Consider the following 72,089-nt stretch of genomic DNA (forward strand, 5'->3'; position numbering starts at 1 on the left):
AATAAGTAAACTTTAAGTAAGTAAACTTTATTTATATAGCACCTTTCACAGATAAAATCACAAAGTGCTTTACAGAGTGCAAATAAAAATAGATAAAAATAGATAAAACAACAACAATAAATGTTCAACAGATAAAATAAGACAAATACTCTAACTTCCAACCCTTAATTAAGTACTATGCAACTATGTACCCGTTTTTGTTATGGAAAAAGGCAATAGTTTTCTACATTAATTAAACTCTTTTTAAACTTGTTTTTCTGACCCACATTGTCACATTATCACAGGCCAAATTAGTATAAAACTACTGGATTTAACCAAAGAGACCAACAGTTCACACAGTCCACTTTAAAACTGTGGAGAGTGAGAGAGTGAGAGACCCGCAGGACCTGTGCAACAACACACAGGATTATAGAAAAAGAGAGAGGGAGAAAGGGAGGGGAAGAGGGAAGAGAGAAAGAGAGAGAGAAAGGGAGCAGAGAGACAGAAAGAGAAGAGAGAGAGGGGGGGAAGAGAAAGAGAGAGAGAAAGGGAGCAGAGAGACAGAAAGAGAAGAGAGAGAGGGGAAGGGAGCAGGAGAGGGGGGAGAGAGAAAGAGGAGAGAGAGGATGAGCAGAGAGAGAAAGAGAAGAGAGAGAGGAGGGGAGCAGAGAGAGAGAAAGGGAGAGAAAGATAGAAAAAGAGAGGGAGTGAGAGAGAAATAAGAGAAAAAGAGAGCAAGGGAGAGCAGAGGCAGAAAGATACAGAAAGATAGAGATAAAAAGAGAGAAGGAAAAAAGAGAGGGAGTGAGAGAGAGAGGAGAGAGAAAGAGAGAGACAGAGAGAGAAAAATGAGAGAGAGGTAGCACAGGGAGAGAGAGACAGAAAGAGAGAAAGAAAGCGAGAGAGAGAGAGAGAGAGGGAGAGGGGGAGCAGAGTGAGGGAGAGACAGAAATAGAGAAAAAGAGGAAGAGAGGGTCAGCAGAGTGAGAGAGAGATAAAGAGAAAGAGTGAGAGGGGGAGCAGAGTGAGAGAGAGAGATAGAAAGGGAGAAAAAGACAAAGAGGAAGAGAGGGAGCAGAGGGAGAGAGAGACAGAAAAAGAGAGAAAGAATGAGAAGCAGAGAGACAGAAAGAGGGGAGGGTGAGAGAGAGAGGGAGCGAGAGAGATAGAGAGAGCTAGAGTCTACAGATATAATCTCTGAGGATGAGAGACTGAGGATGTCATGATGCAGCAGAAAAGTGGCAGGGCCGAAAAATGTATAAAACTAAGGCTAACGAGACAGAAGCCAAATCTGGGTCAACTGTAATAACCAAAAGTACGAATCAACCAACAACTCACCAAATCATGGACCACGAATGTAAAATATATAATAACTATAATCTGGTCTCTGTACATTGTCCCTTCAAATAAAGACTGAATGAAACTAAACCAGGAAAAATGGTTCTGAGCGTAATGAAGTACTTTGACAGACATGGATTCGTGCAGTGAGTAGGGTCACTTCTCCATAGATCTGACCTGTAATTTGCCTGAGGGTGCAACAAGCTTGTTTCCATACTGTGAACCATTCCAGGCAAAGCATTAACGATCTCTACGGACAAGAAGTGAGCAGATCAGAAAAGTTGGACAGTGCACTTTTAAGGTTTATCTGCTCAGTGCTGACTCACCAAACTGTATCTTCCATTCAAATCCACGTCGGCCCACATCGCTCACATAAACTCGCCTCGCTCCATGCACTAGACTCGCGTTTCTAGTTTGCAGACCGGCCTCGTCTCCTTACAGGAAATAGATGTTTTTCCTCAGTTCTGGAACAACTTTGTGTCTTCCTTTAGGCCATTCCACGTTAGCTCTTATTGATTGACCTTCATGCTTGCATTTCCACATCACTGCAAGGGCCAGGTGGAATTCTTTCATGCAGACAAAAAGAAAACTCAAAGCTTTTCATGCCTCAGCTGTTGCCTGGATTTAAAACTATAATCAGTGTTGTTATTATGAGAGCTTATGTCCTCCCCATAAACCTTACTTATTTACCTAAAGCTCGTGTGTAATGCAGGTAAATACAAGATGATCATCATACAAATTCTCAATAGCTTTTTGATAACACTTATAGGAATATCAAAATTGATGATCTATTAAAATATCAAAGCCACAACAGATATGTAAGTAAGGAATGTTATTGTCCCCTACTAGCCCCATTAATGTATTTCTGCGTAATTTCTATCATTATTTTTGAATATAGTCACCTCGTATAAGGGATACTATGTGATATTATGATAAATAAGGTGGCTGCAATGCATTTCACGTGGGGATGACTGGAGGTAAACTTGCAGCATTTATACCGACATGGATGATATGGCAAACAAAACAAAGCAAAATACCTTTTTTTCTATGGTCGATCACAATGTTCAATTCAAATGTATTTCGTGACCAAGCGTCCTTGTCAAAGATTGAACTTGTCAGATCTCGGAAGCTAATCAAGGCCAGGTCTGGTTAGTACTTGGATGGGAGACTGCTGGGAATTCCAAGTGGCACAATGGGCAAGGAATTTCACCCATGTTGCCTAGTATGAAAGTGTGTGTGTGTGTGTGGTTGGAGGGGCCAATGGTGCAGATTGGCAGCTTTGTTTCTGTCAGTCTACCTGTCAATTATTATTTCGTGGCATTCAATTTTAATTTCAAAAACATAGATAAGAATTAGTGCTAATTAACAGAGCATAGACAAATTATTATTCCTCTGAAGTCCAAAGTCTGCTCCAAACCTCATTGAACTGACAGAGGATTGTTGTATCCCTGTTGATTGCACATGATTGGGTCTTGATTTGAGATTAAAGTTTAGTCTATTGCTTGGCCATACCACGGAGCATTTTACAAGATACAATACACGGCCTGGCCAAAAAAAAAGTCTCCACCCAAAAAAAAAGATCACACACTCTAATATTTCGTTGTTCCGCCTTTAGCTTTGATTAACTCACACATTCGCTGTGGCATTGTTTCGATTTCGCTTCTGCAACGTCACAAGATTTATTTCCATCCAGCGTTGCAATAATTTCTCACCAAGATGTTGCATTGATGATGGTCGAGTCTGACGCTGCACAAAGCTTCTCCAGCACATCCCAAAGATTCTCAATGGGGTTAAGGTCTGGACTCTGTGGTGGACAATCCATGTGTGAAAATGACGTCTCATGCTCCTGAATCACTCTTTCACAATTTGAGCCTGATGAATCCTGGCATTGTCATCTTGGAATATGCCCGTGTCATCAGGGAAGAAAAAATCCATTGATGGAATAACCTGGTCATTCAGTATATTCAGGTGTCAGCTGACCTCATTCTGCTACTGAACCTAGGCCGGACCAACTGCAGGAGGCTCAGACCTATTTGCTTGGTTAAATCCAGATGGCGACCTTTTTTTTTTGGCCAGGCAGTGTATAAATGTCTTGCTCTTTGAATCACTATCCTCCTACAGCTGTTAAACTGTATGTTCTGGTTTGCCTGATGCTGCAGTGTCCGCTGTGTAGGTAGGAGCCCTAATGGAATCGATTTGGGTTTTATAACATAGAGTAAACAGAGCTATCCCATCCTCTGGCCAATGCATTAAAGAAGTGAACCGCTGCATGATAAAAATCTAAAGGCTGCAGCTTCCTCTAACAAGCTTCCCTGGCTCTGAAAGCAAATCAATACAGACCTACTGCGTTCTCTTTCTTATTTATTCTTTCCTCTATAGGTCGGTCTGCGCATTTGCAGTTTTACAGTTGCCGGACAGCTCTGTTAACATTGCATTGCTTCAGTTTGCAATCAAAGACAGCAGTTTTCCAGATTTCTTATGGCCGGGAGCACTGAATTAGCTGCCAGTGCTGCCACCTTCATGTCAACTTGAATCAGAGCGCTGCGAGGCCTGAGGTAATAGGACTTTTCCATTACAGTATGACCTTAACATTATAGAACATGGGGATATGGTTCCCTGCACAACATGAGCTGATGTAGTTTGAAGACATAGTAAAAAAAAAAGTTCAGTAGGTAATAAAGGTAATGCCACAATTGGAAATACATAATATACTGTACGAATGCACCTTTGTGGGATGGACTCAACCCATTTTTATATGATATTTTTAGTCCATGGGTCCTGTAGGCCTACATAGTGCTCACAATGCACAACAACAAGCTGTTTTAGTCTTAGTCCCACTCCCCGTCTGCCTATTATACGACATTCAAAGATTTCTTGTATAGCCAAAAATCACAACAGCTGTCCCCTCACAGGACTTCACCAGATTTATTTAACCAACATAAAATCAAACTATGAAACAGTCATCTGCCAATAAAAGACAAGCAGATTAATCAACATTTGCAATTTGCAGAAAACAAGCAAATGGATAACTGCCCAAGAGCATCTCCTGTTTTCAGATCATCCTCGGCAAGAAAAACGAAAATCAAAAAAGAGGAGAACTACAGTGAAAGAGAGCTCCACTCCCATGTACTGGTATATACGGGCTGTAGATGTGAACAGGATGTTTGTAGATGCATCCTCACTCCTCAAACCCACTCCAGCCAGTGCACGCCGCTGTGTCCTTGGCCGAGACACTTCACCTTGCCTTTGTGTGAATGTGCTGTGTGAGTGAGTGTGTGATTGGTAGCGGATGAAGAGGCAGATGGCGCAGAATGGCAGCCTTGCTTCTGTGAGTCGACCTCAGGGCAGCTGTGGTTATACAAAAGTAGCCAGATGTGGAGTAAATTAATAATTATGACAATTTAGTGTTCTGAGAGGCTTGTAAAGTTTGTAAAGCACAAAACAAGTGTTAGCATTATTGAATTGAGTTTGAAGTTGAAGTTTCTGCAGACCAAACAAATAACTTGATAGATTAGCATTATTGGTTGAGGAGTCAGATCTACTGATTCCAGCTGCTAAAGATGAATCCTATCATTGTGTCATTGGGCAAGACACTTAACCAAACCTCACCCCTAGTGTCTGTGTACACTGGTGTATGAATATGTGAGTGAATGGGTGAGTGATTCCTTGATGTAAAGAGCTTTAAGTGCCTTGAAAGTGGAAAAGTGCTATATAAAAATGTGATCATTTATCATTTACTTACGAAAATGTGAGTTGAATTGAAAAAATATTTCAAAAGAATCAAAAATTGCTTTCAGAATTATTTAATATTGCATGAACTTCATCTGAATAGGACTCTACAATACCTGTACCATTTGTCATCCCACAGCAGGTCCGTTGGGGGTCATGACATTTCACTCAAAGGTAAAGAGCGAACAGCATGTGAAAAAGAGCCCAGTGATTGGTTTATTAGAGCCGTGTGTCCCGGGCCAGCTCTGTTTGATGAATGGGACCTGACGTGTCCTTTTACCCACTGTCACATTAATGATGGAGTCTCCTCTGAGCGGCTGACAGAACGCCTCCTGCTACAGAAACATGCAACTTGGGGAAAGAGAGGGAGAAAGGGAGACAGAGAGAAGGACAGAGAGAGAGAGAACAGGAACGAGAGAGAGAAGGAAGACGGTCGGTAGGGGAGAGAAGAAAAGAGATAGATAGAGAGGAGAAGGAAAGAGAGAGGAAGGAGACAGGAAGAGTGATGGGGCACAAAGGAGGGAGAATAGGATGGGGGGAAAGGTAGAGAGAGAGATACAGAGAGAGGAGAAAGAAAGAGGGAGGGGGGATAGTAAGGGAGGAGAGTGTGAATGGGGAGAGACAGAAAGAAGAAGAGGAAAGGGGTAGAAAGGGGATGAGAGAGGGCACAAAAAAGATGAACACAACACATATTAGACAAGGTAAATACATCTGGATTTGAATTGATGTGGTAAAATTTTATGTATTTATTGTATTTTTATGTATTTATTTATTTTATTTATTTATTTATTTATTTATTTTTTGGGGGGTTGAGGGGGGTATTTTTGTTTAATTATTACGTAGCTAAATGTTGATATCTGTGGAAATATTCACTGATTCACCCTGACACCCATGTGCAAGCCAAGCCCCGGCCTCATTCTCGTCCGTGAGATTCTGTATTCACGCGATACTTTCTGCTCTGTCTGCGTGGGAAAACACGCACCACTGCGCATGCTCAGTCCAGCTGCTACGGAAAACGGCAAAGATGTCTCTGGCTAAGTAAGTTAAACAACGAGGCCTTTATTTATCTTATAAGTCATCATTTGTTCAAGGTTTATCTTAAATTGTAATTCTAGTGTGGGACTGTCTGCATTGTATTATACTAAACCTTCAGATTGCTCAGATACTGTGCTATTTGCGTCTGAATAAGCTAAAGGATTAGCATTAGCACGTTAGCCTAGCAACACAACGTCGTGCTCGGTGCTAACCTTTACGGCACATTGTCGTTTGAAATGTTAAATGTTCCAGTTTAACAGTTCGACATGTATAACCAATGTTGGGTTTTCATTACTACATTAGAATATCATAGTCAAAATGAAAACGTATTTGGGAATGGTGCTCTGTGTTACATGCTAAAAATGCTAAAAAAAGTGATGCTAATAACTAATCGCTGCCGTTGCGTTTGTTTAGCTTTTTACCGGCTCCCACGCAGCTGTCCCAGGACCAGCTCGAGACCGAGGAGAGGCAGCGGGCTCATAAGTCTTACTCCACTGCCCTGGTCGCATCCCGGAGAGAGCCACCCCCTTACAGGCACAGGAAAGGCTGGGTCCCCCGTGCACTTGAGGTAATTATAGTATTGCAGAGTGTGTGAAACTGTCCTAAGTAACTCTGAAAGTGATCAGACTGTAGAGCACCGTGATCTTCCCTCTCACATCAGCAGTAGCTTTTATTATATATTGATAAAAATGTCTTTCCCCCCCCGCATCTAATATCCCAAAGGAAAATACTAAATATAATATCGGATACAATTATTGATGTCACTGGATATATTTATCAATCCAGATGGTCCCTTGATTAGCTATTCTAATCAATTTGTCATATTTATTTTTTCCATGTATCTTTATTTTCACAGGGAGAACCCAATGAGAGTACAACCAAAAACATACAAAACAAGTAACTACATCGGTCCATTTAAAACATTCAAAACATTTGCAGTTGTGATTATTAATATATTAGCACCACATAATTAAGGTGTGTTAGTGGCACCAATATATCCAATTTTGCATGTCCTTGAAATGTATTCCATTTTTGGGAGCCAGTTTTTAGACTTTATGCAAGATCTCATGATTGTTTACAAGTTCCTGTATCAAAGTTCAACAAGCAAGTGAGATATTCAAGCATTCTATCAAGTATACCCTTAGAAGAATATTTTATACAGTGTTGTTCTCTTCTGACAGATGGCGGTGGCCAACCTACTTTTTCATAGAATGTGCAGTGATGGGTTTTAAATTTATCCCCTGTTATGAAGCGAAGGGCTGAGTGAAAGAGTAAATCCAAAGGTTTCACTGTAGAGGCTGAAGCAATATGCAATCAAATTACTTTTTTCTTTACTGGCTAGTAAAGATAACTTAAAAGAATGACTAGGTGTGGACCCATTAACGCACACATTAAGACAGATAGAATAAGGATTTGATGTGAGCTGAAACCCTTAAATACCTATAAAAGAGCACATTACTAATGGGTATATTATCTTGTGTGTTTAGGATTTTGGAGATGGAGGTGCTTTCCCCGAGATCCATGTGGCCCAGTTTCCCCTGGAAATGGGTCGCAAGAAAAAGACGTCGAATGCCCTCGCAGTTCAGGTGGACGCAGAGGGGAAGATCAAGTATGATGCTATTGCGAGACAAGGACAGGGCAAAGACAAAGTGGTGTTCAGTAAATACACAGACCTCCTTCCCAAAGAAGTGCTGAACGAGGAGGCTTCAGAACTACAGAAACCAGATGAGGAGGCCATACAAGAGGTAAGACCTGTGTGAATGAGTCAGGGTTTGGTTTTGATTATTGCTTCATCTAATATTATACTTAAATACTCTATTTTCTATATATTTGTTTTGCAGTTGACAGAAAAGACCCGTGACGCCCTGAGCAAAGCTGTGTCCCAAAAGATTGCTGCAGCCATGCCAGTGAGAGCAGCAGACAAGCTAGCCCCCGCACAGTACATCAGGTATCTTATCAATTTGCCTGTTTTTAAGCAAACAAAGCATAATAGGGAAAAATAAAGTTAGGATTATGATGATAAAGAACTCAATCAGAATGACAGGTATAAACATAATGAGTTATCTTGGTCATTGTACTGACATTGAGTAGGTTAGACTCTTAGACTCAGTTTCTGTATACAGGAGTACAACATTAAACTGATTGTCCACTGATAATGTTTTGCTTTTGTTTTTTTCTAACTATAGATACACGCCATCTCAACAAGGTGTGGCCTTTAATTCAGGGGCCAAACAAAGAGTGATTCGAATGGTGGAGATGCAGAAAGACCCAATGGAACCTCCAAGATTCAAGTATGCAACTTGTTTTGTTATCCTTTTATGATGTGTTATTTTTATTATAGTTTGTACATGACATTGTTCATCATTCTCACCATTTAATTTAACTAATCTCCTTGTATATTCTTTTGCGGTTTAGGATTAACAAAAAGATTCCTAGAGGACCACCTTCACCTCCTGCCCCAGTCATGCACTCTCCAAGCAGAAAGGTATTATAGATTTTTGCTAGTGCCACCATTTTGCCAATTTATTATTATATTACATATGATACTAATTTTTAATAATTGTCTTCCAGATGACTGTAAAGGAACAGCAAGAGTGGAAGATTCCTCCATGTATTTCAAACTGGAAGAACGCAAAGGTATGAAATTGAAAACATGTTTTAGCATAAATTCATTGATCTATTGTGTATTTAAAAAAAAAAAAACGACAACATCTTTTTAATTACCTTTCTCATTCATAGGGTTACACAATTCCACTGGACAAACGTCTGGCAGCTGATGGCAGAGGTCTTCAAACTGTACATATTAATGAAAACTTTGCTAAACTGGCTGAGGCTCTTTACATTGCTGATAGGAAGGTACCACGACATACTTTATCTACTGCAAACACATAGCTAAATTTAAGTTCCTTTTTATTAACAGTTTGTGTTGTGTGCTTACAGGCCAGAGAAGCTGTGGAGATGAGAGCACAGGTGGAGAAGAAGATTGCACAGAAAGAGAAGGAGAAGAAGGAGGACAAACTCAGGGAGCTGGCTCAGATGGCCCGAGATCGCAGAGCCGGCATCAAGAGCCATGGAGACAAAGGAGGTACGGCTTACCCAGTTTTAACCAGACACATTTTACACATTTGAAATACCTCAACTTAAATTTACTCTGGCTATTATACTGGCATATTCAACATCTACTCATGTCTATTTTATATTTCCTAAAAGACAAACATACATTTATGAAGAAAAAGAATACATGAAAAGCAAAAGAGAAAATCTTGGAGTAATATTCAAGCAGTTATTTACTACATATTAAAACTGTATATCCCTTGGGCATTTTTCACACCACAATTCTTACCCCTTTAGCAACCTTCATTTGGTGTGTTTCAAGAAATTAGACTAATTTATTGCTTAAACTAATCATTTTGGACACAATTAGACAGAAATAATACATTTGTGATAAAACAGATTTGTTAATTGTAAAATGTGAAAACTGTATAATCTTAAAACAAGTCATCTTTCATTGGAAATCTTAGAAGAGACAGGAGCACAAGTGACTGGAGTTGAAAGAAAAGGTGAGAGCTGTATGTATTAAAAGGTGTGTGAGGTGTTACTGGCAGAGCTCAGAACGCTGTGTTCTCAAAATATTCTCAAACAGCTGGCATGGGATTAACACTTGTCATTTCTCTTCAATGTCAAACATACTGTTCTCTTCAGATGAAACTTTGTTAAGAAGACAGTATCTTTTTTCTAGTACTAAACTATAACATATGTAGATCATTTATTTAAAATGTCAATTTGTAAATTGCAAAACTGATCTAAAATGGCTAAGTAATAGAAATGTGACCATTGACACCGCATTTTCATAGCTACATGCAAGCTTTAAAAAATAAAATATGCTGCATGCGAGGAAGACATGTATCAGTCAACGTCTCTTTAATAAACGATTCCCTAAACCCACCCACTTAAGTGGGTGGGTTTAGGGAATCGAGAAACTCAAGCCTCAAATGCAGGGCAATAGAGGATTACTCAAACATGCATGAATCAATCAACATTTGACCATTACAATGGTTAAGGGCTCATAAAAGTAGACTTTACATAATATGTCCCCTTTAAATCCAGTCTTACCTCTCCTCCAACTTATGTAAACACATTTTTTTCATGGCAGGTGGTGATGATGATGACGGAGAGGCCAGGGAGCGTGACGAGATCCGCTACGACAGACGGAAGGGGAGGCAGCACGACAGGAACATCTCCAGAGCAGCGCCCGATAAAAGGTGTCTGCACACGCACTGTTCTTACCCTGCTGAATACTCCCCTCTGAATAATTCACACTAATGCCCAACAAACCAGCAGGAGTATGCACTGAGCCAGGTGCTGTTGGCACAGATCCTTGTTGTGAGAACTTTTAGGTCCCTGGAGAGGAGAGGGGGGATGTTCAAAAAAAAAAAAAAGAATGCTTATACAAAAACAAAATAGCTTTAAGAGACTCTGCTATACTAATGATATGACTGGCTTAATTGGCTCTGTGCACAACAGTAGCCGGCTAGTTCCAATCAGAGGGACAATCAACATGACCTTTTCCAACTTAATGTAGTGTTTGAGGTTTTTGCAGAGTGGCACCAACATCACTAAATCCGCGCAGGTCAGACAGTGGACAGGGAGCTGTGGGTGGATATCACTTACGACATTTAAAACACTTTACAAACGCAAGGAAAGCTTCACCAGAGGACACAACAGGATTAAATTTGTTGTAAGAACAACCCAATTATTTTGTGGTGTTATGAAATATTAATTAGGCTCCAAGCATCAGCATTGACACACAAAGACGTACCTAGTAGAAGTGTCCTTTGGTGAAGTTTGCTAAAGTGTTTGTAACATGTTGTCAGTGACATCCACTCGCAGCTCCTTGTCCACTGTCTGATCTGTCATTTATTGATTTTAGCACGACTTGGCAAAACCCTTATAGACATTACATTACACTGGAAATGGTCAGGCAAGCGTCCGATTGGAACTAGCCGACTACCATTGTGCACAGAGCCAATTGATTCCAGCTCAAAGAGAATCAAAGGAATCTCTAGTAACAAAGCACTTACAACTTTCTTTTGCTGTGGATACATTTTTCATTTAAGTGTGGCTCAAATACTACTTTTTTATAGAGCACTTCTGCTGGGTTTGAACTGCTAGCCCTAAGTGTGACAATTGACTGAGCTATTGCTGCCCTAAATCTGCACTTCTTCTGAAATCACTTGGCTGCAATCTTTTATTTTTTTGTACTGTCTTTAATTTCGAAATGGGGCCACAATGTACTACTAGGAGATTGAATTGGGTCCTCTTCTCAGCAGTGTGCTCTGCTTCCACAAGGCAGTCCTAACCAATGCGGCAGTGACCAGTGTCCTGACCTGGGAAGGAAAGAAGTGCAGTTGCAAGATAAATGGTTATTGCAACACAAAAAAAACAACAACAATAAAACAATATTGACCTTTTTCTTTTTTTTCTTTTAACAAGTTGCATCTGAAATCTTAAACTGGTTTGTTTTCATTTTTCTTGTATAACATCTTTTGGTCAATGCTAATTCAAATTGTTTATTTTGTTTGTCAGGTCAAAGCTGCAGAGAGACCAGGACAGAGACATCAGTGAGCTCATCGCTCTGGGAGTCCCAAATCCACGGACCTCCAGCGAAGTCCAGTACGACCAGCGCCTCTTCAACCAGAGCAAGGTCAGAACATTCATTGAATTTTTTTTATTTTATTTTATTTTTTATTTCTGCATCTTAAAAATCCTTATTGAGCATCAGCATAACAAAAACACTAGAAACAATATTCAAAATAAATTGTCAAAAGCAAAAACCTTTTACCACAATAATTTCAGTACTAAGTAATCTGACTACCTGGCTCTCCTGACCTATTTTTCTGTCACATTTTCTTCATATATCCTTCTAGGGTATGGACAGTGGTTTTGCCGGTGGAGAGGATGAGACGTACAATGTTTACGACCAGCCATTCCGCGGCAACAAAAACATGGCGTCCAACATCTACAGGCCGAGCAAGAACATCGACAAGGACACCTACGCCGATGACCTGGACTCACTCATGCGCAGCAACAGGTAACATCCATTCTGGTGACCACATGGGGTTAAAGCCTGTCACACTTAACACATTTTATTTATAAGCGGCTTTCAAAACACCCAAGGACACTGTACAGAACAAGTTAAAATGGGTGAAAAAACACAATGCAGTACAAATCACAACTAAACTTACCTGCTCAATCGCACACCACAAAACCAATCACACTGTCATCCAGTTTTGAAGAGAGGAATAACACATTTTAAAGTGCGACATATTGCTAAACTAAATCTAGATGATAAAAGATGATATTGAAACCAAACCATAAAGCAGAATTATCCCCCAATAAGTATTCTAAATGTACAATATTGTTTAAAAAAAACATGATTTGCAAAATATAATTGGTAGAATGAAACACTTTAAGCAATTAGTTTGTATCTAATAATGAGTCATGGAAGTTCATTTCAATTTTCTACAGCTCAAATCTTATCGTATTGCAAAAAAAAACCAAAAAACGTTCTCTCAAATGATTGTTCCATCTGTTATGTATTGTATGAACAAAAGGTTGATATAGTAATTATGACAGGCCGAGTAGTAACTAGTGCTTTCAGTTCAGATACATTTAGAAATATTATGCTCTACATCAAATAGACTCAAGTTTGAGAACATTACTCCCAAATTATTGAGAGCAAAATCTAGATCTTGTCCCCAAAATATCAAAGCCTTGCTAGAATTTTTTTTCATAAATCATTCCGGTTGAAATTAACCAATATTTTAATGAATATAATTTACGTGTTTGAAGATTGTTAAATTGTTGAACTACTTAATGAAATAGCCTGAAAAGATTTGAGGCCGTTCCAGCTTTTTGGGACACAGGAGGTCCCAGCAGGAGCTCTTGTCCTGGAGCAACAGAGCAGTCCTGGCCCATATGTTTAAGCCACACTTGTCATTTTGTGCTGCGGGTTAGCACCTGTTGTACAGGCAGTACAGATGGCAGGGAGCTTGTACCAAACTCTAAAAACAGGGATTTAGTGTCAGAAAAGAGTAGATCTCTGAACTAGTAAATGGGGAATTTCTTACCCCAATGTGTCAACTCTCCATGTTTAAGGTTGCCCACGGCTTTGCAGGATTTGTAACAGTAGTAGTGGTTTGCAGTTAGATAAAAGTAGAAATTGAGATTCACTTCAATGTGTAGTTTGCTGGAAAATATATTACTTATTTTATATTTGCATGTACCTTTTCATATATGTCACATCATCACACTGGGCTAAAAGCCAGATTAAAATTCACTGGACTGATTGTATAATTCTAAAATATAAACTGAATGATTTGGGAAAAAATATGTAATTGCTATTTCTCTGTGGTGAGATCTGCAATTTATTCTTAATAATAGGATTCTGTTCAATGTTGTGCAGATCAAAATTACACAGGTAGCATTTTTTTGCAGAATAAGGTGGCAAGTATATTTTGTTCTTTGTGGAGAAAATGATGGTACTTCAGAAATTGACGCCTTTGCGATTTGCTAATTGTGTTCATTCAAATTGTGATTTTGAATGAATTGCCTTAATCTCGCAGCTCTATCAAACTCTGCTGCATCTCTGTTTTGCTCCTCAACATGAAAACCTGAAAGTAACATGTTTAACACTAGCACTTTTCAAGTTCCACCTCAAACCCGCCTTTTTAGATTGGCTTATAATAATGATAATAATAATTTTGTTTCTATTGTGTTTATGCCCTGAAATGTGACCTTGGGTGTTTGAAAAGTGCTTATAAATAAAATGTATTAGTATCATTATAAACCCAGATTTCTGAGCTATATTAACACAGTCCCATCGTCTCCTCAGGTTTGTGCCGGACAGGGGCTTCACTGGAGCGGACCACCAGAGCCGACCGGAGGGGCCTGTCCAGTTCGAGGAGGATCCCTTTGGTCTGGACAAGTTCTTGGAGGAGGCCAAGCAGCACGGGGGCTCCAAAAGACCCTCCACCAGCGGCCGCTCCAAAGACGACTACCACGACAAGAAACGCAGGAAGGAGTGATCAAGTACGAGGTCCTTTTCGGGCTGTGGGTAGGATATGAGCAGACAGGAGGCCTTCTCTCACTGTTGGAGAGGAGTTTTAATATACTATAAAAACTAGTCGCCCCTTTCTCTATTTGTGATCCCTCCTTTAGCCTATTTTTCAGTTGGTATTTTTTCGTGTCATTCCTGGTACATGTGATAAAGATGCAGACCATGAATATAAGATGTTGATATGAAACTACTGGTGTTGTCATTTGCATTGGTTTGTTCATTTTATTATACATTTGGAACAAAAAAAACAGATTTTTGCCCTGTATTTGAAGAAGTTAATCGTTTTGCAATTATAAAAGAGATAAACTATCAAATGCACTTTTAACTACCTCTTATTATAAAACCTAGACACTGCTCTCAACACCAGTTTTCTAACAAACATTTAAGTGTCTCACAATGAGGTTTTCTTCACCAAATTTAGTTCTATTGATTTGAAATTTAATGAACAAATTACGCTTCTTCAGTTCCTCATAGATTTTAGGTTTTCTGTAATTATTCTGCGAGTACTATTCCACCATTTCCCGACTATTTGTCACTTGTTTTTTTTTTTTATTTAAAACTGTTACGTCTGCACTTCAAATGTGTACAGCATTATACCCTGTGATAGATAAAAGACAACACACTTTATAATTCTTGTACATTAACACGAGTGGAATAAACTCTTCATATCATGTCTGACTGCCTCAGCGGATTTTACTATTTATTGTGATACACGTGATCTGTTTTATATATAGGCGTCATTATTAAAAGTGTCCATGCATATTTTCTTGCTCCAGAGTATGGCATTAAAATTAGACCTTCATGGAGATAAGAATGCAAGCTGTTTTGGCAATTTAACCTGTATTTGAAAGAAAATACAAAACATAAATTTGACTATCATGCAGTGAACCTTTAAACGGCCCATATTATACGATTATCTAACATAGGTTATAATGTTTCCTTATCAAAACAGACCTGGAGTTGTGTTTTATTTCATTCACACGTTTAACCCACAAGCCCTGCATATTTAGGCTGAGTTCTTCTCAAACAGAAAACACTGTTCCACCTTGTGATGTCACGTGGTCATACAGGAAGTGCTCTACTGTGTTTTTAAATACACCTTCACTAGAATCACTTGGATAATTTCAACTCTGGAATAGCCAATCTCAACTAAACAATGGATAAAACGTAGCTGCTAACTTAAAAATTGCTAATTCATGACTCACAAGGTGAAACGGAGCATTTTGAGCTTTGGAGGTGTAGACTAAAAAAAATATGACTCAAACGTGTGAATGAAACGAGGCACAACTCCAGGTATGTTTTTCAGGAGGTAACCACAGTGCAGTCCTTAAAATCACCTAAATTTTGAGCGAGGTTTGGTCAGATTGGCAAACTGGAGGTTTAGCATCGTGTATGTTTTGATGGCAAAATCTGCCTGCACATGGGAGGTTTTGTAGTTGTTTTCTTGCATCTCAAAAACAAACCAAAACATGCAGAGCTAATAGGACTTAATGTAAACTTTGTTAGCAATGGATCACACCTGGATGACATGGAGTTTGAGAAGGTAACAACATTTTAACATGGCTAAAACCTCACAAGAGTCAATTTTGTGTAATAAGGATCCATATTTTCTGAAGTATTACACATATTCAAGTATCTGTGGTGATGACGGTTACCACAGTACAAGTAGTGGCAGTGATTGATCGCAGTAGACCTCATTAGAATTATCTGCTTATCCATTCTTTTTGAACAGCTGATTTCGAAAGCTCTTTTCTTCCTTATCACTTCATTAGCAGTGTAATTCTTGCATTACATTCTCCTCATTCAAAATCACTCTCCGCATCTCATTTCCATAGATGATGAAATGCCTAGAACGCAGTCACACGAGCCATCAATTTCACAATGTGAGCGGTGACATTTCCCCCAAACAGGCTCTGCGATTAATGCAGCCAAAGTGGTCCCATTAATTACAATTATTAGTGATTTATGTAGGCTGACAGTTTTATTTTCCTCTGTTGAGAAATAATCAACAAAATAATAAACCGCCTGGCACTCACACATAGTCGGTGAGAGCCATCTTTGATTTGAGTTTGATTAGGAGAGCGGCATCTGGTAAAAGAGCTTGATTCATGAATTCTATTTGATTGTGTAGAGTGGTGATAGTGAGCACTTAGCAGTTACTTTGATCTTAAGTTTTACGCAATACTAAATACTTAAAAGATGTACTATGTGACTTTTCTGGTAGCGGGTATGCCACCTGCTTGACTCCATCCCGATGTTATTTTTATATTGATATTTATATTCAAAGAAGATGACGTGAGTTGAATCGCTTCTCCGTAGAGCTGATTACTTGGTCTCGTGTCATCACCTACTTGTTTCCATGGAGACAGATGAGTTTAAAGGAGCCGGTTGAGATTTTAAATTTCATAAAAGTGATCTATCGTTGTCCCTAGATACGAGTTTCAAATCAAATGAACTGATAATGATGAATAAGATTATCTAATGTGAAAGTAAATGAGCCTCACATTAGTCTTTCATGTGGGTTGCCAGGTTCAATGCTGAAATCGAGCTGGTTTAAACCTAAAAAGACTCTAATCTGAATCCTCACTAAACCCCAGCACCTGCAGCTTGTCATGACTCGGGGGTAGTGCAGCCTCTTAATACGTGTAAACCATAATGAGTAAATTCAAATGAGTTGCCATAATATCCTTGAAGTCAATTTTATAACCAAATTTTGCACGTAAATTCTAACCTTACAAAAGAGCTGAGTGGAGATGACCTTTCTGATATTGATCCTGAGTCGATGCCCAGCCCGCTGTGAGAGAATGGGAACACTGTCAAGTCTTGGGCTGTTTACCGCACACAGGAGTCATGGAGTTAATGACGTTAAGGCCATGCTCAGGCAGATAACCCGCTCTAATCTGATTCTAAAACAATGTAAACACACAGGTCAGACAGCTGCTTTCCTTATAATGGAAACTAGGTACAGCTCAGACAATACGTAAAATGATTTTAATTACATTTCTAAATACTCATTTGAATAACTTTGTGTACGAATTGTGCTATGCAAATAAACCTGCCCTTTGGAGAGCTGGGTGGTTTGATAAATGGTTAAAAAGGTCAATGTAATTTAAAGTTTATACAAATAAAGTTGGCATCTTGTTTTAAAATTTGTACCATGACATTTGTCTATTCTTCATTGCCTTTGCACAGCTTGGCAAGAGCAGTGTGTGACCAGTGTAGCCTTTAAAATCAAGACCAGATTTTGAGCAGCGTTTGGTCAGGACCATCTACCTGGAGGATTATTGTGTGTTTTGAAGACAAAACCAACCTGGACATGGGAGCGAGGTTTTGTAGTAGTTATCTTGCATCTCAGAAACAAACCAAAACATGCTGACATAATATGACCTAAGGTAAACTTTCTTGACAATGGATCACACCTGGAGGACAGAGATTACGGTATACAAACAAGTTCCACATGACCCGGAGAATCAAAACCCAGGCACTTCTTGGTATGAGGTCTGTGTGTTTATCCAAAGTTTTCAGCTTGTAGGTGCAAGTCAGTACAAACAGTCTGGACTTACCTCTGCAGGGACATTCAACAAATAACTGGAGCTGAGAGTCAAACCCAAAAGCTCTATTGTGGAGCATACATTTGTGCATTGTCCAGGGTCTGTCCATAGGAGTTCATATTGATACAAAGTAAAAGGTTATTTAGGAACACCAAGCAGGTCACCACCAGGTACACAAAAACCTCCAAAAAAGCAGTTCAATCAATGCAAACTTTTCACTGTGCTCCTCTCCAGTGAGACAACATAAAGGATGTCTTGTGTTTGGGGCCAGTCTATTGTCAAAGTGTAAAAGACAGTTTGATAATGGCCCTCCAGTCAAGCCCTGTCTCCCTTTAGGAATGTGCACAAGACACACAAGATTCTTATTCATGAAGGTAAAAAAGGAAATTGGTTCCTTGCATCGCTTTTGTGTTCCCGTTCAATGTAAATGCTGACCGCATTGTGCCGTAGTGTAATGGGATCTGCAGGTCACAAAACAAACGACTCCTTATCAGAACGCCGCGAAGAAAAACACACTAGAAATAATAAACACTGAGTTTCAGAGTTGATTTTCCAAGCGTCTTAACTTTTGGGGGCCAGAAATGCCTGGGTTTGTTTTGTGATGTCTTTCGTGATATTTGCTTCCTTCCTTTTTTCAGCCGTGCAGGAAAAGCAATAAGTTTGGTGATAAATTTCCCCGCTGCCACTGTTGACCTGTCCAAGATGGCGGCCGCTGAGATGTTATCAGACTACAACAGATTTGTTTTGTTAGTGTTGGTGATGGAGAGTGGGTTGCTTACAGAATAAATGTTAGGTTTGTTTAGGGTAAATGTTGAGGTTGTGAAAGTGCATGGAATCCAATTTTGTCCAAAACTGAAGACAACTTTAATCTCAGAAACACCTCCATGCAATTTAGTAGGAGTTTTCAGAACGCTCACGTAACAGTTTTGTTACTTTGAACCTAGAAAATTTGTGTAGATATCTGGGAATTGAACTGCTTGCCTTGTGAACTGGCAATTTACTTAGTACTACTACTGCTACTCAGAGGAGTTGATGAGGGGGAAGGGGGTGAAAGGGTCTGTTGTCCTGGGCCCCAAAGTCCTATTAATTTATAATAGAGGGGGCCCATGTGAACTTTTTGACCTGGGCCCCCAAATTTTTGTCGCTGGGCCTGCTACTCCTACTACTTTCTTTCTTTATCTTTATTTAAGCAGGAAAACTCAATGAGAGCACAGTTTAAAATACAAAAAATAAACAAAGCAAAACAAACAAGTATAAAAGTGCATATAAAACATTAAAAACAGGTGCAGTTGTGTGTATAAAAGTTATTATTAAATTGCGATTGTGTCACCAACATACCCGGTTTTGCTTTTCCTTGGAGTGTATTCCATTTTTGTGAAGAAAAACAGCCAAAAACCTCTTTCACGTCTCAATTTTGGAACGGCTCGTCCTTTATACAGTCACTTGATCTGGTTAAACGCTCCAGTATTTATGATTAACACCAGGTGACGGAGTATTGTGACAGTTTTTGAAGTACAGTAGTGTCTTATAGATACTTCTATTACTAGTTATAACTTAAAAGTATCTACCAAACCCATTCATTCCTGCTTTTACTGACTTGAGACTTACATTTTTACAGTATAATTCTATTGTCCAGGGCCGTTAACATTAGAAACCCAAGCATGTTTATAGAGGTCAAAGCTACAGTGCTGGTAGGTTTCATACAGAGGAAATACCAATACAGTTTGCCAATTGCAGCCCTATTTAACGACATAAAACTCCTCACTACTTTTAGACAGCCTTATCATAAATCACACATCAGCGTATTATGAACCTATAAGATGCCAATTTGTTTTACAGCTCAATTAAAGGGCTAAACATAAAAACGAACGCACTCAACATTTTCTAAGAGAGCAAATTATGAACCAACCCATGAGACGTTGTAAATCAGGTTTTGACTTCGTACTCGCAGCACGTTAAATGTCTACACTTGTCAATATCAGACGATGAAATTTACGGCGCAAATGCATCCTTAAATACAAGTTAGCGCCGCAGTAAATCCACTCTTCCTTTGTCACAGAGAGAGGACTATCACTCATTCGTTTCCTTATCATTAGTTCCTTCTCTGTGCATATTTAGGCCAGGATTCACTCATCAATTATACCAGATATGGACAGCTACTATATAAAATGTCTTCCCTGTCAAACTGTCTTACCTCTCCCGCAACACCTGAATCCCAAAGCGTAGATCTGGTCCCCGGCGTTCACCAGATGATGCATTATGACGAGTGGGAATGTAGACAGGCATAACAATCTCTAATGGGGGTGTCAGTCAGGAGGCAGCTAGCAGGGATAGTGGCTACACGGAGCGGCGCCGACTTGACCGTCTGTGGAGAGAGTGAGAGGGAGCGGTGGATTTGTTGTGACAGAAATGGACTTGACGAGCAAACTGACAGCTTCATCTAAAGAAGCGCAGGGGGGAAAAAGAGGAGCGTGGATGGAGCTCGACAGTCCTGCCCACTTCAGCGGCCTCTCGGCTTCTAGAAGTACACAAATCAAATATTAATAGTTTAAAGGCACGGTGTGGGAATAATGTGGGAGTAATTGTGCATCAGTGGTGGAAAGTAATGAAGTAAAAGTAGTAAAGTACTGTAATTAAGTATACAGTTTAGGTATCGGTACTTTACTTGCATAGATTTTAAAATAGATACGTTTTACTTATACTTCACTACATTTGAGGGCAAGTATCTGTACTTTTTACTACATTTTTGACTGAAAAGTTTTTTGTTTTTTTTATGATAGTTTTAGACCTGCTGAAAAGACTTGAGTTTTTTTTCTTTTTTCAACAAGTTCATAATTTGAGCAAACAAGAATATAAAAATAAAAACAGCTAGGAAAACAACTGATTCAATTGTTTCTCTTGAACAAAATACAGCACGAATCTTTATCAAAATCAACACATTTGAAGCCTCAAGACCTCAAAATATGCGCAAAATACTTTTACTTTTTACTCTTTTAAGTACATTTTTAAACATGTACTTGAGTATTTTTGTTCCAGCATCTGTACTTTTACTCAAATAACAAAATGGAGTACTTCTTCCATCGCGGTTTTGCATAACACACTGATTTTTGCTCTTGGAAACTATGGCAAAGCTGCTAATTCTTCATGACTCTGAAAACACTACCAAGCCTCTTACTGATGTGAATGATCTAATGTTGTTCTGGTGTTTGTATATGGACTTATTTAATTCAAGCTCATACCAATATGTTTACTGTCCATCCTGTACTTCTGTCATTTATCTTCCATATTTAGACACAGCGGTACAAGGAAATATAGCAGCTTACACTCATTTCCTCCCTGCGTCTCAACAGGTCGTCACATGAGGTTAGCCTGGGATTTCATTAGATCACATTATTCTGAGGAAATTGGACCAGAGAGCTCGGATGTGCTGTGGTGGTGGATGGGTCTGCTACACTGTATGAACGATGACGAAGACAGTAATAATCAGTACGTCTGTTTAAACACACATGTAGGTTGGCCATCGCTATCTGTCAGAAGAGAACAACACTGTATATAATGTTTTTATAAGGGACTACGACAATAGACTACATGAATATATATAAGATCTCACTTGTTTGTTACAGTTTGTTACAACTTTGATACAGGAACTTTTAATACAAGATCTCATGATTGTCTATGTCTAAAAACTGACTCCACTAGAAATGAAATGAAATGAAATGGAAAATAAACCTTTTGATTATTTAATACATTTCAAGGACATGCAAAACTGAATACACTGGCGCCACTAATGCACTTTAATAATCTGGTTATACTCACACCTGTAGCTGTTTTTAATGTTTTAAAAAGACCTTCTCAGTTATTTGTTTTACTTGTTTTTGCTGGTATTTTTCTATATTTTAACTGTGTGCCCGTGAAAAGGAGAGTCTGTGTGCTCTCATTGGGAAAATTACATAAAGATAAATTAGATAAAAATGAAAAAAACATGTATCAATTCTTATTAGAAACTAGATTTGAGTTGTATTTGATTTATCGTGCAAGGGAAATGCTGCACCATATAGATTTGTAAAAGAATAGGCCAAATATTACTTACTAATATCAGCTACCATGCGCTGTAAAATAGATACTGGTACACCTGGGTCTTGAATACTCTTCTGCTGGGCCAATCTTCTAGGAGTAGTGGGTGACCGCAGTGCAGCACAGATGACCTAAAAGCCAGTGGATCCAGGGCACACCATGCTGAAAACATATCAGCACCACCAGGGGGCGGCAGAGTAATGTTTATAAGACACTGGTTTACTCTGTACATAAACTATGACACTTTCTTGTTTTTTTGTTTTTTTTTGGGGGGGTGTCTTTAAATTTATAGCAACAACAACTGAATATAACATCATTTATGCTCTGTATATTATTTGTTTTTTAAGGAAAACTGTTATTTGCATATAACCCATAATGACAAAGGGGCAAACTGTCTACAGCAATGGTCACCTTCAACAGAACTTGGGTCAGGATTATGGTCAATATCTTTGTGAGTAGCAAGCCAGAATTGTAATTGTACATTTCCAACGGAGCAGATCCTCTTTCCCTGTGACCCAGCCTGGATCCTTATCACTCAATCAGGAAAAGACACGAGCTTTGTGGCATCGCTGCACATGGGCTGGAACATGTTAGACAGGTTTTATTATTTCGGGCTCTGAAGAAAAGTGGGACTGGGAATTCAACCGAAACATCCAGAATTGTCATAAATTTTTTAAGTATTTGTAAGTAAATAAATAAATCTGTAATATATATATAAAGACTATTATTTGAGTAGCAAGTGATAAAAATGAATTAACCAAAAATACATCCTTTTCATGTGTTTTCTGCTTCCATTTTGAGGACTTTTTTCCCCATGGAAAATATTTAATACTGTTTTAAATTGTTAATGGTCATGGAAATGATTTTTCAGCATGTCGAAATGGATACTGGAACCAAACGACCTGTTCAAAACTATTTGCATACACATACAAATACTTAAAGTTCTTAAAACACAAGTCAGTCAAATTTGTTCTTTATGGTTTGTGTTTGTTTAAAAAATATATTTATATAAAAAAATCTAAATAAATCATAAAAATAATCAAATTAATAAAATGTATAATAATAATAATAATAACAATAACAATAACAATAACAATAACAATAACAATAATAATAATAATAAGAATAAGAATAAGAATAAGAATAAGAATAATTTGACAAGCATTTATTTACCCACCTGTTTGCTCTATAAAAAGCTGAAAAAAACCCAAAACTTTCATAAGCTCAACAGTGCCATCTAGGAGGTTGAACTTGAACTTAACCTCTGCAACAAACCATTAACATTTCAGATTCAAATGGAAACTTTCCAATGTTCCCTTTAATATTTACTCCACTTCTGTTTGACAAACGATGTAGTAGTCCCATGTGTGAGGAAGCACGTCCCACTACAGTGTACACTTACTGAACAGGAAGACCACTGACTTCTGTTATGTACCAGCAGTCGCTCCAGGAAACTCACCCATTGTTTTTCAAGCTTCCGTTTTTCCTCATACGCTGTTGTAGAATTCGCAATAGTAGCGGATTGATGGTTCTTCTGTAAAAAAGGAGGAAATACATTACGCAACGCAAGATAAAGTACAGTACATTCTTCTCCAGGCCAATGTTCTAAATGACAAAGAAAATAAATATGTTGTTAGGCATTGGAAGGCTTTTTGAACGGGCTGCACTGCTTGAATAATGATAATAATAATAATACATTTTATTCATAAGCGTCTTTGAAAACACCTAAGGACACTGTACAGAATAAGTTAAAAATATAAAAATACAATAAAAAGCTGGATGACCTCAACGGGTAAGATTTAAGTCATGATTTGAAGAGAGGAAGGAGTCAATGAATTACGTATTGTTGTGATTCACCTGAACGACCTTTTTGCTTATAATAACAAAAACAAAACAGTTGCGGGACAGTGGTATTCAAAAAGGATGCTACACAAATTTTAGCAAAGTGATTTAAATCTTGTATTAAAATATAGTCTGCTGCTGCTGCACTATGCTACCCAAACCTACAAGCTTCAAGTTTCAAGAATAAGAGAAGATTAAATATTTACTTAGTGCCGTTATATAAATTAGGGGGTTTTGGTAGTTAATAAAAAATACCATAAACCTTTTTGACATCTGTAAACAGCATATATCTAGACCACATGTGTCAAACTCAAGGCCCACGGGCCAAATGTAGCCCACCATGTCATTTTATGTGGCCCACAACAAGGTAAATTAAAAGGTATGACTGTCTTAAAATGTCAATTTATCAGAAAATAGCAAGTTATACAGCCATTTTTTTTTTATATCTATGCAGAATATTTGGAAATTGGATAAGTAATAAATACAGAAAGTTTATGAACAAGTAAAAAAAGCAGTTACATTTATTTTACATCACACCTGCTTAAGTTAAACATTCGTATTTACTTTATTTTGACACTATAACTTCCCCTTTAATTGTCCATGCATTTGTGCTGATTAATACCAAGAGGAAGCAAACTGAGCTATAACTCTGAATGTGTTGTTCTTGTAAAGACTGCAATATTTTGAATGCATTATTGATTATATGCTCTTATCTCTTCCTTAATCAGTCTTTATCAATATCCTCCTTGAAAGCTATAACCCTGTAATCCTATATATAGCATGCTATTAGCAGACAACAATTTTCCATGTCAATAAAAGAGGGATGAGCACATGAGCTATCAGATAACACTATGATGTCACTATCAGTGGTTTCTCCCCCAAGGTGAGTCAGTAAAACAAGCCCTTTTTTTAATTAACAGTGGAATATAACAGCATGGTGCTAAAATACAATGTCAGAGTCACGTGGTGCTGCTGGAATGACCACTTTAAAAGCTTAATGAATGGAAATACCTAATTACACAGTGAATGTTTGCAGTGTAAGCAAACCTTGACCCCTGGTTCGCCTCGCTCAGGTGAGAAATGGCGTCACTGGATACGGGTAGTCAACGAAACGCCTATGCAAGGGTTATTACAGGTTATTTCCATAGTATGGTTTTAGGACGTCCCACGCGGAGAAGGGAGTGACGTCTAGCAGAGAAGGTGAGTGAAGAGTTGAGATGTGACACTACACATATCGATCCAGAACAGGAAAAATCAACATTAACAACGCGGAAAAGTATCCTACGACACATATTCAACCCTCTTTTTGATGTATTACAAATTATTAAACGATTTGCGTAAGAAAATCGAATAATTACAAAGGCGCGAGGAGATATCTAAAGTGTTCAGAGTCATTCGTTGTGTTAACAGAAACGATCTTTGTTGCCGTAGAAAGGTATTGACCAATCACATTCGAGCTGGGCGTGCGTTTCCGGTACGAACGTGCGGTCACTTCTCTGAGGCTGCAGCTAATTTCTGTTATCTTGACTCCTTAGCGCTTTAGCACCTCGATTCCTATGCGCTAAATCCCGCCTATAGTTACACTGGCCAATTGGAAATATATTGCCATTTACACTATTGGTTGTTCGTGTTTTTAGGCGGGGTTTAGACGTGAGGAATCGAGGAGAAACGGTTACAAGGAGGCTGTTAATCAGAAACCGGATGTGGGCACGGTGGGCGTCGCAAGCTGTCTTCTCCTCATACATGACTTCACGATTAGCCTCACTCAAGTTGGCTCATTTCAATTCATCTTAACGTCATCCACACACACACAACCGGCTTTCGGACATGACGGAAAGCTCGCCGAACAAATTGATAAACGGGGACGCCTGTCATCGGACCTCAAACGGGAAACAAATGAGTAAAAATGGCTTCGTGAAGACCCACTGCCTCTTCCAACAACCCCCGAAGAAGTACCGTCGCCCCGGGGAGAAGGTACAGGCCCGTCCGTTAAACTGCAAACCCTAACAAAACCTGAACTTATTGCTAATACCTTACAAAAACGTATCCTTACTTACTATACTAATCTTCCTCTGTGTCATTTCCATATCCGTGCGATAAATTTGACTTTATGATCGCTGCTTTGACTAATTACACTGAAATTAGTTGAACTGTCTTGATATTAAGTTTTCTAATAATTGGATGAACCGAATATTCCCTTATGTTTGCTATCTGTGATCTAAATACCTGATGAATCACGTGGTTATGCTCCGTTTACTTACAATAAAAAAGTAAAATAAACAAACTCTAGTCTTCATCCAGCGATTAACCGGAATTAATCGTTGGTGATCACGACTAATCGACTAAATTCTGCATCTAGAAGCCTTTAATCGTGATATATTGACTTTTATTTGGTTGAAAATGTGTTGAAAATCTGAATTTCCAATCACAATAAGTGTCTGTAGTTGATTAATAAAAAGTAACAGCTGATTAGTCGACTAACATGACTAAAATAATTGTTTTCTGCAGCTGCTATCAAATGTGTATGTTGGTGATAATGGTTTTTATAGCTGGTTGTATTTATTTTCCATGTATTTTTTGGCTTGTAACAACTAACAGATGACTAGTCCACTAACATTACTAAAATAATCTTTTTCTGCAGCTGCTATCAAATGTGTATGTTGATAATGGTTGTTTTTATAGCTGGTTGTATTTTTTTTTTCCATGTATTTTTTGGCTTGTAACTTTACACCCTGTTGTCCCATACATACGCCCATCGTTTGCTCGTGTTGGTGTGTATGTGTGAATGAGTTGTCAGACCGGTCTCTGTTTTCATATTGTCGTAGTATGAGTGAGGAGGAGCACCCATGGGAGCACCAGCCAGCCAGAGTCGTCTGTGTGTTTTTAATGGGAGGGCTCGGTCTCCTGGGAAAAAGGTGGTTGTGGAGGAGGAGGAGGAGGAGGAGAGGCTTGCTCCTATATGACACTTCAACTGGAAAGGAATGTCTCCAGGCAGTTTCGGGTGTGGTCTCCCACGGTGGGGTAGAAGAATTTGTAAACTGTGCCCATTTTGTCGTAGTAGTAGTGACAGGAACATAGTAGTAATAGTTGTTGTTGATGTAGTATAGATATGCTACAGCCTGTCAAGGTTGCAATACAGCACATTTAGTAGTAGTTCTATAGTAGTAGTAGTAGTACCATAATAGTAATCGTTGCACTACCATATTAGGTTACAGATAATGAGAGGTAGAAATACATCAATGGAAGGGGGAAAAAAACATACTTTTGATAAGCAGAGTGCAAACACCAACTATAGTTCTAAGCCTATAGCGTCTATCAGTGTTTAACCTGATTAAATTTGACTGTACAGAGTTTTCCATTAGAGGCTGAATCATATTTCAAATCCAATGTCTATCTTTGGCTTTTCTTTTCCAAATAAAAATGCAAAGGGGAAAAAACCTGAACTAATTGATTGAATAAATTTAGTTAATCGTTTGTTGACTCTTTGTTGCTTGTGTACGTTGAAGACAGTTGTCTGCAGCCCACACCCAGGTATTTTCAGAGCACAGGTGACAGTTAACATTTAAACCATAACTACAAAATCAATTTCAACACAGAGGAGTGGTTCTTGAACACAGCAAGTAATTTTCTCCCTCGTTGCCAGAGCCCTACTGAGAAATTTCCTGTGATGCATTGTAAGCTAACCCCAAATAAATAAATACATTAATAAAATACATAAATTCACCAGATCTTGTTCCAATGTTTGCACTCTGCTCCTGCCAGTAAAAGTATGTGGTTTGGAGCGAAGTCTGCAGACCTCCTGTGTATTATTGATGATTTTAAATGGATCCTCATTGGAGTTGTTGCATGATTTGTGTTAAATGTATATTTTCTGCTAAGTCTCTAACTCTTCGTATTGAGACTGTGTTGGCACTTGCCTATTTAAGGTCCTATATGAGGGACAATTTACTCTTTTGAGCTTTAAGTCATGTTATAATGTTATTTCCTCAAAAACGTAACTTTTTTTAACTGTTTAAGTAACACTGCATTATTGGGGTATCTTTTTATCTTTTGTTCAGTAGAGATCGGCAATTCCACGGCTGAAATTATCCAAATGAGTCTAGTGAAGGTGTCTGGAGTCTAAAAAAGCAGTGGAGCACTTCCTGTATTACCACATGACATCACAAGGTGCAACAGAGTGTTTTCTGTTTGAGAGAAGAACACAGACTGAATATGTAGAGTTTGTGTGTTAAACATGTGTGAATGAAACAAAATACAACTCCAGGTCTGTCTGTGATGAGGAAACAACATTATATCATAGATCAGAAAGTATCTAACGTAATATGGGCTCTTTAAGTTACCTGTTTGCAATTCTTTCAACACCACAGACGTCTCAGCAGTGACTGGACTTCCTTTTAGGCTCAATTCAACACCACTTACAAACTGCACTATTGTCTGCATACACAAAAGAATAAGAATGCCATAGGATCGTTTGAAAAGTCGAGGAGCAGACTTCTAGCTATCGCATGACCAAAACTAAAACGCATAGCAACTACCCATCCCGTGTCCCCGACTGGTTTGTGTGCAGGTAGGAAAGGATGCAAATGACGTCAGGAGAGTTGTTTTTAGCTGCTGTGGTAGTTTGAGCGTGAATGCATCTTTCAAAAGTATTCAAAGAGCCTCCTTCTTCAATTGAAAGTGCATGTGTACAAAGCCAGATATAAAACGTGAGTTGTTGGCTCTGTTGCATAAACCCAACCTGTCCCTAAACCTTTCCAAGCCAGGGCGGTGCCATATTAGGCTTTTGTTGTCATTGCCAAGTCAGCAGTTTCAGCATTTAAAATATTACACCAAAATAACTCTTGTGAGCTGTAAATCATGTTATAATGTTGTTACCTTGTCAAAAACATACCTGGAGTTGTGTTTTGTTTCATTGACATATGTTTCAGTAACCCAGGCTTATTAGTCTGTACTTCTCCAAAGCTCAAAATGGTCTGTTCCACCTTGTGATGTCATGAAGTGGTAGTTTTCAAGTTTACAGCTGTCCTTTTACCTTTAGTTTAGTAGAGATTGGCAATTCCAGGACTTAAATCATCCAAATGATCCTAGTGAAGATGCATGGAGTTTAAAAATGCAGTGGAGCACTTCCTGTATTAGCACATGACATCACAAGGTGGAACAGAGTGTTGACAGAACTCAGCCTAAATATGCAGGATTTGCGTGTTAAAAATGTGAATGAAACAAAACTAAATTCCAGGTATGTTTTTGAAGAGGAAACAACATTATAACATATCAGAAAATAATGTAATATGTGCCCTTTAAAGGTGCACTGTGTAACTTTCTGGTGGAGGGTCCATCACCTGCTTCTCTCCCTGAAGATCTCAGTTTTGCCTGGATTGTTCTGCAGTGTGGCATTAAGCTTACCCGTCTTACATGTATTTAAACGTGGATGTCTTAATTGCTCAAACATATTCAAAAAGATGAATTCCTACTGTTAGTGACGTCGCTTTTCCACAGATCTGACCTAGCCGTACCTTGGTAAACATTCCAGGCAAAGTTTCATAGTGGATCTATTCATATTTCGCTTTTTCCAACAGATAAGTAGCCATCAGAACATTCTTTACATCGGCTTAACAAAAAAAAGCCCGGAGAAGCACTCGGAAAGGTTAAGGTCGTGTTACTTACGTCAGAGTAATTTAGTTAGGACAGTGGATACTATTTACTGTAATGGCGAAGGTTTGATCCCTGCCCTAGTTCAGCGTGGAAGTGATTCTTGTTTCACAGTTCACACCTCCGTTTCCTGTTTACATTTCTGCTACCCACAAAAGCACGGCTAACATATTAACACATACTTAACTATACAGTGCTTTATTACTCCGCCCAATTAATGTCATTACATGCAATTAACTTATACTTTCCAAGAACTTTCCAAGTAACACAATAACTTCATATAGGCGAGCAAGTGAGGGACCATCCACAAGAAAAGTTGCGTAGTGCACCTTTTAAAACGTACTCGAACACACCCTGATAAATGTACCAAACTCCTATTAAAAATGCATGTATGATTGAAAAAGTGCGTAGTACATTTGCTTTTTCTTGTTAAATCGCGAGCCAAGACCTTGATTTTCTGAAAAAGTTTTTTAAATCCGCTGAAAGTTCATTATCTCCGATTGCGTTCCTGCTCTTTGACTCCGAGGTATTTCTTAGAGAGGCATGACCGCTCACATGCCTCTAAGCTCCAGGCCTTTCTAATAACTGACCTGCCTTTTTCTCCGTATCCATTTAGACAGATCTGTAGTTCAGTCAAGGACAGGGCGTTATATTTGGCCGGGTTTTTATTGTCAATATACAAAGACATTAGTTTGTTATAGATTTTCCTTGAAGCAGGGCCACATTTATGACATCCCATAATCCCCAGTCAGTATTTGTATTCATAAACATCACTGGAGGAGAACTGTTGGCTGTTTTACTGCCCATTGATCCCTTGGCGTTAGCAATGGGTTTAATAACAACAGGAGGAGTAGTATGGGGAAAGTATTGGTGAGTGTGAGGATATCCTACTTATTTATCTATTTATTTGTTTATTTCCATTTAGCTAAGTTGTATTTTTGCATTTGATAAAAGCGCTACTGAAATATTAATGCGATTTCCCTAGGTAGTGTTTTAGTCCAGATAGATGTGCTAAAAATAGTTAAATTGATCCAGTGTTGCTTGGAAGAACAATTCTTGTAAGCAACACTATCTTTTTTTTTTTTTGTTTTAAAATAATTAGGCTGCCACCGGCCTTTGGGCTGATGGGGGATGTGGTTTGGAGATTCAATTTCAGATAAATCGCATCGGTGGTCTCAATAGAATTAGGTATGTGTAAGGGCCTCAAACCTACTTTACTTTCCCAATTACTTATTCAGTTACCAGTGAAAACGATTTGCCGCAATTGTGTTTTGGTTACTTAAACGTCCCCTTTGTCCGGCAGTAGAAAAAATAAAAGTCCTGTCTTTTTTAACCATGTAGCATTGACAAAATTCTTCTACAGATGTTTTCTTGTTTCGCAGAACCAGAATGTCCCCTATAACGCCAGCTTGTACAAGAGACCGTTCGTGGAGTCATTTGAGGAGACCCCCCTGCTGGTGGCGGTGCTCACCTACATGGGCTACGGCATCCTCACCGTGTTCGGCTACCTCCGCGACTTCCTGCGCCACTGGAACATCGAGAAGTGTCACGTGGCCCGGGAGAGGGAGGAGCAGAAGGTACAGCTGTAGGGCAACGTTGGAAATATATAATTAACTTGTGTGTGTTTTATGTTAAAGTCTAAGTTCATAAAGTACATTTTAAACAGCATTAATTTGAGAGAACAGTGAAATGAACACAGTTATGTCAGACAATGTTCATAGAGGTGTAAACTACTGGGATAACACGTTTTGTACATAATGATTACGAGCCTAGGGAGGTGTTCTGGGCATGTCCCATCGGGAGGAGCCCCTGGACACGCTAGAGGGACTATATCTCTCGGCTGTCCTGGGAACGCCTTGGGGTCCAACCGGAGGACGTGTCTGGGGTGTGGGAAGTCTGGGAGTCCCTGCTTAGACTGTAGCTCCTGCAAACCCGGCCCAGATAAGCGGAAGAAAATAGATAGATAGATGGAATACGAGCCATGTATCAGATTTATATAGTGCCTTTCAAGACACCCCAAAGCATTATCCATTCACTTCTTACTCGGTGGTGGTAAGCTAGTAAAATAGCCACAGCTTCCCTGGGGTAGACTCACGGAAGTGTGGCTCTCAATCTGTCCCATCAGCCGCTCTGACCATCACTAAGCGCTTGCAACGTATTCATACTAGGTAAGGTGGGTGAAATGTCTTGCCTAAGGACGCAACGACAATATGCTCTAGAAACACTGCTGCGCTAGTACGGCATCTGGTATTCTTGGCAGTCTCCCATCCAAGTACTATCTAGATCCAGTCCCGCTTAGCTTCCGACATCAGGCATTCTTAAGGTGGTATCGCAATCCTCCATACAGACTGGATATTTTGTTGCTTGCAGAAATAGGTATAGCTTTTGTGGTTTGCTAATTATGAACCACTTAAAGAGCAATTTTCACAATTTACACTGTTGTTCCAGACATTGCGTAGTTGTTTAGGTTTACCTGGGTAATAAAGTAGCCAGTAAATACTAAGAAACCAAACGGATTCTCGCAATGTAATGTTTATGCAACCATATCAAACATGTTTAAATTCACATTGAGTACAGCGTTCATCTGGGTGGAGATTGTATTTCTAAACATCTGTCTTAAGTTACTGTTAAGAATGTGCCTTTCAAACACTTAAACTATAAATCCTCTTCTTATCTCGCAGGATTTCGTTCCTCTGTACCAAGACTTTGAAAACTTCTACACTCGAAACTTGTACATGAGGATCCGGGACAACTGGAACCGCCCCATCTGCAGCGTCCCGGGAGCCAAGATGGACCTGGTGCATAGAGTGTCCCCGGACTACAACTGGACCTTTGAGTGAGTGTGTTAACTTTGAGGTTCAGGTATTCATTGGGAAATATCTCCGCTGCATTTGACCCATCCTTCAAAGCAGCTGGGGCAACCTGACAGGAGTTAGCTGGACAATTTACCTATCGTGCAGAGTGATACTTAACTACAAAAGATGAACCGATTCCAGCTTTTTCGGGTCTGATACTGATTCCAAGTATCTGCCAATACAGAGACCGCAAACAGCATTGAACTAAGGCCGGATAATCCCAGTTAATTCTTTTCTAAATGAACCAAATTGCAAACAAAACATGAGCCGCAATAAATAAATAGCTCAATGGGTAATTAGTATGACTCATAGTAAAGTTAATTAGACTCCAGACGATAAAAGACGAGCTTTAGGGTTGTCCAAAAGTTAGTAGACAGATACGAATACATATTAAAACTAGGACTGAAACTAAATACTCGTCTGAACACGTATCAAAACTGAACAAATAACTGAAACAGAGCCTTGGATATTTTCAGTTATGTAATGAGCTGCATGATGAATCTCAAGGCCAAAATGCTATTGTTAATTGCTCACTACAATAAGTCAATAGTAATTCAGGCCCGTTTGTGAGTGTGCACAGGGCGGGCGTGGTCTTAGAGGTGCAGTGCTCTAACAGTTGTAAAGCCATTGACCTTGTGTTTGTGATAAAGAGGAAAGGCATGATGATTCTGGTTAAGGAAGCAGTTTCAGTCACATGGACTCGTACAGTAAAAACCGTGTTGTAATATAAGGTGATGTTGACATAGCGGTTGGTTGCGTTGCTGTTTTGAAGACTGTGATGTTTATCTTCGGTTTTAAACATTGTCATGACCAGCCAAGAGAGGTTTTGCAATGTGTTTTTCACACTTTGCAATTTCAGTAATGTAACCCTGTGGCCTTTTTTCCTGTTTATTTTGTTTTTTTTTAGGTTCAACAAAAGTACATGGGGCAGGTGGGGTGTATTTTCTTGCCAGCAGCACAGTTTTTGAAGGCTTAAAATAGTCTGATTTAATTGTTGTTGTTTTTTACTTTGCAAACAATTCTTTCATAGGTTTCACCTTTCTGTTTGTGGCTTCCATTTTGAGGACTTCTCTATGGAAGCCCGTTTTCGCCATGAAAAAAAAATAAAAGCCCCACAGAAAGTCGAAATTACGAGTTTAAAACTCGTAATTATGAGTTTAAAACTCGTAATTATGAGTTTAAAACTCGTAATTATGAGTTTAAAACTCGTAATTACGAGTTTAAAACTCGTAATTAGGACTTTTAAAACTACTAATTATGAGTTTAAAACTCGTAATTATGAGTTTTAAAACTACTAATTATGAGTTTAAAACTCGTAATTAGAACTTTTAAAGTCTTAATTGAGCTTGTAGCACACTGCAACTGAGTGTACAGAGCAGAGGAGACAGGAGGAGGACTGTTATGTTTATCACCTACATACTTTTAAAAAATGAATAAATTAAGCTCCAGTAAAGTTTCTGGCGTCTTGAACAAATCAGTGGGCCCTGAGTGCTGTTCTGACCACTCATGAGCTGTGCTCTGTGTCTGTGAGCGCTCGTTTTCCTGGTCTGAGCAGAGTGCCAGCTGGTCACAACCCCGCTGGTTTATTGAGGAAATTATTAAAATACCAAATTCATTTAATCAAAATTGATAAGGTTCACTTTTTGTAAATGTTACATTCCCAAAATTACGAGTTATAAACTCATAATTCATACTTTTAAAAGTCCTAATTACGAGTTTTAAACTCATAATTAGTAGTTTTAAAAGTCCTAATTACGAGTTTTAAACTCGTAATTACGAGTTTTAAACTCGTAATTACGAGTTTTAAACTCATAATTACGAGTTTTAAACTCATAATTACGAGTTTTAAACTCATAATTACGAGTTTTAAACTCATAATTACGAGTTTAAAACTCGTAATTTCGACTTTCTGTGGGGCTTTTATTTTTTTTTTCATGGCGGAAACGGGCTTCCATACTTCTCACCATTTAAAAGACATAATATTTCCTTTTTTAATTGCTATTTGCTACGGCATATGTGCTATAGTTCATCACTCTGAAACCCCAGTCTGTACTATTTGTTTAATGGACATTGGTAGAAGAACAACGTTGATTTATGGACTAATTGCTCCATTAGTAATGCAAATTGTATAGTGATATTTTGCGAATGGGAGCTCTTGTACAAGGAATCCATTTACTTGCAGCTAATACAGATGGAAATGTTTATTCAAAGTCAACATTTCATTTGCCAAGCCAGTGACCAGTGTCTATATTTTGCTTGTTTCTTTTTCCAGGCACACAGGTAAAGTGGTGAAGGACGTCATTAACATGGGTTCGTACAACTACCTGGGTTTCGCAGAGAGAACCGGAGCCTGCGCTGAAGCCGCCCTAAAGTCGACTCACAAGTACGGGGTCGGAGTGAGCAGCACCAGATGTGAGATGGGTAAGGCCAAATACAAAAGAGGATACTTCAACGGGCTGTAGCAATTCAAGAGAAATCCAATTCACTGTAGGAGAGCTTTCCGTGGCCCTGGTAAAATTCAACATGTTCAAGTGGTTGAGAAGCACTTGAAGCACCACAAAAAGAGTACTTTAAAATGTGGTAGTAGGTGTCAACATAGCCACAATATACTGACTGATGATCGTACTCTGGTCTAAACTGTCCGTTTGAACATACAGCTGCAATAACACTTATACCTACGATATATACTACTACCGAGAATTATCATGATAAACAATAATAATGAAACTACTTTATGCCACTGACACAAAGCAGGATGATCCCAGTAAACCAAATGGACAGTATCATTAAAAGGAATGTGCTGCAACAAATAAATAGCAGAATGAAGCAATAATTAGCCATAAAAGTGACTTATTCAACTCTCTACAGCTCAAATCTTATCATATTCCATCAAAAATAACAAAAATCTCCCCGTTATTGCGAAGAAAAAGTCTCCATGATAAATGTTGAGCCCAAAAATATACTGTTACAGCTTTTATGAATTGAACAATAAGTCGATATAGTAATTATCGCCAAAAAGTACTGAATTTCAGTTTTACTCTCTCCAAACACACGCTCACACAAATGTATTATCCCCACTTGTTGGTCAGCCTCCATTTTGCTTTATGGGTGAGTGAGTGGCAGGTGGATTTAGTGTGAACACTCAGATAAAGTAGTTAAGTTGGCTTGTTGTTCTTGAAGGTAATATAAAGATGCTTAGTGACAACAGCAAAATCTAAAACAAGACCTATCCCATGTTTGTGATATACTGTACTTTTTGAACTTTTATGGCCTAGCTTCCTCAAAGATATTTTCTTCATGACGATTGGCAGTTGGCACACGTGAATGACCTTGAAAGAAAGACACACAATATGCTGTTCTAGGAAACCTGGACATCCACGAGGAGATGGAGCAGCTGGTTGCCCGGTTTCTTGGCGTGGAGTCGGCTATGGCGTTTGGCATGGGCTTCGCTACAAATTCCATGAACATTCCTGCACTGACTGGAAAGGTGAGAGAGTTCTGCTTCTGTCAAATAAACTCTCAGTACACTTTCTTTGTTTATTAACAGAAATTTAGATCCATATCAAACTTAAACACTGTCTAGCTTTTCAAGTATGAGTTTAGAGTTGAGTTGATCGTCCAGTAAAGTATTAAGCAGGTCACAATTTCAGACTTGTGTAAAGTTTCAATAAATTTAGAATACACACTACATTTGTATAGAGTCAGCAAGACCGCTCTGTGCTTTGGGCTTTGTTTGCAAAATAAAGGATATCTCCTTCACACAACTTTGATTTTGAACTTTTAACCTTTTTGTTTTTGTAATACAGTCATAAACACCGACGTCATAGTTTCCATGGTTACCATCAATTAGAGTACACCATTTGAACTGCCAAAGTACAAAACTAATTTGGATACATTAACAATGAGGTGCTTCATTTGATATTTTTTGTCTGCACCGAATAATACCAAGGTTTTAATGTAGTTTTTTCCAATATTACGGGGATTAAATAAATGATGACCCTCTATAATCTTACAGTTTAAATGTCCATCCATCCATTTTCTTTCACTTATCCGGGGCCGGGTCGCGGGGGCAGCAGTCTAAGCAGGGACTCCCAGACTTCCCTCACCCCGGACATGTCCACCAGCTCCTCCGGTGGGACCCCAAGGCGTTCCCAGGCCAGCCGAGAGACATAGTCCCTCCAGCGTGTCCTGGGTCTTCCCCGGGGCCTCCTCCCGGTGGGACATGCCCAGAACACCTCCCTAGGGAGTCGTCCAGGAGGCATCCTGAGCAGATGCCTGAGCCACCTCAGCTGGTTCCTCTCGACGTGTCGGAGCAGCGGCTCTACTCTGAGCTCCTCCCGTGTGACCGAGCTCCTCACCCTATCCCTAAGGGTGCGCCCGGCCACTCTGCGGAGGAAGCCCATTTCAGCCGCTTGTATCCGCGACCTTGTCCTTTCGGTCATTACCCAGAGCTCATGACCATAGGTGAGGGTAGGAACGTAGATTGACCGGTAAATCGAGAGCTTCGCCTTTGGGCTCAGCTCCTTCTTTACCACAACGGACCGATACAGCGACCGCATCACTGCAGACGCTGCACCGATCCGCCTGTCAATCTCACGCTCCATCCTTCCCTCACTCGTGAACAAGACCCCGAGATACTTGAACTCCTCCACTTGAGGCAGAGACGCGGCCCGCCACATCATTTTATGTGGCCTGTGAGAAGATAAATTAAAAGGCATGACTGTCATTTTAAAATAAGTCTGTGCTGCTTTAATGTGTGTACTGATAACAAACTGAGATTTTCCCAGCAAGTGGAACTGAGAAATATTTGCAAATAATCATCACAAAATGTCCATGAAGAGGAAAATTGTTGGCATGGAAGGAAGTTGGGAGGAAGAAAGGTGAAGATGAATACAAGTTTGTTCTTTGAGGAGAAAACCTGTATGTTTTTTGTGTTATGAGGCGGGGTCAGTACAGTCTACGTCGACAGTTTGACACCAAACACAGAGCTAAGTATGAAAAAGTTAGTCTTCAAGAAAAACAACAAATTACAACAAATTATCCAATAATTAAAAGGCTGTAAAAGGCCGTATTTGAAGCAGAGCTGAAGGTCTGTGAGGAGGTGTGTCCCGACCAGATACACACTTTTAAAAATGTCAGTTTATCACAGAAACGGTTATTTAACAAGTTAAAAAGTAACTATATTTATTTTACATGCCATTCGGTTACATTTAGTGATATTTACACTGCCGTACAGTTACATCTGGCCCTTGATGGCGGCCATTTTGCTGATGTGGCCCTCGGTGAAAATGAGTTTGACGCCCCTGATGTAAAGGATCCCCTAACTGCTTGTGTCCATGGAGATGCTTTTGCTTTGATGAAATGTTCCACAGTTATGCATTACTGTACTGGCATTATCCATTATATTTATCCATCTCCAAGCAGATAGCAAGATTTTTTTTCCTTAGCAATAAAAACACTTAAAATCGAATAAAAGAAAGCTAAATAAGTGTCCCCAGATGGAAACGCTGATTGCATTTTTGGGAACAAGGGAACTGGAATTGTCCCGTTGAAATGCTTGGAAATGATTTGTGTCATAGAGCAAAATTAGGCAAACAGCAAAAACCATAAAGTCAATATGTGTGTTTTTATAATGTGATTTTTTTTTTTCCACTCAAATTGAAGAAAATGTCGTTGCTTTTTCGTCCAACATAATCTGTAATTGTGGTGGTTTTATGAGCCTTAAAATGTCCCCCATACAACATGGACAAAGCAAAGATCAGAATCTCCGGCCCACAGGTGCTCATTAATTGTTAACTGCACCTGTTGCTTTGTGGTGAGCTACTACTATGTCACGGAACAATGGAGTGTAGTGTTGCATAACTTACATTGAAGAAGAAAAAGAAAAGGAAAAAAAAAAACGTGAGAGACTGTTTGAGTATGTTGACTTTAGGCATTTCAAAAAAGTTAATCATTTCAGTATGCGTTGCTCTTTGTGTCCGCCATTTTGGATCCTGCACATATGGAAACGTACTTGAGAAAGGCTACTACATAAAACTACAGGAAGTGTTTGAGATTTAAGCCACACATTTATTTGTATCAGGTGATTGGTTGCTTTTTCAAACATTAATCAGTTTTTTTTTTAATTGTTATTTCTTTGCAATCAATCAAATTTTAAAGGAGAGGTTTATAGCCAGTGCTCTGTCAGTACATGTGGGTTGGAGCAGAGTTTAGTTATTATATATGTTTTTCCACCTTCAACGCATTCAAAGCTTTATATCAAGGAACCACTCACACCCCAGTCTACGTAGACATTGAGGATGAGTGTCTTGCCCAAGGACACAACAGCAGCATTCAACTATGGGAGCTGGAATCGCACCACCAACCTTCAGATCAGTGGACAAACACTACCAACTTGGCTACTGTCGCTTTTGAGGAAGGATTTTTACTTTTTTTGTGTTAAATGTTTTTGTTAGTTTGTTAGTTTTTTCAGAAGATTTTTATTAAAACGTTTTTTTAATATGACAAAATGCAGTTGAATTAAATTGTGGGTAATACATTTTTTTGGAGAAAATGATTATTTCATTCTCAAAGCTCTACAGATGTTTTTTTGTTTTTTTTCATTTTGAGTTGGTTCTGTTTCCATCCTCTCCAGTACAACATGATTCATGATTCCTGCCTTTTTTTAACAGCCAACTCAGCTCTTAAATGTGATAAATGGCTGAATCAGTTGAACATGAACGCTAGAATGAAACAGCTCATTTTCCATGTGAAAAGTCCACAATGAAGTCATCCAAATCTGGGGCAAAGGGTCATTGCTCAACACATGACGGCACTTACTGTAAAATACCATTGTACAGATCACATGCTTCCCCTAAGAACTCATGGAATGATGAATTAGATTTTTTTAAACTAATCTTAAAATCCACATGTGGCCAGACTTCACAATTTGTTCTACTTTTCTTGTCTTGTTCGTTGCAGGGTTGTCTCATTTTGAGTGATGAGTTGAACCATGCGTCTTTGGTTCTGGGGGCTCGTCTGTCTGGGTCTACAATCCGAGTCTTCAAACACAACAGTGAGTGACTCTGAAATTACACACTAAAATTACATGATTGTCTTGGTTAGAAAAATGTGTTCTAAATGTAGATTAAAAACACTATAACGGGCCATAGTGTTGTTGTTTTTTTCCCAGTTTTATTTATTGATATGGGAACATTTAAGTCAAGATCACATGACCATATAAATCTGAGGCCAGATCTGAGATGGGGGAAAATAGAATATATTTAAAGAACAAGCACACCTGGATACATGGGTGCCACAAATGCAATATAATAATCCGATAACAAACATTTACACCCACACCTTCACCTGCTTTTAATGTTTTAAATTGAGTTATATACTTAGCTGTTTTGTTTGTATTTCTCTGTATTTGAACAAGGCGTATATGAAAAAGAAAGTTTTAAGTGCTCTCATTGCACTCTCCCTGTATAAATAAAGATAAATAAATAAAAATACATTTATAGTGTTACGAAATTGTTTAGTAAAATACAACTTGATGTTAGTGAGCGTTTCAATTATTTCGTGTGCACTACAATTAAAATGAAAGGTCACATTTAAACGCCTCCTGCCACGTTCATGTGGCCACACATTTGCATCATGAAACAGACAAGAGACAACCAGGAATAAATGTCTCAAGCAACAGTTTAACTTGTGGTAGCCATAATTGGAATACCGGCTTTCAAGTGCAGAGGTTGAATTCTCTACTAATTAAAATCAACCCATTATAATTACAGCATTAAAAGAAAAGGACTCTAGGAAACCACAAAGCGAAGAATATATATTACACAATAAGCCGCACAATGACCCTGCAATTGCTTTAATCTTATTTACCTTCTCCTGCTTAAGTTTTCAGTACAATGTGAGGATGCTGTGGCGACTCAAAACCAATTGTTTCCATTTGTTTTCTTGGGCCACACAGTCGAGGGAGCGGTTTATTGGTTTAACAACAGACACTCCTGTTTCAATATTGTCAGACAGATGCTGACACAAGAAACCAGGAACAAAATGATGTGTTGTGAAACTAAGGCTGCACAAACATATCGATATCGCAAGAAAATAAGTATATCGCAACAACACAAAGTTCTCAGTTTCACATAAATATATTGTTTTTTTGAAGGTAAAATGCACAAAAACATTTCCTTATTTGGGTTGGTTTTGGTTTAGTTTAAGATTTTATTTGACAGGCATACACATGTTTTTGTTTTAATTTAACTGACATTGTGCCAAAAAGTAGAATTTATTAAATTATCTCAATACGAAACACAGTTAGCGAATATCACATCTTTTTCTCATATCATGCATAAGTCTGTCATGATAACTACTATATCTACTTATCATTCAATACATAACAGACGAAACAATCATTTTTAGGGGTTAACATTTATTGTGTGTACTTTTCCTTTGTATTGGTGGGGATATTTGGTTATTTTTCTGTTCTGTGATGAGATTTGAACTGTAGAAGCTTGAATTATGAACTTCTATGACTTATTATAGACACAAACTTACTTCTGAAGTGTTGTAGAATACTTTTTGTGGATAATTCTGCTTTAGAGCTTGGTTTCAGTATTATCAATATCATCATATTATCATCAATATTTACTCCAACAATATATCGCACTTCAAAATTCGTTATCGTGACCGGCCTGATCGTGCAGCCTTGAAATATTAATGCTTAAAACTCCCATTGTACTTGGGAGATCCTCAGATGACCTTTTCGAGAAGATAAATACGCCTTTGTAACATGATCCTTTGTTTGATCTCACGTTTGGCAGATATGCAGAGCCTGGAGAAGCTGCTGAGGGATGCGATTGTTCACGGGCAGCCGAGAACACACCGACCCTGGAAGAAAATCCTCATTGTGGTGGAGGGTATTTACAGGTACGCGCCATAACCTGCGTCATACATTCAAACACTCCCTGGTATTAAACCGATTCTTCCGCCTCCACAGTTGAGGCTAACGTCGTAATAAAGCTGTTAGCGCATTTAGCATCTGGCGCGAGGGTATCGATTTCCCTCGCCCACGCTTTGATACTGAAGGCTCGCTACACATGAACACTTTTATTTAATCCAGGGTCGCAGTCATTAGTAGTAAAACCCTTAGGTACTTTTATAGCTTTACAGAAGCCGTATTTCAACAATGATAGAAAGTCAATGCTTAGCTAATTTTCTATGCTGATCTAATGGTTTGCCAGCCTGTTGACTTGAAACCTGAACCTGTGCTTAACGATGCAGTTTAAAAGATTTTAAAAGTGCAATGTAACTTTTTTTAGTGCTTGTCTTCATGGAGATGTTGTTGCTTTGCCTGGAACGTTTGGCTGTATAGCACTAAAATGTCTATCTCCATGGCGACGGGCAGGGGACGCCACCGGGCCAAGTGACAAGTCAGATCTGTGCACATTGGATAGGAATTGACTTACTGAAATAACACATTTTTGAGCAATAAAAAAAACACCTGTAGTAAAACTCAATTCAAGATGGATGAGTTTAATGTCATGACAAAGCTTTAACATCTCCATGGAGACCAGCAAGTGGCACACCCTCCACCAGAAAAGTTACATAGTGAACCTTTTCAACATTAAGATCTCTACATTACCGTTTTGAGCATGTTCGTCAACTCTAAAAGTGTTTATATTTGGTAAATTGCTGCTAGCACTACTAATGCTTTATTATTAGTGTTCATGAGACACTTGGCAATAGATTTTTCCAAGAAGCGACACACAAAATAGCTTTTCAAGACAAGACAAGAGCTGACTCGACATGAATTACAGTATAAAAGAATGTCCTTTTCCCAATACTTCTTAATGTATTCCTTAGGTTCTCTATTGTAGCCACCTGCAGCCAATCAATAAGTCTCCCAGCGAAGGTGTCAGACATAATCAATGCCGCGCTCTAATGCGTTCTTAATAGAGCTTCTTTTCCTCTGGGATTTGTGAAGGCGTTGATTTATCTGCCAGAATAGGCCGTGCTTACACTCACAGAAAATCACCTTCACTTAAAGGTTAAGTAGAGAGTCAATATGGCCCTGCATGTTTCCCCAAAGCACTGTGCAAATAGGGGCGTGCAATAAGTAAAATGGTAAAATTTTGTAGAAATGTATGTAGCAAACAATGGAAAGTTAACTGTAAACTGTCCATTTAATTCTTGTTGTTGTCAGGAAAATATGCTGAAACAATGCTGTAGCGACCTTAGCAAAAAACAAAGCGGTCAACCAAAAACACATCTCCCCGGCGTCTCCCCTCTCCACCTCCCAGACAGCAGGATACCCGGTGCCTTTAAACATCCCGGCATGTCACCCTTGCCCACATAAACCCCGCCCCTCACGCATTGCCATGGCAACCAAACACCCATATGGCTCCTACAAATGCTTTAGTCCAGTTTAATAAACAAAGAGTCTAGTTTTTTGTAGAATTACTTTATTTTTACCTTATATTGAAATAAATATTATATCACAGAACTCAGAAAAGAGTGTATATGATGTATAGGCCTGTGTTTGTGTAATAATCTATTATGATCTAGAATATGGAGGTTTTCTGAAATAAAACTTTAAACTTTTCACTTTTAGATATATAATTTTGTCAGTATCGTCCACTCTTGGTCTTCTAATCAGTATCGGTTGTGTTTGTCTTGCAGTATGGAGGGGTCCATCGTGCGCCTGCCTGAGATCATCGCTCTGAAGAAGCGTTACAAAGCTTATCTGTACCTGGACGAGGCTCACAGCATCGGAGCCCTGGGACCGCGCGGCCGGGGGGTGGTGGACTACTTCGGCTTAGACCCCAAAGACGTGGACATCATGATGGGCACGTTCACCAAGAGCTTTGGGGCAGCTGGAGGTTACATCGGAGGCAAAAAGGTTTGTCACATTGATCTTTATAGAATCGTACAATTGATTTGGTATTTCTATGTAATACAAAAGTGAACTGTGATTATTACGCCATATTGTATCAAGAGAAGAATTTGTATTTAAGTTTTGTGTTAATAAAATGTGTTCTCCTTGTTATAAATCAATATCAAAGATTAAATTGTAACAGTAGTTCAGGGAAAAAATATGAATCATAGAGGAAGAAAATAATTAGTTGTGCTTATAAGAGACCAAAAACTGTGATGTATCTAATTTTAATGTATATATGTTTCTCTCAGGAGCTTATCGACTACTTGAGGATACAGTCCCACAGTGCGCTGTACGCCACCTCTATGTCGCCCCCTGTGGCTCAACAGATCATCACCTCTATGAAGATCATCATGGGAGAGGATGGGACACAGCTAGGTAAGGAAAGCAAGAGTCTAACTTTTTTCCATGATTTTAGATTGCAGAACACATGTATTGTCTGTACAGTATTGACAAAAAATTACTATATCCAATTCATTTTTATATTTTTTTTTATCTTTATTTAAACAGGGAAACCCACTGTGAGCATTTAGACTCTTTTTCATGGGCACCCTGTTCAAAAATACAGAAAAAATACAAACAAAACAAATAATTACATAAGTCAATTTAAATAATAATTAAAAACAGGTGCAAGTGTGAGTATAAAAGTTTAAAATAAATACTTCCTCAGATTCTTCCAATAATGATAATCTTATTTTTTGCAATTCTTCTCCAAGTCTTGGGTTTGCTTTTGAACAATATCTGAACCTCAACAGTGCAGAAATATCCCCTTAAACCCTTTCTTTAAAGATTACAATGCACATTTTTGCTTTATTTGTGAATAATTTATCAACGTTTTTTTTGCAGCTTTTTACAGTTTTCATATTTGACATTATACACACAACATCCCTAATTTACTTGCCGTCAAAACCATTTCTATCTTATGTGTTGGACATCTCTAAACACAGAGGATTATTCAGTGCAGAGTGTTTGCAGTTCCTGACTTTGCCACTAGATGGTGCTCTGATTCCACCTGTCTGCAGTTGATGTGTCACCTTGCCTGTCTCTTTGAACCGTGTCTCAACTTTCTCTTGTACTTTGCCTTTCGTTATGTTTGTTTTCTTTGGCCATTACTACTGTAGTGATAAAAGCTGTATCAAGGCCCTACTGGGAATGATTAACCAGCGCATAAAGATTGTGCTACCCACTTTAAATTCTTGGACCGATATCCAAGCTAATGACCTTTCCTCCTGGAGTACAAATGCATTACTATGATTTATCTGCTGACAATAATTGTACCACATAAATCAGAGAAGATCAAAGTTTCCTTGTCTTTGTAAAAGTGGCCAGATATTTGCTTTTAAAAGATGTTTTAAAAGAATGGCACCTTCAGATGTCTTTACGGGGCTTGATGAATACATTTAAAACACAGATGTGAGATCAAATTAACTTCCCATCATACACTGCAAATGTCATAAATCAAATGGCTTGAATTCAGAATTTAATATTTATTAACTGTCTCTTGACAAAAGTGACTCATGGGAGAATTTTTTTGAGGAAAAGTGTTATAGTTGGAGCGTGGGACCTTTTAGTTTTTTGGGGTTTTTTTGTCTTGTTTTAAGTTGACATTTCCTGCGTTACCAATTTAAATTACTACTACTGTAATATTTTTCTTCCGCCAAAATATCAAGTACCCATTTTTGTTCTAATTTTATGAACTATCTGTGGAGTTAGAACATTTAAATAAGTCAATCAAATACCTTAATCTAAGCTTAAGCGCAAATAAAAGTACTTATGGGCAGATAGTTTACACTGATTTGATTAAAAACACCATAAAATACATTGAATCTAAAATCTAGACCAACAAACTACTAAAACTGTATTAAACTCAAAAGTGGTATTCCAATTTACCTCATGTTTTTACTGTTAGATATGCACTATGTCAGTTGAAATAATAAGTGTAATGCATAAACTGTCTATGTAAATGGACATAACTAACTTGCTAGCTGTCACATCCCAAATAGGAAGTGATCTTGGGCGCTTCTGTCTCCATTCACACTTTACAAAATTGTCACCCCTCTCTCTGTAACTGCTGCAGTGAGTCTTGTCATTTTGGTCTTAAAATGTTCATATTAACCCGCTCTACATGATCCTGGTGTTTTTATTTCACTATTGTTTCCGTAAATCAAGACATGAACATTAATAACAGACGAATCAGGTGCGTTCTTTCCGTGAGGACACTCCCGCTAGCGTTAGCAACAGGTTTTATTGACAGCGTGATAGACCCCTGACCAGAAATGTTACACGGTGCACCTTTTAAAAAGTTTGGTTCAAAAGTGAGTGAGTTTGTCCAACGTCACCAGTGTCAGTCAGGGCCGCACACAGACTGGCCCCTCCGAAAATATTCCAGCTTGACAAGAATTCCTGGTGGAAACAATGGCGTTTTGATTGGTTGCAGAGCTGTCATGGTTTGAAGTCTTTGAAGATGCAGAATGCTGACGCTCGGGCAAAGTGACGGTTGAATTGAGTTTCTGGAATTGGTCTCTGTCAAAATGGACACTGGCTCTTTGAGGTTACATCACTCAGCCTTTTCAGATGTGTTTGTCTGTTTTATTTTAGCGATTGAAAGGCTTTTTTGTTGTTGTTTTGGTGTTAATATTTGTGACCGGGGTAACCTTTTGACAAAACTGCACTTGTCAGATTAGTTTTATAGCCTTATACTTCCACTCTTACTTATGAATGTACTCTGTTTTCTTTAAGTAACTTTTTTGGTGATTTTTGATGACATTGACATATGGAATCATTTGTGTTTCTTGCCTTTCTCTATCATATATCATTCATTTTTATCATTTTTGAGGGCTGTCTTTTGAAAAAGTTTTGCCCTTCCAATATACAGTTACTTTTAATAGTAGTTTAGAAGTAGTTTTCCCACATACTTTCTTCTCTTAACTGAATAATTTCTTGGCTCACTACTTTGTAATTGAGTAATACTTCTATAGTAAACTTTCTGGCTACTTTGAGTGTCTTGAAGGTGGAAAAGCTTTCTAAAAATGTGACCACTACTTATCATTGATCATTATCAATTGTTAAACTCCAAATTGCTTCTAAACAAAAAAAAAAAGATGTTGACCTATGTAATCTGATCTTGTTGGAGCAATGTTAGCTGCTAGCTTAAAAATTAAAAGTAAATACCAAAAGCAATGAACAAACCAGCTGAAAAAGTGTGGTAATAATTGAGCCGACTGTGCATTGTCTTGATTCTGTTGCGGTTTTTCGTTGTTCTCCAGCCCTGCAGATGCTGTTGTTGGTGCTGCCCTCAGGGACATATGGCTGTTTGTTGTGTTTAGACGCTGTGATCTCTGAGTGGATTCAAGTGCACCCAGTATCTCTCTGACACGTGAGGATTGATGCTTGTTTAATTTGACCCTTTGACCTTAAAAACAAACCTAAAGAATCGACATCAAAGGCAGGAGCTATCAGTTGGGTTATAATGCTGTCTGGTTGTCTTTCCACAGACAAGTTTTATATTTTATTTTTCATACTATTTCTGGCCAGATCAAGGCTGAAGACGCAGTTTTTCAGCTGGAATGGAAATCTCATTCAGCAGATGTCTGTCACAGGATTAACGAGCGCTTCATCCCCTCACGCTTTGCATACCATTTGATTATTCAGTCAGTTTTCCCTCTTTAAATCCTGGACTTATTTGACTGCATTGTGATGGACTGCTAGAACGCTTAAGTTTCAAGATAGATTCCTACGTTGTTTCCGCGCTAAATGACACTCATTACTGATGTTGACCAAATATATCTTCCCATTATAGATTTTATATTGCTATCTTAGTAAAGGAGCACTGCGTAACTTTACTGGTGGGTGGTTTACCTGCTTGTTTCCATGGAGATGCTATTGTGTGGGATGTGTGGAATGTTCACAATATGGCCCGGCACGCATCTCAACAGATCTGACTTAAACTTCAGCCTAGCACCTGCTTATCTCCATGGAGGTTAGTTTGTCATACTTTGGATCATTCAAGGCAAAGAAATAACATCTCCATGGAGACCAGATCCACCAGAAAAGTTGCGCAGTGCAGCTTTAAGTACACAAATATTGGCGGAACTAATCTCTTTTACCACACACTGACCACTGACATGTTTCTATACGGCACAGTCGCCTTTTTCAATCACGTGCAAAAAGATTTAATCTGATTTTTGTCTTTACTAATAGCTCATTAATATTATGTTCCCTCAGGTGCAGACCGTCTGAGGCAGCTATCAGAAAACACCACCTATTTCCGCCAAAGACTGCGTGACATGGGCTTCATTATCTACGGCAACAACGACTCTCCCGTGGTCCCTCTAATGCTTTACATGCCGGCCAAAATCGGGTAAGTTATTTTTTTTTCCCACATCTAATTTTACATCAGTGTCATGCCAGTGTGTTTTGGCCTTTTACGTGATGTCACACAGGGGGGGCTGCATGTATGTCTGTGGAGGATTTTTTCGCAGTGACAGGAGGCATACTTTAGCAAACACTGGCAAATACCTTTTTAGATTAGATTATCTGAAAAAATGCAAAATGGATTAAAACGTGATAATAAAACGGCTAAATGGGACCATGAACAAGCTCCTGATTTTTAACAAAAGGTTGACTAGCGGAAAACAGTTGGCTAATGCTAGTTTGTGACTGTAATGTTATTTGAGAGGAACTTATTTAACAGCTCAAGTCGGTTCTTTATGGCCAGACAAAGCTCAGAATAAAGTCTACCTTGAGTAACAGAGCTTCAAACAGAGCAGTGCCTCCAGTTAGCTCCACCCCCGTCCCCCTTAAGGTATGTTAATGAAATGATCTGAAAGGCTTCGATATCTAAAACGCCTTTTGTCTTGCAGGGCTTTCGGGCGGGAGATGGTGAAAAGGAACATCGGTACAGTGGTTGTGGGGTTCCCGGCCACGCCCATCATTGAGTCCAGAGCACGTTTCTGTATCTCGGCCGCTCACACCAGAGAAATGCTCGACACGGTTAGTCACTGAGCCACAGCACTGGCCACAACAGTAGACGGTCTGACTCACCTTTTTCCAAATGAGAGCACATGTATTATGCATTACACAGGCATTTGAAACAACATTCGACACCTCAGACTTGGTATTTCCTCCAGTGCTACTTGAATAATGTGTTTGTGTGTGTGCGTGTGTGTGTCTGTGTGTCTATGTCTGTGGAAAATAGCTCAAACATTCGCCATATCGTTAAGATGCAGCCTTGTGCCCCCTAGTGGTGCACTGAGGAGTTAAGCATTTGCATTAGAGCTAAAATCAATAGTGCTAATAGTGATTTGTCGAAATAATCTCTGAATATTTTCTTAAACCTTAAAGCCGACCTGCAAAATCGATGTTTCAGAGCTTTTAACCATGTTTTAGTTGTTTCCCCTTCTCACGTACCCTCTCAAAGTTGTTTTTGGAGTGATTTGTGGATGTTTGAGCAATCTATTTTCAAGATGCCATATTGCCGATCAATCCCCGTTTTTACCGCCACTGGCATACACCCGTTACTCTGTACTTACTTCGTTCTCCAATTGTATTTAATTAATCACTGATGCATGTAGGATTCTGCAGCATTGCATAGTCATTTTGGTACAAATAAAAAAAACAAAAACATCTTTGTTGTGATGAGGTTTACTGCGACATCGGCTCCCACTGGGCACCACAGTTTTCTAACGTAGAAATTAACGGACTTGTGTCTTTTATTAAGTCGTTTTAGATGAATATTGCGACTTAAAATGTGCACATTATAACATAAAGATCCACGGGTGTCAGAGATTATAACTATATAGCAGGCTAAAGCAGTTCTTTCTAAAGTGTTCTTTAATCCTTATCTGGACAGTATAAACACGGAATCACATGTTTCATCACATATACAGCAGTTACGCCACCAACGTGTCTTTATGGAGATGTTATTACTTTTCCACTGCATGGTATTAAACTTATCTATTTCCATCGAGACAAGCGCAAGGTCAGATCTGTGGAGAAGCAGCCCAAAAGAATGCTTTTGTTTTTCAAGGGATTTTGAGCAATAAAATCACCTGTAATTGAACAAATGCAAGATATACACTCACCTGAAGGATTATTAGGAACACCACACTAATACGGTGTTTGACCTTTCGCCTTCAGAACTGCCTTAATTCTACATGGCATTGATTCAACAAGGTGCTGATTCATTCTTTAGAAATGTTGGCCCATATTGATAGGAGCATCTTGCAGTTGATGGAGATTTGTGGGATGCACATCCAGGGCAAGAAGCTCCTGTTCCACCACATCCCAAAGATGCTCTATCGGGTTGAGATCTGGTGACTGTGGGGGCCATTGTAGTACAGTGAACTCATTGTCATGTTCAAGAAACCAATTTGAAATGATTGGAGCTTTATGACATGGTGCATTATCCTGCTGGAAGTAGCCATCAGAGGATGGTACATGGTGGTCATGAAGGGATGGACATGGTCAGAAACAATGTTCAGGTAGCCCGTGGCATTTAAATGATGCCCAATTGGCACTAAGGGACCTAAAGTGTCCCAAGAAAACATCCCCCACACCATTACACCACCACCAGCCTGCACAGTGGTAACAAGGCATGATGGATCCATGTTCTCATTCTGTTTACGCCAAATTCTGACTCTACCATTTGAATGTCTCAACAGAAATCGAGACTCATCAGACCAGGCAACATTTTTCCAGTCTTCAACTGTCCAATTTTGGTGAGCTCGTGCAAATTGTAGCCTCTTTTTCCTATTTGTAGTGGAGATGAGTGGTACCCGGTGGGGTCTTCTGCTGTTGTAGCCCATCTGCCTCAAGGTTGTGCGTGTTGTGGCTTCACAAATGCTTTGCTGCATTCCTCGGTTGTAACAAGTGGTTATTTTAGTGGTTCTATCAGCTTGAATCACTCGGCCCATTCTCCTCTGACCTCTAGCATCAACAAGGCATTTTCACCCACAGGACTGCCGCATACTGGATGTTTTTCCCTTTTCACACCATTCTTTGTAAACCCTAGAAATGGTTGTGCGTGAAAATCCCAGTAACTGAGCAGATTGTGAAATACTCAGACCGGCTCATCTGGCACCAACAACCATGCCACGCTCAAAATTGCTTAAATCACCTTTCTTTCCCATTCTGACATTCAGTTTGGAGTTCAGGAGATTGTCTTGACCAGGACCACACCCCTAAATGCATTGAAGCAACTGCCATGTGATTGGTTGATTAGATAATTGCATTAAGGAGAAATTGAACAGGTGTTCCTAATAATCCTTTAGGTGAGTGTATAACTTTAATGGCATACTGTGGAACATTCCAAGTAAAACAATAACATCTCCATGGAAACAAGCAGGTCGCCAACCCTCCACCAGAAAAGTTACATAGGGCACCTTTAAGTCAAAATGAAAGTATGTACATCAGCAACATAGGCCACCTTTTGAAACAAGTGTAAATTTAGCATTAAAGTGTGGGGGCGATAATAGTTCCCTCCACCCGCCTTCCTCTCCTCCTCGCCCGGCTCTCATCCTCCTCGCCCGGCTCTCATCCTCCTCGCCTGGGCCTCCTCCGCCCCCCCTCCCTCCTCCGCCTGGACAATTTTTTCTTGTTTTGTCAGATTTTTCCTGTTGTTTGATTTTTCCCGTTTGTTTTTGTGTGTAGGCAGCACGGTGGCTGAGTGGCAACACTCATGCCTCACAGCAAGAGGGTTTGGTTCGATCCCCGGGTCGCCCAGGCCTTTCTGTGTGGAGTTTTGCATGTTTCTCCCCGTGTCTGGATGGGTTTCCTCCAGGTACTCCGGTTTCCCCCATCAACCAAAACATGAACGCCCTTCCAGACAACTGTTGTTGTGATTTTGGGCGTTACAAAAATAAAATGAATTGAATTGAAGTTTGTCCTTTATTTCCAAAGTTCTTATAAGGCCGAGCTGTCCATAGGAATTACTGCACGGCTCAGACTCGGGACTTTTATTTGACTTGCTGCATCTCTCCAAAGCCTCTTCATTCATCTTCCTGAGGCGCGTGTCAACACCATTTGTAATAGGCCATCAGCTGCCTTTGTAGAACGCTCCCAGCCGCCGCTTTTTCCGTCTTTGGGAAAGCCTGGTCCAGATAATTCGGAGAGATTCCAAAAAAAAAAAATACGCAGAGCCAGGGGAAGGTAAATTGTTTCCAGGTGCCCAGCGGTGTAGCAGCTCTGATACGGTCTCCTGTGGAAAGACTGAAGGAGTTTGTGGTTATCGTGGGAGATGCCTGTTCACCTTGGCTTCAGTCAGTGGTTATTACAAAGCTACAACTTGTCAAAACCTGCTGATTCAGGTGTGACTTAGGCTCATCACTTCATTTATTAATTGATATATAAGTTACGATCTGCTCACTCCAGTTAGCTCTTGGTCATATGCACGCTTTTATGTGTTAGTGACTTTCACTTTTATTTGAACAGTTAGCTTTCATTTTAACAGGGAAATGGAACAACCTGTTGCGTAAGCAGGTAATTCGTGGCGTTGCCCATTTCTGTTTAATTTCTGAATGATCTCATGTGTGTTTTATCTTAGGGGTGGGTATTGTTTTTGCATCCAAATCACAGCCTTCGTTAGCTGTGGTGCATTTCCTCATTATGTGAAAGTGCCCTTTTAATTGTACTTTTCTTAAAGAACCCATATTCCACCACTTTCAGATCTAGGCTATGATGTTGCTTCCTCAGTTGTGTTTTGTTTCATTCACACGTTTAACACACATATCCTGCATATTTAGGCTTTATAGTTCTTCTCGCAAACAGAAAACACTCTGTTCTACCTTGTGATGTCATGTGAGAATACAGGAAGTGCTCTACTGTTTTTAAACTCCTTACACCTTCACTAGAATCATGTGGATCATTTCACCCCTGGGCTTGCCAATTTCTACTAAACAAAAGGTAAAAGGGAGCTGTAAACTCCAAAATTACTGCTTCATGACATCATAAGCGTTAGAGATGTAGACAGACTAGTAATAAAGGATTGTTAAAACATGTGTGAATGAAACAAAACGCAACTCTAGGTGTGTTTTTGAGGAGGTAACAGCATTATAACATGGTTTAAAGCTCACAAGAGTCAATTTGGTGTAATATCTGACTTTTTTTAGGCACACTTGATAACTTTTCTGGTGGTGGGTCAACTACCTGCACATCTACGTACTCCATATTTCATTATAGGTGTTTTAATGTTCAAAAAAACCTTGTATTTCCACAAATCTGACCTGTAACTTGGCCTGGTGGCACCTGCTTGTTACCACTGATGGATGAGTTTAACGTCATACTGTGGAATATTCTACACAAAGCAATTTCCATCAGTATTACATGCAAAGTTACACAGTGTGCCTTTTAAAATGGACATATGGGCAGTCGCACAAACTGAAAAAAGCATTAATATCATAATAATAATAATGCATTTTATTTATAAGCGCATTTCAAAACACCCAAGGACACTGAATGAGATAAAATTAGGTAAAAAAAACATACAAATACAATAAAACATGACAAAAAACTGATTGATAAAAGATGTGTGATTGGTTACAAGAGGTAGGACAGTCTGAACAGGTGAGTTTTGAGTCTGGATTTGAAGAGTGGAAGAGAGTCTAAGTTGCGGAGATCAGGAGGGAGAGAGTTCCAGAGCTGGGGGGTAGAGCGGCTGAAAACCCCGTTCCCCGTGGTCACAAGTCGGGCAGAGGGTACAGTGAGCTGGAGAGAGGAGGAGGAGCGGAGAGCGCGGGCAAGGGCAGCAATGAGGAGAAGGTCAGATATGTATGAAGGGGCTAGGTTGTGTGTTGCTTTGAAGGTGGTAATTAGTATTTTGAAGTTAATTCTCTGTTTTATGGGGAGTCAGCGGAGTTGTTCATAAAAGACATTTCTCATCATGGGTCCCCACCTTGAACCGGTCGCGCTGTGATTTCATACACAACACAAGCTCCCTAATATTTGAATTAAATCAGAAGTCGTGTGTTTTGTTTTTTTGCCTCCTGCTGCATTGCTCAACTACGGACAAATTCCTAACTGAAACCATATTTGTTTTGCAGGCACTGGCAGCCATCAGTGAAGTGGGCGACCTGCTGCAGCTGAAGTACTCCCGGCGCGTGCAGCCCCTCCCCTCCCTGAGCTGGTCGTCCGAGGAGAGTCTGCTGCAGGACTGAGCCTCTGCGCGTCCGTCCACTCACTGTGCCTCCCCCCGAATCCTTCTACTGAACACGAGACTGACCCCTCCCTCCCAGCGCCCCCCCCACCCCCCTACGCCGCTCCGAGCACCCCCACCTGCCCACCGTCAAATAACCAAAGTCGTCATCGTCCCGCACTGATCCGAAAAGGAGAACAAATAGATCCTTCCATTTGTCTTGCGTGTTCCTACAAAAATGTCTGCTCGCGGTTTGTCATGGCTGTCTAAGAATGCATCGCTCCAGAGTGTGCACATCTAATGTATGACTTAAAATGTGCAATAAGAATATTTTTCTATATTTAAAAATGAAAGTAATTATTGCCTTGGCTTCATAGAATAAATATGTAAGTATGTATACAGTAAAACTAGTCAAAAGTCTAATCGGTGACATGTTTCGGTGCACACGAGGAGAAGAAGGCAGCGTATGTACATATTATTTATTGTTGTTGATGGTAATTCTACCTGAGGACAGCATCCCTAACCTCAAAAGAGATCTACCACAGAAGTAACTTGAGCACACTGTATTTATCCAATGCTTTTTCCTAAACAGTTTTACTTGAACAGAAACATGTCAATACTTGGTTAATCCTCTAACCAAAGGATGTAAATGCATAGCTCTATTTTATACCTTACTGTTAAAATGCAAAGCAGATGTTCTAAAGGAATATCGTTAACAGGGAAAGGATCCTGGGGAGCAAGGCTAAGGAATATTTTTTACTGCTAGTTTTCTATAAAAAAAAATGAAATCCGCCTTATTTACTGTTTACACCTGCACTCAACATAAACTTGAGCCCAGCGTCTGTAACATTTCTTTAAGCTAATGAGCTACATGTGTGATTTGTTTTCTCACTAAAGTGCATTGTTTGTGAATGAGCGTTTCCATGACGCGCTGTAATGTAAATGTAATGTACTGTCTGTATGCATGACGATGGCACTATCTGATGTACGGACCATAGTTTGTTTTTTATTTATTGAAGTCTTGATTACATCTTTTGCCAGACATCGAACTGTTCTGTAAGAGGCAGCTGAAGTGTCCCGTTGTATGTTATAAGTCTTAATTCAGTGCATAAACTACTGACAAGCATTGTAAAGCAGAGGTGGAATATAGATATTTCTACCGCATACTTTTCCGATTTATTATTCTGTCATGTTTTTATTTGAGCTTTTTTACACGCATGTATACAGTACAGTATGCATGAAACGGAGAAAGTCTTAGGTCCAGAATCATGGCTGCTACGTGTACGTGCTGCCGCTCTACCACTGAGCCACACAGCAAACGCAACACTACTGTTAAATGTGAAGGTCATGAAGTACATTCTACTCATCGGTAAAGGTGAAAATATCTGTTTTACCTTATGTCCTTGCAACTATAGGGCCTTGGTTTGATGGGTAGTTTTGTTCCACAGTTACAAATACCTCAAAGTACTTAATAACCCACATGCTACTGACTCTTTAAACGCTTGTGATGTAGAAGAACCTCCACCTCTGTTGAACTGTAAATGCGCAGATGACGTAGTAACTGATTTTTGGAGTATATAAGACTGGCATTCCACTGTTTTTTTAAATTGAGATGCTGTTTGTCTGACATTGTGTGTACATATTGGCACTCAAATTTCCCTCTATCTGTTCAACTCTGGGTTTTGGGTGTATTTTTTGATTTTGTCATTTACAGATGTGAAATAGAGGCCTGGGTCATCAAACACCGGGCTCTATATATGACCATTCCTTTATCAGTGTGCATTAGTTTAAGGTAGAACTGAGATGATCTAATGTTACGTTATAGCACTGCTTATTATGTTTAGTTCTTTATATTATATTATTTTTGAATCATTTATTTTTTATTACGTGTATATGGAAATTAACTTGCTGACATTTTATACATTCCCCACTGTTCATGTCATTCAAAAATGTTATTGAAAACCAGAAGGTTCATTACAAATTCCTGAAACTTTGTCACTTTAAGCTTAACCATTTGCTTTTTCTCTTTAAGTTGCAATTAGAAGACACTGAAAACTTTAAGCCATGATGTTGGAAACGGTCCTGTATTAAAAAAAACGTTATTTCTACCACGCACTTGTACACGTTTTATTTGGCACTGCGCACAGTCACCATTACGCATTTCGTCATAAAACTTTTTTCTACCACTTTGCATCCTTCATGGACTATATATAATCTAAACCTAGTAAAACCCCAGTGACCCAATACATCCCTCCTTTCCACAGCTGCGAGCAATGAGCATCCCACCCACCGCTCCTTCAGTATGAACCTCTCAGAATGCGTGAGTAAAAAGGCACGTTTACCGAAACAGTTTGGCTGGGCGTCACAAAGCAAAGAGAGGCAGGCAAGCAGACGCACGTACTTACTCCAAACTGTGCATGAACTTCAGAAGGATAATGGATTAACCCATCAAACAGACACCAAAAAAGTCTACCACGGCATCCAGATGTCAATGTATTGGAAGAAAACATCCACCCACGAGGGAATGACTCACCGTTTAACGTAGTTGATTAAACGAGCGCCGGAGCGGACTGGGAGATTGAGCGAGCGTCGTGCGTTTTGTTTGTTTGTTGGGTGCATTTCTGGTACTTAAGGCGCGTGCAAAGTTTGTTTTTATGGGTTGAGGAGCTCGGAGTTTGCTTATCATACACTTTTACGCGCAAGAGATCGGTGCCTAATATGGGGAGCACCCGGCGGGAATCCCTCAGACGCGCGGGCGCATCTTCATGAAGTGCAGCACATCAATCAACTCTGGGTTCAACTGCGCTCGACGTGACTTAGAAGAAAGCAAATAACGTGTTTTTGGTAGTTTGCCATTATTAAAAAAGCTGCTAAAGTGAAATAATTTGAAGTTATCGCCTGGAGAAGATGGTGCGTCAGGAGGTCGCCAGCAGATTTCAGATGCTGCTACTGGTGTGGTCAATATCTGTGGCGAGTTTTGGGACCGGCTTCCCCACCAGGCATAAAAATGTTGCCCATAAGGTAAGTTTTAATTACGTCGCTTGCTGTTAAAGTGATTTTATTTATCTGTCTGCTTTAGAAAGTATTAACAAACAGGTGACGTTTGGGGTAAAACTCATGGCACAGCTGCAGATACTTGACTGTCCTGAATTAGACCACGTGTTTAAGGAATATTCTCAACTAAGAGGCTATGTTGGGTGCCAAAAATATAAACTTCGGGTTCAGATCTTCAACTTAGAGGCGCTCCAACCCAGAGAAGTTGATTTTACGCATGTGAGGATGAGATATCAGATAGGCTATACGCATTCTGGGCACCTGTTTTATAGATCCTAAATGTCCACATTCACAAGCAAAAACGTCATTATATTAATTTAGCAGTTTTCTTTAAGCACAGTTATTAAGGCTTAAAGAAAACTGTGCAATTTGGCGGTAACAGGGCAGGCATAGACCTGGTAAACTAGGGTTGACTCTATAGTTTCCTCGTTACTTTTTACAAAACCCTGCGCCAAAACTGACCATTGGACACTGCCTGATCCATTCCGTTTAAATAGTTAGACCTGGAACAACGTCGTGTTACTCCAGTCCCATTCCCGGATGAAATTCCACTTTTACGCGCGCTCATTTCTCATCACTGCGCGTCCCTTTGTCTCTGTCCATGTATAGTAAGGTTTATCATCAGTCTGCGAACAGCTACAGTAAATCCTGTGTGCCTTGTGCGCGAGTGAATGTTTGTGTTTCGCCTGGACATATTTGGATATCAAAGTCTGTTTGTGTGTCTCTTTTAGCTCCTTTTTAAACTTCCAGTCTTGTGTGGCCCTCCTATGGGTGCGCTGTTGGGTGCGTTCACTCTCTCATCTTCTTCCCTCTGATTGATGTCAAAGCAGAAATTAGCAGGAAGGCAAAATGGCAGTGATTATAGTGACAAAGAGTGCTATGCTGGAGTGATCTGAAAAGTGGGGGGTGTCACAGATGGGAGATAGATGACACTTTTATGATTTTATGACAGTTTTAAGATAATGTATTTATTGTTCCACCATAGATTACCCAACATTCTTCCACCTATAACATGAACCGTCCTTTGACTTTCAGATTATTTCAGTAAATTAAGTAAATATCTTTTCTTTTGGCATGTGAAGTAAGAAGTAGCAATTAAGAAATCTTATTTTTGGGGTATTCATGCACTTAAAGCCACAGTCTTTTCATTGTGGCTGTGTTTTTTGCACTGAAAAACTTGCCTAATTCCTAATTACTCTGCGGGTTTGCATCTCCACAAACCTACCACTTACTCAGCCTGCAGGAGGGCTTTTTCCCACTTGTTGCCGTGGAAATGTTGTCCCTTTGGCCATAATCTAAACGGTGATATCTCCATGGAGAATGTTCTGAAGTATGGCTTTAACTTTGTATTTCTACAGGTGATTTGCAACCTCCAGAAAGTTTCAAATTGTACCTTTTAAATGAGATATATTCATGCTTTTTATTCATATTTGTGCCTCTATTATCATGATCAACAGTCAATTTATCTAAAGAGCCAATCCGTCTTTAACACCTGTAACTTAAAGTGCTTTACATTGTCCATCAAAATCATGAGTGACAGATGACTTTGCAGAGGAGAGCGTCGCAGTGGAGAACGGCGGCGGTGTCCAGTAACGATGCTTATGTAACCAGCCTAAGAAGGCCGTCCACATCCCTTTAGCACAGAGCCAGGGGTCAAGTCATTTATCCCTCTGTTTACATAGGCGGTTTTTGTGTCCATGTGGAATGTCCTGTTTTTGGTTTTACCCCCATCGACTCTGCAACAGAAAACAGGTGGGCTTTTTGTGTCGAATCGTTTTCAACTCAGAAATAAATGTGATATATTCTAGCTCATCCAGTTAAATTTGATCAGTGTTGACTTAAGAATGCAAGGATACGGCACGGCTTAGATAAAGATTCATTGTGTAACATTTCTGATGGGGGTTAGTGATATCTGCACGCTTATTTTCGACCTTGAATGTTGGTATTAAACTGATTTATTTTCAATTTTTTGCCAGTTATACTTGTTTTTATTGATTAAAACAGACAAAAAACATGCATTCTCGCTGTGGGCAGGATCATCTCTCTTCAGATCTGATGCCATACTGCGGAAACTTTTAGGCAAAGCAACAACATCCCCGTGGAGATAAGCAAGTGGCAGACCATCTATCCAAAAAGCTACATCGTGCCCCTTTAATTTCATCCAAATTTCATCCGATTTCTTAGCCAAACTTTAAATTCATCGTCTGGTCCTACATAGAGTTTGTATTTCTCGTTGCACTCTCCGACAAAACCCTTTTCAATATACGCAGACTTGGAGCGGATGGTATTAATTCATTTATTCATTTCCAACTTGATTTATAAATGTAATGTAAACAAACTGAAGCTATAAACAAAAGCTGATAACATTACCAAACATAAAACAAGGGGGAAATCAGGATTCGCTCTCTACACATTCACCCTAATTCCAGCAGCCCTGCATTTGTTGTCCTGTTTAGTTAAAGGGGGCCATCAAAGAGCGACTCAAGTTGATTGTTTTTCTGAAATGGTTTGGAAACTGCCAAGTGCACTGGCCTTTGATTTTGTCGGCCACATAAATCAGAGCCTGCCTTGCCCCCGTGTGCCCCCCCTGTGCCCCCCGTGCCCCCCGGTATCCCATTCTCATCCCTCGGCTCAACCCAAAGCAAATGTGTGTCACTGTCCACCGTGAGGCAGCTGACCAAAACGTCTACAGTCTTTTCAAATAGGCCATGATACTTCGGTCATTTTTGTTGACCCCCTTTACATAGGTTAGACATAGAACATCTACTTGAGTAACTTCTTTTTCGAAACACATTTGTGCTACTTCAGTAATATATTTTGCAGTGGTACAGTACTCTCTTTCCCCACTGTGAGTAAGTCTGCAAGCGACAAAAGCAACTTGGACATTTACGTTTCTTGAGACGCTCCTTTAGACATTTACATTCCGTTTTCTCCTTTATGTGGCGTATCCATTTGTAAATAGCAGATTGTTCAGACAGATACTCTTAAAACCACTCGTACTTGTTTCTACTTGAGTAATTTCTTGGACCATTACTTTGTACGTCTACTGAAGAAACAATACACTTATTTGAGTACCTTTTTGGCTACTCCATCCACCTCTGTTAAAGGGATAAAAACAGCGCATGCCGTAAGTGTCCCCTTCCCGGCCTTTGATCCGCAGCCCCGTCCTGAGTGATATACACACCGAAGCTATACAGGATCCAGATGTGTGGAGGGGCAGGAGAGAGGAGGCTGCAACATCTGCTCACCTTGACGCCACTCACTGTCTAACAAAAAACGTAAAAAGTCTCGAAATACAGTATTAGCGGGGACTTTTTGGTAAACTGTTGGCTCTCGGATGATTGGATTGTTTCAGACTTAAGGCACTCAAAGCGTTTTACGATGCTGGGGGGGACGTGGGTTAAGCGTCTTGCCCGAGGACGCAACGACAGCTTTCATTTGTGGGAGCTGGAATCGCACAACCGACATGTGAGCCAAAGGATCTCACCACTCAAATCAGTCGTCAAACTGCACTACTGTCGCCCTAAATCGTTTCTTCGGAATGATTCAGGTTAAGTAACTTCTTCCCAGGACTGTCCAAACTTTTTCACCGAGAGCCACTTCCATCTTGAAACGTACTTCAAGCGGAGAGCCACAGATGAGCGTGTTTTATGTAGCTTTAAACGAGCCAGAATACCTTTAACAAAGCTCGGTCTGTATCTTAATGCGGTGTGATGTTATTGAGGTACATTTGCCGTAAAAAAGTACTGCCTATGATCAATCGGGCCAGTTCAGACGAAGGCTTTACGGTTAATAAACATTTGGCACCTGGACCGTAGTTTGAATCATTCTTAATAAACGATTCGCTCATTATGATGAAGTTGTCATGCTGTTTTGAGGATAATTACGGTCTGGCTATTATAAAGTGTTACCAGAACGTCCTAAAAGATGAAGTAAGACGCGTTTTTACGGGGAATATATAAAGAAAGATCAAAATAATATACCGTTCTGTAATGGGTGAAGCATACCGCTCATAGCCACAGAGCCTTGGAATCTTGCTGATTAGTGGATTCTGCTCTTGTCACCATTGTATCCGGTGAATGTAGGGCATATTCACTACTCTCATATTCATCATGGTTGAAAGGTTTCCTCTGAACAGGCTTTATGTGTCCACAGATCACATAACGTCTTTATGGGACAAATGTACATCCTGTTCCAGGCGCCTGAAGCAGAAATCGCAAACTATGATCTATTAAAAGCTGTGTTTTTACCTCTTCAGTTGCCCAACACACTGTGGTTTGCAATAAACCATTTGAGCTGTGTCTTCATTGATTTAGACAAGGTGGATTAGGGTGAGTTAGGTTTCCTGTAAGCACCAAAATGACACGCTAGACCAATATGAAGGTTTTTCAGCCAATAAATGATATTTGCCAACACGGTTTTTATATGAGGAGGCTCCGCAAGTCTAGTTAAGTTCACAAATTCACTTCCATTTTCCATTTCCATTTGAAAGTCACTAGTCTGCACGATCTAGGCAGTTAAAAATCATAACCCATACCAACGTAAATATAAAAATAACAACAAATAACACTACTTATTAGCACTGATCCACTGCTCATCCCCAAGACACACATCTAAACACGAGGTAAATATGAAACCACACACATTTTATTAGTCCCAGATCCGAGCCCAACAGTTTTTATGTAAATAGTGAAAAATGAGCAGAAGTGATGAGGCAGCTCGGCAGGTTCAGACACATTAGTGCAGTCCCACGGCTCACAGGCCTCTCATTAGGCTAAAAGAGGATCTCGGAGGGACAGGCCGCTCTTTGTCCTGGGACCGGGCTCAGGACTGTTGTGGGAAACTCAACTAAAACCAGCTAAAGCCGGCTCACTTACGCAGTTGTTAGTCCGAATCCTCAGGGGCTCTTTGCACTGCACAGAACTCTTAAAGTGGAGCTATTTCCAGAGTTTCCTCGTTGAAACAAAGCTCTAATTGTTGATCCACTCAAGCAGGAGCCACTAGCAGGTCTTAAGTTGTCATTAGTCGTGTGCAGCCCTCTGGCGTCCAACAGGTGGTGTCGGTATTAGCATGTGTTTATATCAGGCCTCAATAAAAAGAGTCTCATAAACACTGTTCTCTTTGTGTTTAAAGCAGGGGTGGAAATTACTAATGACTGTTGTGGAGGACATTCTTTGGGTAGCTCTTTTTTTTTTTGTCATCTTTAAACGTTGTCTCACTGCTGTCTCTGCTCCTCTCTACATCGAAAAACGCACAAAACACTGGATTTTCTATTCTAATTGGCCAAAGCTCAAAGAATATGTGATTTAAAACAGCATTTCTAGCCATGTAACTGTGCGCCTGTCATGATAATTGTTATTTTTTGGCTATATGATAAGATTTAAGTCGTAAAAAGCTGAATAAATCACTTCTACGACTCATTACAGCAAACTAAGTACGCAAGTGTTTCATTCTGCTGTTTGCTTATTGCAGCTCATGATTTTTTAACAATATTGCACATTTTGAAGAATTTTTGTGGTTTAAATCTGCTCTTGGGTTATTGTGTCAGTGGTATAAATTTGGTTCAATATTATCGTTTATCTTCAGCAATATATCGCAAAATGTGTAGAAACGGAAGACTTTTATTGCCATTGTTAGTGAACACAACTTGGTGACAAAGTGCAACATAAAACACTGAATAAGTACAAATGAGTGCATGCATAAAGTTAAAAAAGATCATGAAAAGCCTGTGTAACTGTACTTTTACTTAAGTACAAACCGTCAGCGCTCTTTCCCCAACTGATTAAATGTGTTTCTCCTCAGGGTCACTTCCCCCACTCTGATCCACTGCAGTACGATCCAGAGGAGTCGGAGCAGCACAACCAGGTGCAGTCTCTGCCTGAGCCCCCGGGCCCCCTCAGGAGGTGGTCCCACCCTCAGCAGCGCTCTGTGGGGGTCCTGCCTCAGCCCGAGCCCCAAGAGGAGACACAACCCTTCATCCTGGACCTCCACAACCTCCCAGACCTGAGCAACGCTGAGGTTAATGAGAACCCCAATATACAGGTGTGTCTCCCTTAACCTGCTTACATGTGTGACCTGCAGTATAACGGGGTGTCTGTATCTTTAAAAATATATATATTATGATTTTTCAGTCATTTATTATTAAAGAGGCAATATTACACAATTTTCTGATCTATGTTATCACAAACAGACCTGGAGTTGTGTTTTGTTTCATTCACACATGTTTAACACACAAACCCTGCATATTTAGGCTTTTTTAGTTCTTCTCTCAGACAGAAAACACTCTGTTCCACCTTGTGATGTCATGTGGTAATACAGGACGTGCTCCACAGTGTTTTTAAACTCCATACACCTTCACTAGAATCACTTGGATGATTTCAGACCTGTAATTGCCAATCTGTACTGAACAAAAGGTAAAAAGTAGCTGCTAACTTGAAAACTACCACTTAATGACATCACAAGGTGCAACAGAGCGTTTTGAGCTTTGGAGATGTAGACTGACGAATAATAAAGTGTTACTCAAACATGTGCGAATGAAACAAAACACAACTCCAGGTGTGTTTTTGATGAGGTAACATTATTTTAACATGGCTTAAAATGCACATGAGTCAATTTTGCGTAACGTAGGACCTTTAAAGTATAACACAGATCATTATTTTACATTGTGTTCATTGTAAACTGTAATATAGAAGTTGAAAGAAAGAAAATTGAAATAAACTGGTCCATTGATTTCCTGTTCAAACTTAAAACTAATAAACCCCTCTTCTTTATTGTGGCATTTCAGTGTAGACAGTATATTTCCAGTGTGCGTTTTTACTGTCAAAAATGGCTGATCTGTGACATTTTTTTTAACCCTACATGTGCATACAAAGCTGTGGGTGGGGATAGGGGGTAGGTAAAAACGGCAATTGTTTGAACACTCACAACACAAGTCTCTCTGATACACAATGATTACACAAACATCCATAAATCAACTGAAATAAAACTCATGAATACCATTTAAACGCTCCTAAAAGTCTATTTTAAACTTTTAACACACAAGATAAGTCCATTTGTGACGTCCAGCTGGTTGGAGGTTCTGTTTAATTTAATGGTAGCTGCAAAGAGGCTTTCTAAATACTGACCATCACCAAAGTCTTCATTATTCTAAAGCCGTTCTGTTTAACATCTTGGGGCAGTTATTCTTCCCAACTCTGGTCAGTGCAATCAGGATGTGGTCAGAGGGACATAATGACACCAGCCCTGTCCATTCAAACTGCAGGCTAGTAAAACTCACATCGAACAACAGTTACAAAAATCACTATTCCTTTCAATTTGACTGTTGCCTGGCCTTCGCATCACTTGAAGCACGTCTTTTGACTACAGTAGGATTTTGGATGACTCACACGGAGGTAATGAGAGGCAGTTTACCAGAATAAAGGATCACATTCTCCCTTCACAGGAGCACTTGGTTGGCTGCATGCTCATGTCTGGCTGTCTGACGAGTTAACAGGTTCAGATGAAAATACTCTTAACACACAGATTTAGAACTGTTGCTTCCTGAGGAGTAAACGAACTGACACTCAAACACGACGAGAAAGTTCAGCTCTATTTGACAGCTTGCACCATCATTTCTGCTTCCGCCTGTTTCATGGTATGCTTCTCTGTAGGTGACTATTGAGGTGGTGGACGACCCTCAGATGGAGCTGGAGATGGATTTGGCGAAGGAGAAAGAATGGCTCCCTCCGTCGCCGCCCTCCTCCGTGGACCTGACCGGGGGAAAGCAGCTTTTTTGGCCTTTGTTCTGGAGCTACACCGACACAGACTCCAGTGAAGAGAACAGCAGCCGCTCCAGCACTCAGGACCCAGAGGAGGAGGAGGAGGAGGAGGAGGAAGACTACTCTGTGGACTACAGTGAAGAGCCTTTACCCAGTGGAGTGGGCAGCGACTGGGATACTCATTGGAACGAAGGCTGGGATCCAATACAAAGCTACCATGGTAGGTGCCAACTGGCACACTGTTTGTCTATGGCCCATACAGCCCTCTTAGTATTATATTTACAGAATAAGATGTCAGCCTCTGAAGCTTGTGCTACATTTCTTATCTTAAACAGTGAGGAAACTAAAATCCTAAGTGTTAGAGTTGCAGTGCATCCCAGTGGTAATAGCTGTGAAGAGACGGCAGCACAGGACACAGTGAGCGGTGCCAGTGGAGGCTCCATGGGCACTCGACCGTCCTGTGATCGTGGGAGTGTTTGAAGCGGGGGCCGGTGCCTCGCTAATGGCAGCGTGAGGCGGCGCTGTTCCTGGGACAAAACAGTCCTGCTCTTGTGGACAATTAGAAACATGTTGGGAACACGGAATGACAAGGCCATTCGGCTGCTCTTTTATCCTCTCCTTGGAGCGGACAGCCTCCAGCCCCAAACCAAAGCCTGGCGGAGCTCTGGCTGCCCCCATGGCTGCCCCCATGGCTGCCCCGCGGCATCGCCCTTTGAGAAGGTTCAAGAATGTTGGCTGTCAGGATTCTGCATAACTTCTACAGCTCTTTTTTCCTTTGTTTGATTTTGTTGTGCTCTGATGGGAAACACTGTTGTATTTCTGTGTACGGAGGCCCGTCAGGAGCCAAGCTCTACAAATAATGAGACTAACTACAGTGCACTACAATGCTACAAACTTTCACTAGAATCAGCTGCACTGGAGTGAATTCTTATTAGTAATACTGGTTTATAAAGCCTGTGGTCCACATAATACTTGTAACATCTGGTCTCGACCAATGAGGACATATAGCTGCAAGAAGGATGTAACAGAAAATATATTCTACTCAAAGCTGCACTGATGCAGTGCTGTACAAGTATGTGAATTTAACCCTGTTTATTTTAAAATCAGGTTGTCATAGACGTAAATTATGCAATGAGACTTTTTATCAGCACTGCAATGTATAGACTTAGTCTGAGGGATCATAAATCATAAAGATGTGTGCCTCATCGTCTTCTGTAATTAAGACAGTCCTGAGATCTTTTCCAGTTTGGTCACATTGCGAGTTGGCAGTGCCCACAAAGTCAAATTGGGCACTCCGTAGACCCAGGCTGGTATTTGTGCACCCACCTCGCCTTTAATCAGCGCACACTTGTTTTGAGTGTTATTAACACCACAAGGAAACATGGTGCGGAGGCGGACAGCCGCAGCAGTTTCTCCCTCTCTAATTTGACTTAAGAATATGACTTTGCCTGGGAAAGGTCAGGCCAGGGGAAAATATACTGTGTGCCCTGTGTTAAGCTATGGGAGCTTCAGACTTGTTTACTTTTGAAGTACACACACATTAGACTGTTTCCTAGATTTGCAGTTTTGCTTGAATCTGTCCTTTTGATGTTGCTATTCTGGTGGTAAAACACTGAGCGTTTAGCAATGTAAATGTTCACCCACAGAAACTGCATTGCCAGTAACTGCAATCCCAATGCTTCTGATCTCTCCTGGAAATCCTTGTAATCAGAAAATCACCAGTGATCACAAAGAAGATATTTACACTAAGGTCATTTCACCACCAACACTCACGTTCTATGTTGTGTTTTCAGAAAAGGACCCAGAGGAGTGGACTCCCTGGTCTCCGTGCTCAGTGACGTGTGGACATGGAGAGAGGAAGAGGACCAAATCCTGTGGGTACTCCTGCACCCTGACAGAAGCGGCCCGCTGTGACCTGGACCCCTGCCCCGGTAACACACGCTCTACTGCACTTTTATCAGGGATTATGTCCATTCTAACTGTTGTTCTCGATACAGGGGAGGACAACACTGTGGCAGATCCATTCCCCTTTGAAATGGAGAATGGCACAGAACCATTTGGCACAGGTGTGTTTCTGCTCTTTTATATCCAGTCCAAGTTTATTTGTATAGCACATTTTATGAACAAGATAGTTTACAAAGTGCTGCACATAACAGTAATATAAAACAAACAGTATATGTATGGTGACGAGGTGATGGCAGACGTCCTCAGACTCTATAACTTTGTGTGTGTCTTCAGACGTGGACAGCTGTGAGAAGTGGCTGAGCTGTAAGAGTGACTTCCTTCAGCAGTACATGACCCTGGCCCTCTCCGAGCTGCCCCACTGCCCCTGCTCATACCCCTCTGACGTCTCCTACACAGTGGTCAGTGTGTTCGACGAAGGTCAGGACCGCCCCTTTCGCTGGAGGGACGCCAGCGGTCCCAAAGAGAGGCTGGACGTGTACAAGCCCTCCGCCCGCAGCTGCATCCGCTCCGCGCTGTCTGCGGACCTGTCCACTCTGGCGGCGCAGCACTGTTGCTACGACGACCGCGGGCGTCTCATCACTCGGGGCAAAAGCGCAGGGACGCCCAACCTCATCAGCACCGAGTTCTCCCCCGATCTCCACTTTAAAGTCGACGTTCTGCCCTGGATCCTGTGCAAAGGGGACTGGAGTCGCTTCCACACCGTCAGACCGCCCAATAACGGACTCAAGTGTCCCGAGAACCCTCACGAAGACGTCTTTATGAACGAACTGGAAGAAGCGCGGGAATATTGAGGACAACAGCCAAAACTGCACTCCACACACGAGCCACAGGTTACGCTCATTCTAGGGCTGTAGTCGACTAAAACGGGGCGTGGCGGGACACTGAGACAAGAATTCATACAAAATTATTAGGATTTCAGCAAAAACAACTATAGATACAAAGAAATAATAGTGAAAAGCATTTGCACAAGTGAACAGGCAGGTTAAACTCAGTCAAAACTGCAGATAATTCAACTCCATGATCTTTCCTTTCTTAATCTCAGTAAAATAATTAGTCAACGCCATCGACCAAACGACTACAGCCCTAGCTAATTCAGCGAAAACTCACCTACTACGAGAAAGAAGACGAGAGAGTGCTCCAGAGGCTACAGGTGTCCCCAACCCATGTCCCCGTCAAAACCATGCTCCCTTATTGTTTATCCAGCACTGGCTTCTTTATACAGTTCATAAGCATGTTCATGAGATGTCTACTGGCTGACGTTGGTATTTTGTTTGGTATTTGAAGAATAAAAACACTGGGGATAGTGAGCGACGCAGGTGATACTGTTAATATTGCTGCTATTTTAAACAAAATTGGATTTAAATGTGCAAAGTAAGACATTGGTACACACAAAAAAAAGAATGGACAGTGAAATTACTAGTCCAAATGAGGCTTGCGGACATCTGTCTGGTGTAACAGATTCGAGCAGCCTTTACAGAAAAAAAAGATTGGATTTCAAACGTTTGGCGCTGAGATATGTTGCATTTTGACAGCCAGGAAAATCTCTGATCAGGGTGCCAAAGAGTTAAGAGCCAGACGATTGGTGCCTGCGTAAACCCAGTCTCTACGGTGCAAATGTAGGAAAACATATTGTACAATGAGTAGCTTGTGCTCGTAGATGTGTCTCGAAAAACCTTCTCAGGGGAATTTACTGACCGTGGGTAAAATGTCTTCATTACCTCTACAGTGTCACACGAGTTTGGGCTAAAACATGCTATAAGCTGTGTAATCCAAATACATATTAAAGGATTAGGTCAGTAAATGTAGTGATTAAAGGGCCCGTATTACGCTATTTTCTGATCGTTGATGTTATAATGTTGCTCGTCATCATAAACAGACCTGGAGTTTTGTTTTGTTTCATTCACTCATGCACCATCAATAGAGTCATTTGGATAATTTCAGCCATAGAATTCTCTTTTTCTACTACACTAAAGGTAAAAAGTAGCTGTTAACTTGAAAATTAACGCTTCATGACATGTTTTTTGAGCTTTGGAGACGTAAACTGACCAATAACGCAGGTTTGCTCAAACATGTGCGAACGAAACAACACACAACTCGGGTATGTTTTTGAGTAGCTAACAACGTTATAACACAATAGTCAATTTTGCGTAATCTAGGACCTTTAAAAAAAACAAAAAAACACTGATGGTTGGTAGTTTTCAGTCCCAGTTTGGAGCAGAAAGAATGAACAACATTGCAACACAGTAATAGTAACATGCCAGATTAAAAAAAATATATATTGGACTTCGATTTTAAACACCTAAACTCCACCCACAGCCACAGTCCAAATGATCTGCTAAACTGGGCAGTGCCTGGAGGACTAAAGGAGAGAGTGATCGGTCTAACAGGCATAACCACTTCAAACCAGTAGACCCCAGGAAGAAGAATACAAATGATTTTTTTTTTAAATTTCAGTAGCAAATCGGGATCTAAATAACAGAACGAAAGAAAACTTCACCTCTACAGCCAGGAGTCACAGCTTAATCAGAGCAGAGGACTGTTGAAATGTATTGGCGGTACATTTTGGACACATCTAAACTGAAAAATAATAAATAATAGGACTAGGAATAGGACCAGTCGACAATGCTATTAAAATCGTCGTATATACACGGCTAAGAAGATTATAAAAAATAGTAGATTTAGTCCCAATTTAAGACAATCATGACTTAATAAAGGCTACACACGTGTTTTTTAGCTTACATGCTAGTACAAAACATGGGCAATTCAAGCTATTTTAGCAGCAATCGCGAAATAGATGGAATTTACAGATGAAACTATGTACCAGTAGCTTTTAGTAGAGCATTTGTCCGCTGATCTGAAGTTTGGCGGTTCAAATCCCACTCTCGACGTAAAAATCATTAGCTGAGCGGTGAGATCCACTGAACCCACAGGTTGGCGGAGTGATTCTTGTGCAAGACACTTAACCCCCCTCGCCCGGTCTGTTGATGTAAAGCGCTTTGAGTGTCTTGAAGGTGGAAAAGCGCTATATAAAAACGTGACCATTTACCACACTATACTCCAAACTGGGACTGAAAGTATATTCAGTGTACAGCTCTTCTACCGTACTTATTAGAAGATATGTTAACTAATAAATGTGCATTAGTGATTCCATTAATTTTTTTGTTTGACTGGATGGAGAGGGCAACACACACACATAGGTAAAGGCCAATAATTTAGCCTGAGACAAAAAATATACCTAATTTAAACTTACAAACTGGCAACCACAGCCGTAATTTACCCTTTAAACCCTTACAGTAGCTCTGTCTGTCCAGTCAAAAAAAGTCTTATGTATCTTTCAGGACCTCTGTTTCCTTGTGTAATTCTTAACATGCATTTTACTTTATGGATTCAACCATCTTATATGAAGGCACTTTATTTATCATGTACATACAAAACAAAATCTAGTTGCCATAGAAACAGTGTGAAGAGAAACTAGCCAGAAATGCTGCAAAAGGTCTCCTGTTGAACCGCATGGTCGTGTTTGATTTATGAAGTTAGTTTAAGGTGTTGTACAGTATTTATTTGTCAGATATATTTTTTAAGTTTTCTTAAGCTTAATCTGTACATACATGGTGCACTAATAAAACATAAAATGAAGACGTCTTGTTTCAAAAAGGGAACCGGCGATATGTGGTATACATCTTTGTACATTGCGTTCTATGTTGATGCAAATACTTCAGAAATATATAAAGATCATGCATTCATTATCTGGCTCCCATGTGTTATTTTGGTGTTACTGTTGGTATCAGTGTTTTTACAATACAAAAAAAGGACTTTGATGAAGGTAAAAGGTTTGATACGCTTTGCCTGTATCAGTATAAGACAAGAGTTGTTACTATAAACAAACTGCAGTACATTGCTAGAGAAAATATCAAGATAACTTATAATATTGAAGATCAGGACAGTGAGATATTAGCAGGATACTAAACCAGATTAAAGAAGATATATTGTGCTTGTGTCTCCTATATAGTTATAATCTATGGCACTCGTGGATCATTATGTTATAATTTGCACATTTTCAGTCACATTTTCATCATTTAAAACAACTTAATAAAAGAAACAAGTCCGCTGAATTCCACGTTAGAAAACCGCGGTGTCCAATGGGAGATGATGTTGCCGTAAATGTCATCACAACCAAGAGTCAGCACCTCCAATGTATAGCTACAGATCACACCAGCGTTCATTTGTACCAAAATGAGAACGCAACACTGCTGAATCCTACGTGTATCACCAATTAAGAAAATAAAACTGGCAAATGAAGTAAGTACAGAGCAGTTGGCGTATGACGGTGGTGGTGAAAACAGGAGTTGATCGACAAAATGGCGTCTTGAAAATAAGTGATTAAAGATCGCTCAAACATGCACGAGTCACTCCAAATACAACTTCAGGTGAGTAAATGGTGAGAGGAAACAGCTATAATGTGGTTAAAAGCTCTATTTTTGCAGAATAGGTCTGCTTTAAGAGTCAGATATATATCGTTATTCTTTCTTCTGCAGATGAAATATTACAAAAAATAATAACAATACTTCGCTTGTTACATTTTCATACTGAGCTCCCTAAAATATTGTGTATGTTTCACGCATTGAACCATACTGTAAGTCTATAGATTATAGAAACCACTGTAATAGAGCTGATTAAGATGATTCTAAAACTATCCTGGAAATGTTTTAAAGGTTCAAGATTCAAAGCTTTTATTGTCATACTCACAGTAAAGAAACACATTTCCCTACACAATGAAATTCTTACTTTGCTGTCCACACTTGATGCCGAAGCGCACAAAGAAAACTAAGTATAAAATCGATATATAACAAGAGAGCATGAGCGGAGCTAGTAAACACGTTCACCACGCTGGGCACCATGTTCATCAGTATCAATAAATACAGTTTTGATACTAGTTTTAGTATCAATTGGAATCTGGACTGAAATTTCATTTAAAAGTCTAGTACTATGGCCATGAAACAAAACACAACTCCAGGTATTCCAGGTTTTTGATGAGAAAACAACATTATAACATAGATCATAAAATAGCACAATATGGGCCCTTTACTCCTCTATGTGCCAGCCCCCGAGCTAACACCAAGAAAAACTCTGTGTGTACTGTAGCGTGGCCATAGTACTGAGTTCTTCTCTCATACAGAAAACACTCCGTTCCACCTTGTGATGTCATCATGTGGTAATACAGGAAGTGCTCCCCTGTGTTTTTAAGCTGCACGCACCTTCACTAAAATCATGTGGATAATAAAAGCTCTGGAACTGCCCATCTCTACTGAACTCAAGGTAAAAGTTAGCTGTTATCTTGAAAACTACCACTTCATGACATCACAAGGTGGAACAGAGCATTTTGAGCTTTGGAGACAACACAAAACACAACCAGGTATGTTTTTGATGAAGTAACAGCATTATAACATGGCTTAAACCTCACAAGAGTCAATTTTGCGTAATACAGGACGTTTAAATGACTTCGGGATTACAAATTCAAAATCCAGGCTAATCTTTTATCATCCACGTCTTTTTGTAAAACTAAAAACTACATATTTCTTCCCGCACCATGCAGTCTCCTCCATGCAGTTTACACGCAGCCTCGTCGATTCATATTTTACAACAAAGGAATTCCAGTATTGTCATCGTTCACAATCACAAGCCAAATGAATGATACATGGTGTGGAGAGAGTGGAGCAGGTCTGATCCACCGCGCTGCTCTGACTGCTGATGAGATGTGCGTGGAAAGGCTCCAGACACATGCTGACCACATTGCCACGGCAGAAACACAGATAAATAACCGCAGATGTGTAACAGAGCAGAGCACGGAGAACAGAAGAAAGGTCATAAAAGTGAAAAAGGAGGGAGAGCTTTCGGGGTAAAAATTATGCTATCTACAGTCTATGGTTTACGCAAAACTCTGTGTGGAGAATAGATTGCGTTCATTAGGGCTGTAGTCGATTAAAGATACGTCCTGGTGGCAAAAGCTTTCAAAACTATTACATATCTCTGTGTATCTGACCCAAAATGCACTCACAAGACTCTACACCTGGAAAAGCAACTATTAATGC

General features: G+C 39.8%; 3 protein-coding genes across 3 annotated transcripts; all 3 read left to right on the plus strand.

The window, feature by feature from the left end:
• The first annotated feature begins 6,023 nt into the window (after positions 1-6,023).
• snw1 (SNW domain containing 1) lies at positions 6,024-14,875 on the plus strand. Its single transcript, XM_033990804.2, has 13 exons — positions 6,024-6,084; positions 6,496-6,649; positions 7,569-7,826; positions 7,923-8,029; positions 8,268-8,372; positions 8,497-8,566; positions 8,653-8,718; positions 8,821-8,937; positions 9,022-9,166; positions 10,235-10,343; positions 11,668-11,785; positions 12,009-12,172; positions 13,976-14,875. The coding sequence occupies exons 1-13, from the start codon at positions 6,071-6,073 to the stop codon at positions 14,166-14,168; spliced, it is 1,620 nt and encodes a 539-aa protein (XP_033846695.1). The 5' UTR covers positions 6,024-6,070; the 3' UTR covers positions 14,169-14,875.
• Positions 14,876-25,368: 10,493 nt separating this feature from the next.
• sptlc2b (serine palmitoyltransferase, long chain base subunit 2b) lies at positions 25,369-53,621 on the plus strand. The gene is made up of 12 exons (XM_033990865.2): positions 25,369-25,641; positions 30,699-30,893; positions 31,998-32,152; positions 34,444-34,592; positions 35,534-35,658; positions 39,132-39,225; positions 40,982-41,087; positions 42,840-43,059; positions 43,347-43,473; positions 47,320-47,455; positions 47,958-48,087; positions 53,133-53,621. Exons 1-12 carry the CDS (start codon positions 25,495-25,497, stop codon positions 53,244-53,246), a joined length of 1,698 nt encoding a protein of 565 aa, XP_033846756.1. The 5' UTR covers positions 25,369-25,494; the 3' UTR covers positions 53,247-53,621.
• A 1,935-nt stretch (positions 53,622-55,556) lies between these two features.
• On the plus strand, positions 55,557-69,732 carry ism2b (isthmin 2b). Its single transcript, XM_033991322.2, has 6 exons — positions 55,557-56,245; positions 62,081-62,320; positions 63,928-64,255; positions 65,829-65,966; positions 66,033-66,101; positions 66,274-69,732. The coding sequence occupies exons 1-6, from the start codon at positions 56,132-56,134 to the stop codon at positions 66,789-66,791; spliced, it is 1,407 nt and encodes a 468-aa protein (XP_033847213.1). The 5' UTR covers positions 55,557-56,131; the 3' UTR covers positions 66,792-69,732.
• Positions 69,733-72,089: the final 2,357 nt, after the last annotated feature.

The sequence above is a fragment of the Periophthalmus magnuspinnatus genome, chromosome 24 (assembly GCF_009829125.3).
Source record: "Periophthalmus magnuspinnatus isolate fPerMag1 chromosome 24, fPerMag1.2.pri, whole genome shotgun sequence".
NCBI lineage: Eukaryota > Metazoa > Chordata > Actinopteri > Gobiiformes > Gobiidae > Periophthalmus > Periophthalmus magnuspinnatus.

Coding starts and splice junctions, on each gene's coding strand:
- snw1 (XM_033990804.2), top strand. Junction 7,827..7,922: donor ATGAGGAGGCCATACAAGAG/GTAAGACCTGTG, acceptor TTTGTTTTGCAG/TTGACAGAAAAGACCCGTGA. Junction 8,030..8,267: donor GCCCCCGCACAGTACATCAG/GTATCTTATCAA, acceptor TTCTAACTATAG/ATACACGCCATCTCAACAAG.
- sptlc2b (XM_033990865.2), top strand. CDS start 25,495: ATGACGGAAAGCTCGCCGAACAAATTGATAAACGGGGACGCCTGTCAT. Junction 32,153..34,443: donor GACTACAACTGGACCTTTGA/GTGAGTGTGTTA, acceptor TTCTTTTTCCAG/GCACACAGGTAAAGTGGTGA. Junction 43,474..47,319: donor AGAGGATGGGACACAGCTAG/GTAAGGAAAGCA, acceptor ATGTTCCCTCAG/GTGCAGACCGTCTGAGGCAG.
- ism2b (XM_033991322.2), top strand. CDS start 56,132: ATGGTGCGTCAGGAGGTCGCCAGCAGATTTCAGATGCTGCTACTGGTG. Junction 62,321..63,927: donor ATGAGAACCCCAATATACAG/GTGTGTCTCCCT, acceptor GCTTCTCTGTAG/GTGACTATTGAGGTGGTGGA. Junction 66,102..66,273: donor CACAGAACCATTTGGCACAG/GTGTGTTTCTGC, acceptor GTGTGTCTTCAG/ACGTGGACAGCTGTGAGAAG.